General features: G+C 40.6%; 2 protein-coding genes across 4 annotated transcripts in view; one reads left to right on the forward strand and one right to left on the reverse strand.

Moving 5' to 3' along the window:
• The first annotated feature begins 19,673 nt into the window (after positions 1–19,673).
• On the forward strand, positions 19,674–43,731 carry MED4 (mediator complex subunit 4). 3 transcript variants are annotated; one of them, XM_084879487.1, is made up of 8 exons: positions 19,674–19,842; positions 25,803–25,869; positions 31,426–31,596; positions 34,416–34,473; positions 36,753–36,839; positions 38,005–38,136; positions 39,796–39,856; positions 42,807–43,731. In XM_084879487.1, the coding sequence occupies exons 1-8, from the start codon at positions 19,718–19,720 to the stop codon at positions 42,841–42,843; spliced, it is 738 nt and encodes a 245-aa protein (XP_084735613.1). In that variant the 5' UTR covers positions 19,674–19,717; the 3' UTR covers positions 42,844–43,731. The 3 variants fall into 3 exon arrangements, with proteins under 3 accessions (XP_084735613.1, XP_084735612.1, XP_084735614.1); XM_084879486.1 differs by lacking the exon at positions 39,796–39,856 and having other exon boundaries at positions 19,676–19,842; XM_084879488.1 differs by lacking the exons at positions 19,674–19,842; positions 39,796–39,856 and adding an exon at positions 22,961–23,030.
• An 11,252-nt stretch (positions 43,732–54,983) lies between these two features.
• Positions 54,984–72,089, reverse strand: part of NUDT15 (nudix hydrolase 15) — a 21,294-nt gene continuing 4,188 nt past the window's right edge. The window contains exons 2-3 of the mRNA XM_084879501.1: positions 62,683–62,879; positions 54,984–56,434 (exon numbers count right to left, since the gene is read on the reverse strand). Coding sequence (XP_084735627.1) covers positions 56,277–56,434; positions 62,683–62,879 — 355 coding nt within the window. The 3' untranslated portion in view covers positions 54,984–56,276. The remainder of the gene's footprint in view (positions 56,435–62,682; positions 62,880–72,089) is intronic.

The following is a 72,089-nucleotide window of genomic DNA, read 5'->3' on the forward strand; positions in this document are numbered from 1 at the left end:
TTAGATTACAATTGGATTTTTCAGCAAAAACTCTACAAGCAAGGAGAGTAGAATCAAATATTCAAACAATTTTTTTTAATTTTTTATCCTTAGAGATTTTATTTTATTTATTTCTTTATTGATTAAGGTATCACATATTTGTCCTCAACCCCCCATTCCAATCCCCCACCCCTCTCCACTCATGCCCCCTCCCCTTATTTTCCTTGACCACTGGTTAGGCTCATATGTATGCACATAAGTCCTTTGGTTGATCTCTCCCTTTTATCCCCACCCCCACTTTGAGGTCCAACAGTCTGACCCATGGTTCCTTACCTCTGGGTCTGTTCTTGTTCATCAGTCTATATTGTTTACCATTTCCCCTAGATGAGTGAGATCATGTCCTACTGAAAATATACTTAATAAGAATAAAAAATGGGGGGGGGAGGCAATGGTATATGTACACAGATAATAACTTAATAATAATAAAAAAAGAATCAAAAATGAGACAAGCATATGAATCACTCTGTAGTGAGTTTCTTTCTGGGCCAACAGTTCTTTTGAGACCCAATTTCAATGTCAAACAGTTCCTTATGTGTACATGTCAGCCATGGTATTTCAGTTCTGGATGGTGGACAAATGGTGGTAATGCAGGTCCAACCCTCTCTGGTTTGGTCCTGGGCGTCCTTCAGCGACACACAGCTGCTGTCTGCTAGTATGGCAAGGCATCGTCAGCGTCTTCCATCTCTGGACTGCTTCTCTTCTGTCTCCATGGCTGGAGCAGTCCTGTCAATTCCTCACTGTTGCCAGAATCCACATGGTCTGAGAGTTGTTTTCTGAAAATATACAAACATATTCTCAAACAAAAGTTAATAGAGGAATATTTTCTATAAATTTGACTTGGGATCCTTTTTCATTTATTGCCCAAAATGATTTTCCTCTGGCTTGTTTGACACCATGTGTGTTTTTCATGGGTGTCTTGCTGTTAGCATTACAATTAATTTTCTAAAGTACAAATTTTCTAGATGTAATTTACTTTCAGGATATTTTTTCTTACATGATATTCTTGTACTTTCCCCCTTTTTTGATTTAAATATTGGGAGGCTTTTGAAAATTTTATAATGTAGTCTTGATAGATTTTAAATGTTAATTTTTTGCACTATAATATGACTGGTTTAGGTTCATTTTCTGTTGTGAGATTTTATCCTGAGATGAACTACCAATAAAAATTTTAGTTAACACCTTAGGAACAGCTTTTTGTCCAGTGCAATTAGTTTTTCTAGGATATTTGCTTATTTCAATTGGCCTATTTAAATTAGCCTGAAAACTTGTCTACTATTTTACTGTCAATTTTATTACTCTAAAACAGTGTTTCCCAAACTTTTGACATATGTGTACCCCTTCTATAATTTTCGTAATGCTGAGTACCCCTAGTACTCATGAGAACATATAATTAGGTGCAGCTAAGCATGGTACAGTGCATATCCCCACCAAACTCCGGTGCAACGTGTACCCCCACCAAACTCTTCCCATACCCCTGGGGGTATGCGTACCACACTTCGGGAAACACTGCTCTAAAACAATCTTATTTTACTGTGTAAATATTAGGAAAGGATATTAGAAAGTATTTGCCTTCTTGAGTAGGCCCTGAGCATTCTTGATGGTAGGCTGGATTTAGATATCAAAAACCCACTTCCCCACACCATGTTTACAAGACAACTCAAACAAATCTTGTTGTAGTGCAAGGGCAGCTGCTGTCAGCCAAGTCTCTGTCTTTTACCCGGTCCCGATTTGAGCTGGGCGTGGGAGGTTGAGCAGCCATGGGGGCAGGAGACTCCCTCAGCAGGGGTGTGGTTTCAGGCTCCTACAAAGTTGCGGGGGGGGGGGGGAGGGTGAGGATCTGTGCCCCACCTCAGTTGACCCCCAAGTTCTCTCCTGATGGCCCCTCTTTGTGGGCCTGTGCCTGTCTTAGGTTGTTCCTTCCCTGAGGAATCTTACCCATCACTGGCTAACCAGCCATCCTCTGGGGCCAAGCAGGGTGATGTCAGATTCAGTTCTGTCTCCTTGGTGTCCTATGCTCTCGTGGCCTCCACGTTTAGCTCCTGCCTTAGGATCCCCTCGCCTACTGGCGGGGCCCCAGCACTGATCACATATCTTGGGGAACCCGGGTTTCTTCTCCAGGGAAGTCCCAGCTCACCCCACTCGGTAAGAGATAGATCCATGGTACCAGTCATCATAAGGCTTCAACCTCGACATGAACAGAAAACTCAGGCAGCACCTGTGAGCAATTGGATTGTGAGAAGAAGGACCCTCTTGGCCAAAAGAGCAAGAGGGGCCAATATAAAATGCTCAGGTGCCTTCCCAGAAAGCCCTCTACACAGTGGAAGGGATTAAATCCTTTCGTGTCCTTTTTAAATTGCTCCAGACATTCAAAGAGTTAATTTGTAAGTTTGCTTGGGATAATTGTATATTATGCTGTTGTAATTTTAGGATATTAAGAGATGTGTTACCTTTGTCTCCAAGCACCAAAAAGATGATTTTTTATTGATCCCCAAGGGTTTGAGGTACTATTATAAGTAATTGGGCTAACAGAAATCTGGGGAAAATTTTAATGACATTGTAGAATAACATCATGTAAGGATATTCTTTGTTCTAGGCCATGGCTATTCCATTTCATACTGGCTGTCCATTTCTTTTTCTAAGGACCAGGTCTTAGTTACATTTTCTGCACCTCTCCAAGGGGCAAATAGTAATAGTAGTGACACCCTTTCTTTGGTGTCCACACAAGATAGAAACCTCTCTTTAATTTTACACACAAAGAGGCAGTGTTTTGATTTTGTGTCATACAAAAGGGAAGTTGGGTAGAGACCCCTGTGTAATTAATTATACTTTCCTGCCCCTCCCATGGTCCTCCTGGATGACCAAGGTGTTTGGTATTATTGGTGACTACATTAGGTGGGGGATCAGCCCAGGTAAGAGGTCTTACCTGTGAAGTGTCAGGAGCAAATATTCAAACTATTTAAAAGAGAGGGGGGAAACAGTGAAGAATAATATATTCAGCAATGTTATCGTTAAAATATTAAGAAAACATGAGGACTTTTTCAGATATACAGAAGCTACCACCACAAAACTTGAATTACAGAAAATACTGAAAGATGTAATTCTACAAAAAAAAAGTTATACAAGCTATGAATAACTAACTCACAGACAGATAGAAACAGGAAATTTCAACTCCTATTCACAATAGAATATTATATACTTAAATATAACATAAAAGTTAAAGTAAATAACAAAAAATTTTTAAATAGAAAACAATAGGTACTGAAATTTGGAAATAAACTCACAGTATAAAAAGGGATTATTTGTGACTACAAAACATTAAAGGAAAGGAGATAAAGGTTTGAATTTGCTCAAGGAAATGTAGGTAAGATGCAATTAGAAGAAAAAAGACTACTGTATACGTGAAGAGGGATCGGCATATTTCTCCATAGCTCCTACTGGGTGGCCTCAGGCAGAAGCTAAATTTGCACCTCCTTGGAGATTCAAGAGCCAGTGTACCCAGTGGTCAGAGTGGGACTATCCAGAGTACAACTCCTCAGGTACATAAGACACACACTCAGGGGGCAGATTCAGTGAGCACCAAAACCCCACTGAAGCAAGTCTTGTCCCATAAGGGTGTCTCCAGCACAGAAGTTCTCCCATCGTAGACATAACTGATCCTCACAGCCAATTTGCCTGGAGGTCAATTCCTCTCAGGGATACCAACAACAATCAAGGCTTAACTACAATAAGACTGTGCACCAGCTGACAAAGGGGTGCACCAAGAGTGTCCACCTCAGGTAACTGGGAAGGCTGAGCCATTGGGCCCTATAGGACAGCTAGCACACAAAATCACTCTATCAACACAGGAAGCAGCTAAAATGTGAAGACAAAGAAACAGGTTACAAATGAAAGAAATGGAGGAAAGCAAAATACTGGATATAGAGTTCAAAACAACAGTTATAAGGTTTTTCAATAATTTTCTAGAAACCGCCAATAAATTTAGTGAGACACAGAGGATAAGAAAAAGGACCAACTAGAAATTAAGCATACACTGACTAAAATAAAGAATAATATACAGAAATCCAACAGCAGACTAGAGGATCCCAAGAATCAAGTCAAAGATTTGAAATACAAAGAAGCAAAAAACACCCAACCAGAAAAGCAAAAAGAAAAAAGAATCCAAAAATATGAAGATAGTGTAAGGAGTCTCTGGGACCACTTCAAGTGTATCAACATCCGAATTATGGGGGTGCCCGAAGAAGAGAAACAGCAAGATATTGAAAACCTATTTGAAGAAATAATGACAGAAAACTTCCCCCACCTGGTGAAAGAAATAGACTTACAAGCCCAGGAAGCGCACAGTACCCCAAAGAAAAGGAATTCAAAGAGGACAAAACCAAGACACATCATAATTAAAATGCTAAGAGCAAAAAACAAAGAGAATATTAAAAGCAGCAAGAGAAATATAGTTAGTTACCTTTAAGGGAGCACCCATACGATTTCTCAGATGGGAGTGGCAAGAAATATTCAAAGTGATGAACAGCAAGAACCTACAACCAATATTACTCCACCCAGCAAAGTTATCATTCAGAATTGAAGGTCAGATAAGGAGCTTCACAGATAAGAACAAGCTAAAGTAGTTCATCACCACCAAACCAGTATCATATGAAATGCTGAAAGGTATTCTTTAAGAGGAGAAAGAAGAAGAGAAAAATAAAGATAAAAATTATGAACAACAAATACATATCTATCAACAAGTGAATCTAAAAATCAAGTGAATAAAAAATTTGATGAACAGAATATACTGTTGAATATAATAGAATCAGAAGCATAGAAAGGGAATGGACTGATAATCCTCAGGCGGGGAAAGGGGTGTGGGGGGTGCTGGAAGATACTGGACAAACATCGTATACCTATGGATGAGGACAGTGGGGCGGGGGTAAGGGCATGGGGTGGGGTGGGAACCAGGTGGAGGGGAGCTATGAGGGGGGGAAAGAGGAACAACTGTAATAATATAAAGAATAAAGATTTATTTAAAATAAAATAAAATAAAAGAGAAAGAAAATATTGGCCTTAACTGACAATTTAAGGCCTAGCAAGTTTGGTTAAGTTGTTAGAGCATTGGCCCACAGACTGAAGAATTGGGTTCAGTTCTAGTCGAGAGCATGTACCTTGGTTGCAGACTCGATTGTCAGCCTTGGTTAGGACAGGTGTAGGAGGCAACTGATCAATAGGTCTCACACCAATGTTTCTTTCTCTCTTTGTCTCTCCCCCTCCCTTCCACTCTCTAAAAATCAACAGAAAAAAATATCCTTGGGTGAGGATTAACAACAACAAAAAGAAACATTAGGCCACAGAGCCTTTAATCCCAGAACACCACTAGATTATAAATTTTTTTCTCTAGTATACAATGAACATTATCAAAGATAGACCATATGCTGGGAAACAAAACTACATTCAACAAATTTAAGAAGACTGAAATTATACTAATCATATTGTCTGAACAAAATACTTTGAAATTAGAAATCAACTGCAAAAAAAGAGGGAAAAATTACAAATATGTGGAGAATGAATAATAAGCTCCTGAGTGGATCAAAGAAGAAATAAAAGACATAAAAAATACTGTATTTTTCCATGTGTAAGACACTATTTCTTTCTAAAATCATTAGACTGAAAATCGAGAGGCATCTTATACACAAAAGTCAGCCAAGGCACGTAGCTGCCCTTATGTTGTTAAACAGGATTCCTCCAATCATAAGCCTATTGTTACTGACGTCAGCTGATGCTGTAATTGGAGATGTGTGGATGCAACAGGGACTAGAGTGATCTGAGCCCATAAAAATGTCAAAAAATAAAAAGATAAAATTCAAACTGAATGTAATCAGCTATGCAAAAGAGCATGAAAATAGAACTGCAGAGAGACAATTTGGACCTCCTGAGTGTATGATCAAGAAAGTGGAGAAAACAGGAAGAACAACTCCTTAAGATGCCAAAAAAGAAAATCTTAAGAGGAAAACCAGCAAAATGGGCAAACTTGGAGCAGAGGTTTAAGACTTGGATTATGGAGTAGTGCCAGAGTGGCTTATGTGTGTCAACCAAGCTTATTCAATGTCAGGCAAGAATGTTTGCAAGCGAAATGAACATTGTTGATTTTATAGGAAAGGTGAAATGGTGCTTCAATTCCATGAGGAGAGAAGCTCAGAAAATGCCACCAGTTTATGATGATGATCTCACATATATAGACATTCAGAAGACAGCAGTGATACAATAGAAGTTGAAGAAATTGATATGTCTGGAATTAATAGTGATGAAGAAGAGAGCAGTGATGCAACAAAGGCTAAATAAAGTGATATGCTGCAAAATATCATAGTACTAGTATATAAACATTACCTACAGTAATTGCTAAATAAAAATGTGTTCTATTTTATGTTTAAAATATTGATTTCTTAGTTTTGGATTGGAAAAGTGGGGGGTGTCTTATACATGGAAAAATACAGTACATAGACACAAATAAGAATACCATTAAAATATATTAAAATGTTGGGAAAACCACAAAAGTTGTAATAACAGGGAAGTTTACATCATTACAGATCTATTTCAAGAAATACTCAAACTCATTGATGGTGTGGTGAACACACAATACAGTTGATACATTATAGAATTGTACACCTGAATCCAATATAATTTTATTACCTGACAAAATAAATAATAAGTATCTTTAAACCCAAAATTTTACAAATTATAGATGTTCAGCTGCTTAGCTTGTTGATCAGTTATTTAGCATAGCAGAGTGGAATAATTTTCAGACTTTAAATGTTCCTATTTTGCCCGGCCAGTGTGGTTCAGTTGGTTGAGCATTGTCCCACGCACCAGGACATCACAGTTTGATTCCTGGTCAGGACACATGCCCAGGTTGTGTGCTCCATCCCCTTTAGGGGGCGTGTAGGAGGCAGAGGATTGTTGTTTCTCTCTCATCATTGATATTTCTCTCTCCCTCTCTCTTCCTCTCTCAGTTTTCCAGCCTCATCTTCAACACTTAGCCCAGCCAACTCCTACCTTCTTAGGAGTTTCTGCTTTCACCCCTTCCAGGAAGCATTCCCTGACCACAGTTGTCTTGCTCACCTTTTCTCTCTGCCTGTAGAGAAATTGCTTAGTTTGACTCTCCACTCCACTCTGGTGGGTTTGACCTTGAATAGAAGCCTTCAAACTTACTTTGGAAACTGGCTGGGGAAAGTAGCTTCATAAGTAGTGTTTCTTGAGCTGCAAGGTACCTGTGACAGTCCCCACCACTACTCCGTGTGGGGATTCAGAGCTGGTCACCAGAAGACATGTTTCTGTAGTGTGTGGATTATTTTGAGCTAAGCTCTCAGACGAAACTTTTGACTTCACCTCTCTTCACTACCTGGAAGAATTTTAGAGGCCTTGTCTATAATGGGAGATTACCGTAAATAATCTCTTTTAACCTGTCTGAGGGCAATACAAACTTCTCTTTACTGAACATCTGCTCTGTTTATCATTCTGGAATGACTCTTATCCCCCAAGATACCTTATCCCATCCCTAGCTCTGAACCTCTCCTGCCTGTAGGTTCTCTGACTCTCATGTATGTGGGGTCCCCATACATATATGTGTATTAAATTTGGTTATTTTGTTAATGTTTCATGTCTATTTGGTTATTATACCAGTCAAAAGAACCTTTAAGGTAGAAGAAAGTTGACACTCCCCTACAGTTGCAAAATATCCCAATTTTGGCTAAGGATATTATAAATATTTGAAGTTACTTTGAGAGTCCTCAAGGAAAATATGGATAGAAAAGTTTAAAACAATGTTTTGGCATTTAGAAGCAAACCTTTAAATTGTTACAGTTTGTGATCAGAGTCTTTGGTGATTTCAGCACCTCCATCAACAACAAATCCAATAATAGTTATGGTGCCCACTCTGTGTGAGCACTGGGGATATATCAGTGAGCAAAAGATACAAGAAATTCTAGTCTCTTGGAGCTTAAATTTTAGTAGAAGAGGCAATTAGCAAAACACTCATCCACTAAATTATATAGAAAATAAGTGCTATGGGGAAAATGAGCAGGGTAGAGGCAATGGAATGTGGGGGTCAGAATGCAGTAGTAAATAGAGTTTAGGGCCTATGTGAAAAAGGGAGATTTGTGCAAGATGTGAAAGATTAGCCATGTGATAATTGGGGGCCAACAGATAAAGGCAGGAAGAGTAGCCACTGTGAGTCATTAGACAGAAGTATCCTGGCATGCTTGAGAACCAGAATGGCTGGAAAGAGAAAGTAAAGTAAAGTAAAGTAAAGTAAAGTAAAGTAAAGTAAAGTAAAGTAAAGTAAAGTAAAGTAAAGTAAAGTAAAGTAAAGTAAAGTAAAGTAAAAGAAAAGGAAGGGGAGGGGAGGGGAGGGGAGGGGAGGGGAGGGGAGGGGAGGGGAGGGGAGGGGAGGGGAGGGGAGGGGAGGGGAGGAAATGAAGCTAATGGGAGAATGTACTCTGGCCAGGAGCAGTTGAAGTGAATGTGCAGTAGGCAGCAGGACTGTGGGTACAATGCAGATGGGTGGGAGATCATGCTGGTGGCAGTCTATGCAAGTCCTCTTTTCTAAATTATCCTCTTTTTTCAGTGAATTAGAAAGAACGGTCCTAAGCTGAGAGTAGTTAGGAGGAAATGAAGATGATAGGGTTTTGTAGAAAGGAAATGTGAAATTGTATCAAGGACAGTGGAGAATATCTGAATAAGAATATATAGTCTGATTGCCCAATAGCATCAAGGCCCACTGGAGGTCTCGGGTTTGGAGTCATGAATTTCAAGTACAATCAGTTAACTAGCGTGTGTGTTTTTCTCCAGCCATTTTCAACTGCACTGGTACAGGCAAGCTGCATTTATCTCAGTGTGTGGTCTTACCAAGAGTAGAACAAATCAAGACAAGGCAAAAAAAAGTCAAAGGTATATTCAAGGCAATGTTTAGGAATTTCCAGATACTCATTGACTCACAACCCCTCTGTATTAGTTCTATGGGGCTGACATACAAAATACCACCTAAGCAACAGATATTTCTTTTCTCGCACTTCTGGATGCTGGAGGATGTCCAAGATCAACGAGTTGGTTTGGTTTTTTCTGAGGCTTATTTCACATGGTCTTTTTGGTCTGTTCTTATAAGGACATCAGTAGTATTAGATTAGGGCGCATCCTAACTGACTCATTTTTACTTAATCATCACTTTGAAGGTCCTACCTCCAAATACAGTCACATTCTGAGACATTGGGGGGTAGGGTTAAAACATACAAATTTGGGGGCATTCAATTTAGCCAATGAGACACACACACACACACACACACACACACACACACACACACACCTGTGCAATGCATCCTAGATAATTATCTCAACACACCGCTTTATTTGTACTGGTTTGCTTTAACTTTCTGCATCTGAAATACAAGTTATACAGCCTCTGCCCTGGGGCCCTTCATGTAGAAGGTGATGTTTTTCTTTCTTTTCTTTCTTTTTTTTTTTTTTTAAAGGGAGGAAGGGAGAAAGATAGAGAGTTAGAACATTGATCAGCTGCCTCCTGTACACCCCTTACTGGGGATGTGCCTGCAACCAAGATACATGCCCTTTACTGGAATTGAACCTGGGACCCTTGAGTCCACAGGCTGATGCTCTATCCACAGAGCCAAACGGGCCAGGGCAGAAGGTGTTGTTTTTCTAAGAAGTGGGGTTGGTATCCTCCCTACTCTCCAATTCTTGCAAAATATTTCAATCAACAGCAAAAAATGCATTTTATATTTGTCCTAGTACACACATGCTTAAATATATAACTGGAAGACATTTCCACAAAACAATGTGATGCACTTTGATATTTTAGAAATTTTCTGTTCTGTTGTTTGTTTGTTTTTAAGTTCTTCAGAGTTTTGGGGCATCTATTGGGTATCTCAAATAAATAATAATTACACAATTATATGTAAATAATTATATAGTAGTATTGTAAGCACTGATTATTTAACAAAAAAATGGATTCTATCAATAAAAAAGATAGAGGAAGAAAATAGGACACATAAAAGAGATAAAAATCCTTATTCATCATGTTAGGGCAGAAATTAATTTCTAAAAGAGTTGAATAGACATATAAAACACGTGCATATTATTTTAAAAATATGTAAATAGCCTGACTCAGTTGGTTGAGCATTGCCCATATACCAGAAGGGTTGTGGATTCCATTCCCAGTCAGGACACATACCTGAGTTTTGGGTTCAATCAGTCCCTGGTCAGAGCACGTAAGGGAGGCAGCTGATCAATGGTTCTCTAACATATCAATGTTTCCTCCTGCCCCCCACCCTCTCTCATCAGTGAAGGTATCCTTAGATGAATATATATATATATATTGCATAGAAAAAAAAATTAGCCCTAGCCAGTTTGGCTCAGTGGATAGAGTGTCGGCCTGTCAACTGAAAGGTCCCATGTCCAATTCCAGTCAAGGGCACATGCCTGGTTGTAGGCTCGATTACCAGTGAAGGGGCTTGCAGGAGGCAGCCAATCAATGATTCTCTCTCATCATTGATGTTTCTATCTCGCTCTTTCTCTTCCTTCCTCTCTGAAATCAATAAAAATACATCTTTAAAAAATTTAAATGCTGAGAGTGGTTGCTGCTAGGAAGAATGATGTGACATGATATGGGGATTAGGGAGGTGGTGACTGAGTGCTTTTGTTTTTGTTAACTTTATATATATATATATATTAAGAACAAATTGGATTAAAAATGGTGGCAAGGTAGGTGGATGTGCATGGACATGCTTCCAGGAACAAGCTGGAATTACAACTGAAATACAGAAAGGTGCTGGAAGCTAATTCCATCAGGGCATAATAACATGCAAAAAGTTCATCAATAAGTTGATGAATCTTGTGGCTTTAGCAGGGCTGAACATCTGCACATTTTATTACCTGCTGCTGGAATAGCCGAAAGCATTTCCCCAAACCTAAAGATTTGCATATATTATTGCCTGCTGCCTGACAGCAGAAGGCAGTTCCCAACCTAACAATGCCTACTGTATACCAAAACTTACCTTTTGATATGTATATCTGCTTTGCTTTAAGACACTCTGTGTTAATAAAAAGCTCAGGGTCCCGAGATTCAAAGAACTTGGTTATTATAGCTAAGTCTCCTCTGGCTCCCCAAAATGCCTTCCAAATTTATATTTCATGTCTAGTCTCTTTATTAATTTACACACAGCCCCTTCTCCAGATTTCTGAACTCTTCAAGATGCTGAGTAACACCCCGGCATTAATGGCACTTGAAACAGGATGTCTGGAGAAGATTTCGCCTGAGTGAAAAAACAACCATCTGGAGAGGTGAATCACTAGAACGTTGGGAGATTAGCTCATGTAAAGCCTGAGGATCCATAAGTGTGCAAGTACCTTTTTTTTTTTTTTTTTTAATACATTTTATTGATCTTTAACAGAGAGGAAGGGAGAGGGACAGAGAGTTAGAAACATTGATGAGAGAGACATTGATCAGCTGCCTTCTGCACACCCTCTACCGGGGATGTGCCCACAACCAATGTACATGTCCTTGACTAGAATTGAACCTGGGATCTTTCAGTCTGCAAACCAATGCTCTATCCACTAAGCCAAACCGGTTTTGGCAAGTACCTTCTTTTTATTTCAGCCATACTATTATGGAGAAGAATTTGGTTTAAAGGCAAAAATATCATTGTAAATTTTTAACTTTCATGCTTAAGGATAAAGAAATTAAAAATGTCAAAAGGCATTTTCCTTTTTTTAAAAAATATATTTTATTGATTTTTTTTTTTTTTTTTTTTTTTTTTTTTTTAGAGAGAGAGGAAGGAAGCAGGATAGAGAGTTAGAAACATCGATGAGAGAGAAACATCGATCAGCTGCCTCCTGCACACCCCCTACTGAGGATGTCCCCACAACCAAGGTACATGCCCTTGATCAGAATCGAACCTGGAACCCTTCAGTCCGCAGGCCAATGCTCTATCCACTGAGCCAAACCAGTCAGGGCAAAAAGCACTTTTTTAAGTCAGGCTCAAGGAAAAAGAGTGCCTTTGTTTAACTATGTGGCTTCTTGTTCAAATTGCAAAATACCTAATTTGTATTGAGAATCTAAAGTCCATGATAAGAAAAAAAGCCTTGCCAAATCCTCTGCTTCTGGTGTCGAGAGATTCAAAGGCAGCTAGAGAGAGTGGAGCTGGTAATACTCTCAATGAGAAACTTTATAATGCTTTGTTTAAAAATTACTATCAGACACCTTAGGACAGGCAAAATTTGGCAAAAATAACTTTAAAAGCCATAAATTACTATGGAAAGCGGGATAAAAAAAATCAGGATCTGTCATTTTATTTAGTTTAATGTGTTTATTTTTATCTATTAAGCATGCCTTTAATTTAATAAGAAAAGAAATGCAGCCAGGTCAGTTGCTAAATTTTCCCAAAATAAACAGGATGTAGGGAAGGGAGACATGTGGTGATCCTGTAAGATGGATGCCCACTCCTGAGAATGCTGTTTAAAAAGCCTCATCTTTGCCATGATTTTTCCCAGTTCATAATTTAAAAGTTTTACAAAATTTAGAAATGCACCTGGGATTTCTGTGCTCATAAAGAGAAAAGCTAACTTAAAACAAATGTTCACACTGTCCAATTTCATATTTTAGAGAGTTTTTAGCTAAATTTAATCTCTCTACGATGGTACAGAATAAAATCCAAAGCTTTTTTTATTTTTTTCAAAGAAAGATGGCAGAGATTTCCATAATAAAGGGTAATTTTTAAAATAATAATGGACCACATTCCAAAGTTAACATTAAAGCCACACACACACACACACACACACACAAAAAAAAAAAAAAAAAAAAAAATCAGTAAATTATCTCTGTTACAAAATTTGCCAAAGTAAATGCCTTGGATAATAATAATTCGCTCTAGAATCTCAAAATTGTTGAAACATAGCTAAATAATATATTAATTATAAAGGTCTAAGTAGCCCAGGGGTGAAACTGTCTTCACTCCTTATTGGAGAAAGAGGCTGGTCGCACTTCCCCCGGCAGAAAAATATGGTAGTTTTAAATCAAGTGGCTAGGCCAAACTTGTTTTGCCAGCCAAAAATATAGATTTTCCCCACAGCAGCAACCCTCAGATTGTTATCTGTAAGGAAAGAATGTGGCTGTTTTGCATATAAATGGCTACAAGCTTGCCTCCAAAATGTTGGCAACTTAAAACTTTGGAGTTTTCTGAATTAAATAATAAAATATATTAAATGTCTAGATATTATGAAATGATAAAATACTGAAATATTAATCTGAGTTTGCCTCATATGAAAAATCTAGAAGACAAAAATGAATCTATTAATTAAATATGTCTTGTATTTTTTTAATATGAAGTTATTATTAATCTGAGAAATGCTAAGTATAATGAAATATGGTAGCAGCCATACTTGGGTAAAAACTGCTGTTTGAATTTTAACCCTGCTATTTTGGCTTCTGCACTTGCTTAAACATAGGGTAGTTACCTCAGCTTCCAGATGGAGACCTAGCGGCTAAGGCAGTTTTCCTGTGCCTGTGGACCAGGACCAAATTGATTCCCACTGACTCAGTAGCTTCAGGAGTAGAAACTGTAGATAACCTTTAGAGATTAACTGCTCAGCTCTGCTTCTGTACTATCTGCTATCGCAAGATAGGGCCACATTCCAATGTCCAGTGGGATGTGGCTGGGAACGACCTGACCCTGCAGGCTGTTCCCAGCCTTTAGAATTTAGAATTCAGAAAAAGGAAAATTCTTGTTATTTAGACCTTTAAAGGGACTGCCCACACCTGGAACGGTGCAATCGTGGGTGTGGCCGCCTGTGTATGACGCTCTTGCTGCCGTCCTGGCCAGTTCAATAAATCCTTGCCTGCTTTTTTAATCAATCATCAGCCTCCGGTGGTCTTATTTTGAACCCAGGGTTCAACCCCACAACATATATAACTTGCCAACTCAAATTTAAGGCTTCTAAAAGTTTAAAGTTCAAATTAAGTTAGGAGAACTTATTTAGTTGTGGCAACAAAATGCATAAAGTATAGAAATTTATTTTTGAAAAAATAACTCTTGTATTTTCTCTGGATAAATTAGTAGTTCAAAATTTATTGTTTAATGGCCTAATTTAAAAAGAGGATTAATTCTGTGATCACAGTCAAATTTTTAATATAAAAACCAGTTTATTTATTTTTTTATTTTTTTTTTTTAATATATTTTATTGATTTTTACAGAGAGGAAGGGAGAGAGACAGAGAGCTAGAAACGTCGATGAGAGAGAAACATCGACCAGCTGCCTCTTGCACAACCCCCACTGGGGATGTGCCTGCAACCAACGTACATGCCCCTCACCGGAATCGAACCCGGGATCCTTCAGTCCGCAGACCGACGCTCTACCACTGAGCCAAACCGGTTTCGGCTAAAAACCAGTTTAAATTTAATTTTAAATCAATCTTAACGGCACCACTGGCCTCCTGAAAGTTGGCCTCAGGCACCATGGTCACTTCTCTTCCTTAGACCCTCTACAAGGAAGAAATGATATAAAAGTGGCCACCAAGTGGCTCCCAACAACTGGTGCAAACATCAGCAGGACGGATCCAGATCCTGGGCTGGCAAAGGTGTCCCACTGCCCGCCTGCAGAGCTGATCATGTCCCACCCTCTCCCACCACCCTAAGGATGGGAACCAGATGCAGGGCTCACAGCTGGTGAGTCAGGGCTCACAGCTGGTGAGTGCCCATCAGGAGAGCACAAGCCTCTCATGATGGGCACAGCGGGGCCAGGATTAGCGGGAGCAGCAGGCAGGAGTGGCAGGTGGCATTGGACTACCAGTTTCAGCTCCATCCCCACAGGCTACCCTGAGGGGCCCCACCCATGCATGAATTCATGCACTGGGCCTCTAGTGTAGAAATAACAATACTTACCTCTAAGAGTGTTATGAAAATTAAATGAGTTCATTTTTATAAGTGTTTAGAACAGTGCCTAGAAGGTTAAATCTGTAAAATTCACAAGAAGGTAGTACTTATTCTTTTGAATCTATAGATTGAAAAAATAATTTACATTTAAATTTACTAGGGATTCAGTTATTATAACTGTAAAATATTTGTATTTGTTTATTATATTATAAATAACTCATATTTTTTATCATACTTGGACTACACTGTTTTCAAAAGAACATATCTGTAGTATATGCTATTACTTATCAGTCTATAGACCATGTTCAATGTGCATAAGAATTCGCAATAAATTTCAGGAGGTCTGGATTTCACAACACACATATAATGTTGTACATTGATCCCCAATGTATGTAAAGCAGAACTACTTCAGAGAGGAAGGGAAAGAGAGAAAGAGATAGAAACATCAGTGATGAGGGAGAACCATTGATCAGCTGCCTCTTGCATGCCCCCTACTGTGGATCAAGCCCACAACCTTGGCATGTGCCCTGACTAAGAATGGAACTGGAGAAGTCCTGGTTCTCCGTATCCTGCCCCCCTATGCAGGAACAATGATCGCTGTGAGCACCTCTGAGAGAAAGCCGCCCTCAAATTCCTGTCCCGATGCCAGACAGTCCAGTTTTTCCCTGTGTGTGTCTGGGTCCCCCAGAGTCTTGCCCAGACCTGGAGTTCAGAGCAAGCGGGAGCTTGTATCTCCCTCCCAGTTAAAGGAGCAGCACATCCAGGTGCCAGCACTTTCCAAGCCTCCGCACCTCTTCCCAGTCTCACTGCGCTTTCTTCACCCCTTTAGTTGTGTAATTTCCACTCATCCAGCTTTCCCGTGGTTCTGGGTGGTAGTTGTTCTGTGGTTTAGTTGTGGTTTTGATGGGGTTATAAGAGGCAACAAGTATAAATGATTACCTATGACACCAACTTGGTTTCTCCTTTTCCAATCTCTTTAACACAAACATCCCTACACTATGGAGATGCAAATCCTGATGATTGCATTATTTAATTTTTTTATTTATCTTCATTTGTTCTGATCCAAGTTTATCAAGCAACATACTGGTGATAATTTGTCTTTCTGTATAGGTTTCTCTATGAGTAAAATCATGTTCATCATAAGTGAATAAATCAGCATTCCTGGTTGACACAGCAGTTGCTATGAATAAATTTATTAAGCATGAGGCCCAAGGGAATCCTCCACTCTGAGTGAGGAGCAGAACATGCCAGAGGACAGGACGCTGTAACGAGGGGAGCATGGGTACCCCTGCCTCATTCCCAGATGTCTGTAGCTGGCATCTCTCCATCTCATCTTTTATAACGGCAACCTGGCCTGATACAGAACTCCATTCCCGGTACTGCCATAACTTTGTGTTCCCCAGTAGCTAAAGTCTGCTATACATTGTTCTACCCTAGAAAAGTGGGCTAAGCTACACTTTTGGCTTTGACACCCAGTTCTGATTTCAAATATGTGCTATAGCAATTATTTTAGCTAATTTCATTAACTACCACTTACATACTATACTGATTTAGTTCAGCAGTCATCTTGAACAATGAGCAATATATTTTGTAGGAAACATACTATCTAATAAAAAGGAAATATGCAAATCATGCCATAATAAGATGGCTGCGCCCATAGCAGAGGCAGGGATCCTGTAACACAAAACGGCTGTGCCCACAGCGGAGGCCACGTTCCTATAATGAGCCTTAAAGAGCAATCAGCAGGGACCTGAGGCTGAGCCCCGCTCCTGGTGGGCTTAACAGGGGCCCTCAGGCCATGCCCCCCACCCCAGTGCCAGGCTGGAGGACCTCAGGCCATGCCTATCACCCCGGCTCCAGGCCAGGCGACCTGAGCCGCATGCCCCAATGGGTGGGGCTTGATGGGGGTGGGGCTGGCCGGGTCTGGATCTATCCCAATGGGGATGGGGCCGGCCAGGTCTGGATCTTGTGTGATTTCAAGGCGCATGTCGGTAGGTGGGGACTTGACTCTGGTTCCCGTGGCAGGAGGAAGATTTTCATATACATTTTACTAATTTTCTTTCATCTCTGACACTTCTTTTATAGAGAAAGGGCAAATAGCAGTATTAAAATATTTCCTCTAATTAATTCCCTCTTAATGTGCACAAATTTTATGCACTGGGTCACTAGTATGATTATAAAAATGGATTATGAAAGTGTGGAAGCAGCCCAAGCTGCTGAATGGATAAACAAAATGTGGACTACATATACAATAAAATATTATCAGCCTTAAAAGGGAAGGAAAGTCAAAACCGGTTTGGCTCAGTGGATAGAGCGTCAGCCTCCGGGACTGAAAGGTCCCGGGTTCGATTCCAGTCAAGGGCATGTACCTGGGTTGCAGGCACATCCCCAGTAGGAGGTGTGCAGGAGACAGCTGATTGATGATTCTCTCTCATCAATGTTTCTAATTCTCTATCCCTCTCCTTTCCTCTCTGTAAAAAATCAATAAAATATATATTTTTTTTAAAAAAAAGGGAAGGAAATTCTGACATATGTTACAATGTGGACGAACCTTAAGGATATTATGCTAAGTGAAATAAGCCAGACATGAAAGAACAAAGACTGCATGATTCCACTTACGAGGTTAGAGTAGTCAAATTCAGAGACAGAAAGTAGAGTTTTCCAAGAGCTTTGGGAAAGAGGGAAAGGGAAGTTGTTGTTTAGTGGGTACAGAGTTTCAGTTTTACAAGATAAAAAAGAGTTCTGGAGATGAATGGTGGTGATGGTAGCGCAACAATATGAATATACTTAATACTTTGAATTTTACATGAAAACAGGTTAATTTAATAAGCAGTCAGACAGCCATGAGCAGAGCAAGGATGACAGGCCAGGGACAGAAGGTCACCAGGATGTAAAGCCCCGGGGCAAAAGTGGGCTGACCATTTACCTAGCTCCCAGGGAGACCATTCCTAGCACCCCCTGACCTTTCTTATCGCTGGTCCTGGGGCTGGGACCCCCTCTGACCTTTCCTCCTCTGGCATATTGCTAGTCATGTGAGTTAGACCCCACCCTCAGAGAGGGGAAGAACAAGGGGGGTGAAGAGTAACCTTAAGCCTTAAGCCCCCAGGACAGTGAGGCTTTGGTCACATCCAACACACCCAGGCCTCATGCCGCCACGGCTGACATCAGGACCAGCTGCATTGGCAAATGAGCCTGCCCTGGCGCCATTAGTGGAGACCAGCTGGAAAGCTGATGAATAATCTATTGCGATTCTCCCCTCTCGTTGAGATTCATTCGCTCTCTCTCTCTCTCTCTCTCTCTCTCTCTCTCTCTCTCTCTCTCTCTCTCTCTCTCCAGGGGCCATTCTTTTGCTGTAACTTGTTTTTTTGAGCCCATTTCCTCTATGGCTCACTGTTCCTACCTCTGTGACTCTCTAAATTAACGTTCTCTTATCCTTTGAGTCTTGGCTCTGCGTTCTTCTCTGAGCCAGAGCTCGGGGCCTGAGGTTGCTGAGCCCAGGCCCAATCACACGAAACAGCTGGTGCCGTGTCCGCCGCCACGGTAAATGTGGTGTGTATTTTACTGCAATAAAGAAAACTGAAGGGAAGACAGCCGGATTACAGTCCCGTCCTGTGGTGCTTACAGCCTCAAGACAGGCCAGCCAGCAGGCGGGAACAGTGTTAAGGGAATGCAGGTTAATACCAAGAAGACCCAGCCCATTTCAGGAAGAAGTTGACACAAGAGTAAGGTGACCAGACATGCCGCTTTTGGTGGGACAGTCCCAATTTTTAACCATTTGTCTTGTGTCCCTCGGCGTTTTAAAAAAAGTCCCGATTTTTGGAAAGAATGCTCGACAAGCTAGGGAACGGAGGGAGAATGGGAAGGGAATATACGGTTTTCGGCAGCCATGTGGCTATTTAGCCAGGATATAAGTTTTATATTATTTTTGTTAATTTTATAATATTAAACTTTAATAATAACAAATAATTATTGAGAACTGCTTATCAAAATTCGCATTGTTGATCAGTTGTTAGAATTCAACCACCATTGCTTGGACTTAATGAACAATGGCATTTTTGGGGATTGGCAATGACGAAAACAATTTGTAACTGTCTCTCAGACGATACACATCATAATGCTTGCTAGTAAGCTAGTTAAACAAGTGATGTCATTACAAATCAGCTATTCAGATCATTTACGTAATTTATTTATTTATTTCATAAATACATACATTTTCTTGAATTTAGCAGAAGTACTCGTATTATTTATATTTTATAGTTATAGTGGTGGCAAAAAGTCTAGCGCCGGCCTTGAAAATAACACAACTATACATAATTTTTTATTTTTTATATTTGTAAATTGTACTTATGTTGAAATTTTAAAAAATATATTACAATACTTGCGTTCTATGAAAATTTTTGTTGCTCCATATAGACCAAATTTTTAATCAAGAAACTTCCCCCAACCCCCTCACCCCCGTCAATGGTGCCCCGTTTTACCAAAGTTAAAATCTGGTCACCTTACACAAGAGGGAGGCCATTACTACTTCCTTCAAATGCTTCAAATCCGTTGAGCAGAAGCCTTACAGTCCAGCTGGAGGAACAGAAGGTTCCACTGAAGCTGACCGCCTCGCTTCTGTTCTCAGGGTTGAAACCGACGCACCCCCAGCCCCCAGGGGGCGCTCTGGCCCGCCGCCCCCCCCCCCGCCCCCGCGGTGACTCTCGCCGCGGAGCCCGGTCTGCGCCGGCGCAGTGCGCCGCAGCCTCTCGGCCCGAGAGCAGCATGGCGGCGGCCTCCGTGGGCGAGAAGGAGAAGGAGCGGCCGGGAGGCGGGTCGGGAGCGGCGGGCGGCAGCAGCACGCGGGAGCGGCTGCTGTCGGCGCTGGAAGACCTGGAGGTCCTGTGCAGGTGACGCCGGGCCTGCGGCCGGCGGGGCGCTCGGAGGGCTGTGTCCGGGGCCGGGCCGGGAGGGACCCCGCGCGCGGGAGCCCGGAGACGGTGCGCGAGTGGCGCCCGCAGCCCTCCCGTCGCCGAGACGGCGTCCCCAGCCTCCCACCCAGGACATTGTAGTAGCGACAGTCACCCAGGAGCCCCTAGGCTGTCAGAACCGCAGCAGAGCTTAGAGACCGCGGGTGTGGGTCCTCGGACCCGGGACACGGACCCGGGACACTGCCCCGGGGCGGGCCGGAGGCGGCGTGAGGCTGAGGCGGGTGCCGCGGGGCGGGGCCCCCGCCGTGAGCCGGGGGGCCGGGCCGTGGGCGGGGCGCGGAGCCTGACTGCCTGAGGCTGCGGCCCGGACCAGCTTCCCGGGGAAAGGGCTGCAGGCCCGGACCGAGGTCGCCGTCCCGAGCGGGGCAGCCGGAGCCGCAGGGATACGCATTACTGATTTCACAGAGGAGGGAGCTCCAGACGGTAGGGTTGACAGTTCGGGGTGGCAGGGGCGTGGCGTGTGTGGCAGAGGTATCGGATGAAATCGCACCTCCTTTTCTTTATTCCGTCTTCTCATGATTGTTAAGTGGGTGCCCTCTTAATTTCCTCACGTTCGTTTGGGTGTGAGCCTTGTTTTGGTTCTTTCTCCTAAAAAGTTACTCAGATTTGACCTCTTGTTCCCCTCCGCACTCTTTTACATCCCATCAAAAGTCTTAATGCAGCCTCCCGGCAGTTTCAGTTGCCTTGATGCATCTTCCCTATATCTGTGTGTTTTGCCCAAGAGCAGAGCTATGTTTTTAAAAGCCATCTCAGATCACTTTTCTGCTTTAAGATATTCGTTAGGTTTCCACTTTCTAATGGATAAAGTCCACATTTTTTAGCTAAGTGTGCGATAGATAAAGCCATTCTCCATCTCCTCTTAATCCATCCTATTATTCTCATGTCGGTCACATTCCTCCACTTTTCCATTCCAACCTCCTGATCGCACCCCATTCAAGTCATACTTCCTCAGTTCTACTCCACATCCATCTTGATAAATCATTCATTCATCCGGCTCAGATGTCACCATTTCCACAGCCAACATTCATTGACAGCTTTAGAATAAATCCTATATAATATATTACCTGGCCCACTAATAATCAGCATTTTATCTACTGTGGTTTAGTCCTTGCCATAGCGAGCATTACTAGATTACTAGGTCAGCACAATATTAAATGATGTAGTACTGTAAGTTACATGGTGCGTGTGTTTAATTCACGGTTTAGACTTTATTAGACTATTTCTTGGCTACAAATAGGGCACACGGAATCCTCAGGCATCCAGCAGCCGGTGCAGTGAACAGGAAACTCAGGCACAAGGCAGCTGTCAGTGCGTAGCCCCTGTGTAAATGTGCACCAAGTAAAGCAAGTGCTATATTCCCTTCTGTCTTTGTTGACTTTGTAGTTCCTGGCTGAGACCTTGTTAGTTAACCCTGTCAGTGAATACCAGGATGATTTCTTAGTAAAAAGGCCCTAGCAAGACAGAGTTTTCAGTTAATAATTTATATTTCTGCTCTGTGTGTCATGACTGTCTTTGGGACACTAATTGAAGCTTCATTTAGTTTATGTGGAGGGCTTATTCTTTGGAAGTTATGCAAGATCAAGTTAATATCCCATAAATGCTGACTGGCCCACTGCTTTTCTAAATAGGACCAACTGTCATTTGAAAAACGGTGCATTCATTTCAACAAGTGCTTTTAGAATCACTGGTCATCCAAACTGTCTCTTTGAGTACCTTGACATGCCTTAAGTAGGTAGCCATGTAGCTGTGATACACATTTGTGTTTCATTAGATTCAGAACTAATAATTAATTGGAAAATACTTCTGTTGCTTTTGTATGAGCCAATTTTTCCACTTCTTGAATTCTGAATCTTCTGTTTGAAATGGTCCTTTGAACTATTTCTTCTTTGGGAATAATTCTCACCAGAAAGCCAAGTTTAATACTTGATTGGCTCCTAAAATCTTTGCTAAGGAATCTTGATGATGTTGTTGAATATGAAATCAGTCAAATTAAAATGTTCCTTATTATTTCTTTATTTTGACCAACCATATGGTATGGATGGTAGTGATTAATTTTTCTGTAAATAGGTTGATATTGTGAAGAAGTGACTCACCCTTTGGGGAGTTGTGGCTGCTGCCTTTTGTACGGATTGGGTCTTAGTCTTAGAATTTCAGCATATTCCCTAGAACATATTTCATATTCACTCATTTCAGGAACTAAAATCCTTAGCCTGCCCTTCCAGAATAATGGTCTTAGAGAGTTTTTTCTGACATTGGACAACCCAGCAGTCAATGTTGAGTTCTTGCTTCTGGATTGTTGTGCTACTGAGCTGTGTATCATGGGTGTTTTCCTAATGCTATCAGTAGGAGAACATATCCTTCATATCCATGTACTCTAGACTTGAGATAGCATAATTAAATAATTTATAAGTTATGTTAAATTTGAGACTAACTTGAAATTTTCTTGTAGCTAGATTTGATCAATTTTTCTTTCCATGATTACCAAATATAGCATTTTCTGTGTGGTGAAATGTGCTTACTCACGCACGTAGTGAATCATAGTTTAAATTTTCCTCAAGAAAAATTTAAATTTCAAGAAAGTTTTCCTCACTGTTCCTGAAACTTTGTTCTTCAGTGTTCCACTTGTACAATTGAGGTGCTGAGTTTTCTATTCCTCTAAAAGAACTGCATTTCCTCTATTGCTCTTTTTCCTAGAATGCCAAAAAGACTGATTTCTTGCCCTAGCTGGTTTGGCTCGTGGATAGAATGAGGCAGTTCCAGGTGATTGACTTTCAGCAAAGTCCCAGTGTGTGACCTGGGAAGCTTCTGAATGAATTTTTCTCTTGTTTCAACTTTTTGGGGTTTTTAAAAAATATATTTTATTGATTTTTTACAGAGAGGAAGAGAGAGACATAGAGAGCTAGAAACATCGGCCAGCTGCCTCCTGCACACCCCCACCAGGGATGTGCCTGCAACCAATGTACATGCCCTTGACAGGAATCGAACCTGGGACCCCTCGGTCCGCAGATTGACGCTCTGTCCACTGAGCCATCTGGTTTCGTCTTGTTTCAAGTTTTTTATGAAAAACGAAAAGTTCTGGTTGATGTAACCTCTGACTTTTCAAAATAGTGAGTTTGAAATATGGGATATATTTTTTACTATTACCTGATTATGTAGCTTTTTGGTATATTTATTACTTTGTGAAATGAAATAGAATAAGGTAGTCTTTGTAGAAATTTTAAAAAAAGCATAGATGGATTGTAATCTAAAAGTTTTTGTTAACCTGTTTGTAATTCAGAATTCATTGTCCCACAGAAACCATGTGGATAGTAGTCATGAAGTTTCCACACCTGTTAATTCTGTGTACCTCTCATTTATCTCAAGTGTAGTTCAGTTGATCCTTGAGCAATGCCAGTTAGGGGCACCAATTTCCCACACAGTGGAATATCCACATATAACTTTTGACTCCCCCAAATCTAGTAGCCTACCATTTTTCGGAAGCCTTCTGATAACATAAGCAATCAATTAACCTATATTTTGTATATGTATTATATTCTGTATTTTTTATTTTTACTAAATTTTCATTGATTTCAGAGATGAAGGGAGAGGAAGAGAGAGAGAGATAGAGAGATAGAGACAGCAATGATGAAAAAGAATCATTGATCGGCTGCCTCCTGCACTGCTGGGGATCCAGCCTGCACCCCGGCATGTGCCCGACCAGGAATTGAACAGTGACCTTGTAGTTTTAGGTGGAGCCACACTGACTAGGCGCACAGTGTATCTTACAATAAATTAAACTAATAAAGAAAATGTTACTAAGTCATAAGGAAGAGAAAATATATTTTCTTCCTAACCCTTAACTTTGGTTTTATTTTTGTATTTTCCTATTTATTCTTATCACTTGTATTAGAATTCAAGTGCTAATTTTCACTTTTATAACCCATACATCTAGAAAGTGCCTGGCAAGTAATAGGTACTCAAGAAATATTTGAGCCGAGACCGGTTTGGCTCAATGGATAGAGCGTCGGCTTGGGGACTGAAGGGTCCCGGGTTCGATTCCGGTCAAGGGCATGTACCTTGGTTGCGGGCATATCCCCAGTAGGGGGTGTGCAAGAGGCAGCTGATCGATGACTTTCTCTCATCGATGTTTCTAACTCTCTATCTCTCTCCCTTCCTCTCTGTACAAAATCAATAAAATATATATATATTTAAAAAAAAAAAAAAAAAAAAAAGAAATATTTGACAAATGAGTGTATAAAGACCTTCCATTCCTCACCCACTTTTTCATTGATTAGCTAATTAATTCAGTATACAATGCTGTGAGAAGGTTGAGTCTAATTGACACTATCCAGAAAAAAAGTATGAGGTTAGCAGGAAGGAAGGTGAAAATAGGGAGGTAAAAATAGTCTGGCTGCCAGGGAGAAAGTACAAACACTAGGGCTGGCTAGTCATGTGAGATAGCAAATTGTGAAGCTGTCCCTTCCTGCATAATTTCTGAAAAATCTCATCTGTCAACAAGTTTGGAACTAAAATATAAATATTACCTGCTAGTCATCTTTTCCTGCTCTATATACTAGTTTTCTTATAGGATTGGTATATCTAGTAAATGAGCTTTCTAGACAGAATTTTATTATAGTGTATAAGAATCTATAATAATAAAAGCGTAATATGCTCATTAGACCAGACTGGACGTCCTTTCAGACGAAGCCGGGGCTGAAGGGAAGCCTGGGTCCTGGGTGCCAGCAGCCGGGGGAAGGAAGGCCTGCTCTTGTATGAATTTCGTGCATCGGGCCTCTAGTTCTTTTTATATGATACCTGTTTGGTTCATTTAAAAATTCAATTAAAGTAGAAAATTATTTAAAAATGACTCGTCTATTTCTTGTTTTATTTTACCTTAAAACATATAAAAGGTTATATTTTCATTGATCTTTTTATATAAGACAAGAGATAAGGAACTTTTTCTGTAAAGGGCCGAATTGTAAATATTTTTAGAGGCCATAAGTTCTTTGCTGCAACTACCAACTGCCAATGTAGTAGGGAAGCAACCATAGGCAATATGTAAATGAAGAGGCATGGCTTTGTCCCCAAAATGCAGTATTTATCAAAATGTAGATGTACTGGCTTGGATTTGGCCTGCAGACAGACACCTAATGTAGGAGTTTTTCATGCATAAATGACCCGTAATGCATTGGCTGCAGTTTCTAGTTTGGTTTCTTTAAAGTGAAGTAAGAACTTAGACTCTCATCAAGCAGTTGTAGGGCAGACATTTGCTAAGTTTTTTACTTTCCCCTGCTTCTTTACAGCTGTTGTTGAGTCTTTCCAAGCATTTAACTTCAGTTTTTACCAAAACAACTTTTCTGTTCACAATCATATTTTATTGGTATTGATATATTTTTTTAAAATATATATTTTATTGATTTTTTACAGAGAGGAAGGGAGAGAGATAGAGAGCTAGAAACGTCGATGAGAGAGAAACATCGACCAGCTGCCTCTTGCACACCTCCTACCGGGGATGTGCCTGCAACCAACATATATGCCCCTCACTGGAATCGAACCTGGGACCCTTCAGTCCGCAGACCGACACTCTACCACTGAGCCAAACCGGTTTCGGCGGTATTGATATATTGAATATAATTATAGTAATAAGTAAAACTTACATGAACAAGTTTAATAGCAAACACAGTTGGTGAGAGCTGAAGTCGTAGTGGACTGAGGGGCAGTAGCCATGTGTTCTTAGTGCTGTGCATACCACGAACCCAGCAAGTCTGGTAGAGATAAGTTAAGAAAGCCTCTACTGTATTTACTTTGCAAAGAGTTTTTTTGTTTGTTAATTGGTTGGCTCCTTTTTAAAAAATTTTCTCCTTTCTCCTCTCTCCCTCTCTCTTTCTCTCTCTCTCTAGGGAGCTCATAGAAATGCTGGCAATTTCTAGAAACCAAAAGTTGTTACAGGCTGGAGAAGAAAACCAGGTAAGTGGCTTCTTTTTTAATTCAAAACCAAACCAAACCATAATTTCCACAAGTTTCCTATTTATATTTACTTTGTGTGAGAACAGAAAGATTAGATCATTTTAAGTTACTAATTAAAACTTTTAAATCAATATGTGTATCATTTATTTAAGGTAACAATGTGATCAAGAAAACAGTTGTCTAAGAGTTTAGCAGTACTGTTTCCTATAGTTCTAATTGCAATTACCCATTTATTCATTTTTATCTTTTCAATCATCCAATAAAGTCTTGTTAAATGGAGATCAAAATAGTTTCTGGAATCAAGAAGATCAATGCTCTCTTAAACTAGCCTTTTATTGTAGGACAAGAGGCCTAGTGCATGGCCTGCGCCCTCTCTCAATCTGGGATCCCTCGGGGGATGTTCAGCTGACAGCTCAGGCCCGCTTCCTGGGGGATTGGGCCTACGCTGGCAGTCCGGCAGCCCTCTGGCAGCCCGATAGCCCTTAGGGGATGCTGACTAACAGCTTCTAGCACTGCCACAGAGGCAGGAGAGGCTCCCACCACTGCCACTGCTCTGGCCAGCCATGAGCCAGCTTCTGGCTGAGTGCACTCTCCCTGTGAGAGTGCACTGACCACCAGGGGGCAGCTCCTGTGTTGAGCTTCTGCCCCCTGGTGGTCAGTGCGCATCATAGTAATTGGTCCTTCCTGGTTGTTCTGCCATTAGGATCAATTTGCATGTTACCCTTTGATTATATACTAGAGGCCCGGTGCATGAATTTGTGCACCAGGGGCAGTCCCTCAGCCTGGCCTATGGGATTAGGCCAAAATTGGCTCTACGACATTCCCTGAGGAGTCCAGGATTGCGAGAGGGCGCAGGCCAGGAACCCCACCAGTGCACGACTGAGGTCAGGGAGGGACACGGAAGATTGGCCAGCTGGGGAAGGAACATGGGAGGACTCCAGGGCATTTCCGTCCCGTCTTGCTCAAACCCAATCAGCTGGACCCCAGCAGCAAGCTAACCTACCAGTCAAAGCACCTGCCCTCTGGTGGTCATTGCATGTCATACCGACTGGTCGACCAGTCAACTGCCTGCTTCCTGATGGTCAGTGCATGTCATAGGGAGTGGTTGAACAACCTTAGCATATCATTAGCATATTATCCTTTGATTGGTTGAGCGGATAACCAGACACTTAGCATATTAGGTTTTTATTATATAGGTGAGCTAGAGGCCTGGCCCACAGAATTCATGCACAGGTAAGGTCCCTAGGCCTGGCCAGCAATCAAGGCTGATCTGTGGGCCAACCAGCTGGGCAATCGGAGGGTACTCACTGCCACCCACCTTGGCCTGGCACTCCCCTACCCCCAGCACCCGCACCCCGCAATCTCCCCGCCACTGCCATGGGTTGTCTCCCTCTGCGGGGTGACTGGCAAGGTCATTAGGGGGCCCCCCGCTAGCACCCACCTTGGCTGGCCTGGGGCCTGTGGGCTGGGGCAGCTCCTGCATTGAGTGTCTGTCTCCTGTTAGTCAGTGCATGTCATACCCACTGGTCGTTCCACCGGTCGATTTGCATATTAGGTTTGTATTATATAGGATTGGGTTCCCTTATGCAACCTGAATGGAACTAAAAGAGCATACAATTGTTAATAACAGTTACGTATTTTGTGGATGTTGAGATTACAGGCAGTTTTTATTTTCTTTATATTTTTCTGTGCTTCCTAATTTCCTACAGTGAACAGATTTTTTGTTTTCTGGTTCAAGACTTTTTAAGAGTGCACATTTTATAATATGGAGGGGACACAATTAAAAAAAAACTTTTTGAGGGAAAATGGGAAGGATTAACCTTTTTAAAGATGTAAGATAGAACAGGAGACAGTGTCTGATTATCTTAACTTCATTATATGATATCTTTTGAGGGCAGAGAAATCTGATGTACTCTAAATAGAGGTGTCCTAGAACTTGTTTTCTTCAGTGATCAATTTCCTCAAGAGGAGAGGGAGAATGAGATAAGACTACAAGTTGAAAAAAAGCTGCTTGTTTAAGGGATATTAGGATTGGGGGATTTTGTTATTGTTATTGGTTTGTTTTGTTTTTAAGAAAGAGCCTAGAGACAAATGTGTTATTAAAAGAATCCCAATCTCAGATTCTTTATTATTAAACTTGAAGCCCAACGCACGAAATTCATGCAAGGGCCTTGGCCCCCCGCCGCCGCTACGGCAACTCTGCCTCAGCCCCCACCTCCGCGGCTTCGTCCAGAAGGACATCCACTCTAATTAGCGTATTATGCTTTCATTATAATTGATAACGTAGGGTTAATTGGGAATTTATACAAAACTAGAGGTCTGGTGCACAAATTCATACATGGTGGGGTCCTTTGGCCTGGCCAGCAATGGAAGCCAATTGGGGCTGATGGGGGCCGGCCAGGGAGGGACTGCTGGAGGGCTCCAGAGCATGTCCAGCCTTCTCGCCCAGTCCCAATCAGCCAGACCCCAGCAGCAAGCTAACCTACCGGTCAGAGTTTCTGCCCCCGATGGTCAGTGCGCATCATAGTGACTGAATGGTCGACTGATTAGTTGGACACTTAGCATATTATGCTTTTATTATATAGGATGAGCAAAAAGTGAAGAATGAGTTTTTACTTTATTTTCTAGGCACTTAGTAAATGCTAGCTATGAACCAGGCTCCCAATTTATTCAGAAGATTGTAACCAAAACCTGCTCTAGCCTTTGTTACATTTTGTAAGAACGAGCCGTCCTCGCCCTTACCAGGGCATCAGCTTGTGCATCACAAGACTGCTGGCTCAGTTCCAGGTCAGGGCGCACGCCCGGTTTGCAGCCTCGACCCTGGTAGAGCGCATGGAGGAGGCAGCCGATGGATGTTGCACTCTCATGTTGATGTTTCTCTCTTCTCCCTCTTTCTCTAAAATCAATATTTTTTTAAAAATAAAGAACTAGCATTCTGTGAATTATATCTTATACTTAGTACTATGTGAATTCCTGTACAATTGTCATTAAAACTGTAAATATTAGAGGAATATGCCATTTTAAACTTTCTAACCACCATTTGTTTTAATATTCATATTTTCATATATATAGAATTTCAAAGACCTTAATGGTCTTCAGTTTGACCTCCCGTCAAGCTGATTGTCTTTCAGGGTGGATAAATGAATTAAAGGTTAATGGATAAGTGGAACTAGAATCTAGGTTTTCTGATTTCAGTTGAATAATTTTTTCTACTCAACAATAAAATCTAAATAGAATCTAAAGAGAATTCTCTGATGGTTTATAAAATAGGTCAAACTGTGCATATTTCTTGAAAGCTGTCATGGAATTAATGTATACTACCCTGTTTCCCCGAAAATAAGACAGTGTCTTATATTAATTTTTGCTCCCAAAGATGTGCTAGGTCTTATTTTCAGGGGATGTCTTATTTTTCCATGAAGAAGAATACGGTACACATTTATTGTTAAATGAAAATAAAGGAAATTTATTACCTGAATACGGTACGGTAGTATGGTAGTTGTCAACACAAACCAGACAAACTGTGAATCCTACAGCAGTGTTTTTCAACCTTTTTTGGGGAAAGGCACACTTGTTTCATGAAAAAAATCACGAGGCACACCACCATTAGAAAACATTAAAAAATTTAACTCTGTGCCTATATTGACTATATATAAAGTAATTCTCTTGAATAGGAATCAAATAAACACAAAGAAAGTATTTTATAATTACTTTATTATGAAATATTAAGTAAACAAAATAGTGAAAAATTATAAAATTCTTGTCTTGTCTGCACCTACGGCACACCAGGCAACATCTCGCGGCACACTAGTGTGCTGCGGAACAGCGGTTGAAAAACGCTGTCCTACAGTATCAAGAATTTACTCATTTATTCAATGACAATCATGTCATCATCTTCTGGAACATCATCATAACAATCCAATTCCTGAATTTTCTGGTGAATTTCTTGTGACTCCATTTCTTTCAGAATCAGTGGACCAAATCTCTCATGTTTAGCCTAGGGGGGCCTTTTGGGGGGGATGCCTTATATTTCACTCAGAAGGAAACCTGTAAGTAGGTCTTATTTTCGGAGGATGTCTTATTTTCGGGGAAACATGGTACTCACTTTGGTTAATAATTTTTTTTTACATACAGCTTTTATAAAATGGAAACATGTTTCTCCTCTTGTGACTTGAGAAGAATGGGGATTATAGGCTGATTAAATAGAATGCACCCATATCTGTATTTTTTATACTTTAACAATTTTTTAAAATATATTTTATTGATTTTTCACAGAGAGGGAGAGGGATAGAGTTAGAAACATCAATGAGAGAGAAACATCGATTAGCTGCCTCCTGCACACCCCCAACTGGGGATGTGCCTGCAACCAAGGTGCATGCCCTTGACCGGAATCGAACCTGGGACCCTTCAGTCCACAGGGCTGACGCTCTATCCACTGACCCAAACTGGTTTCGGTTACTTTAACAATTTTTAATAATATTTTAAAAATTATTACTGGCCCTTGCTAGTTTGCTCAGTGGATAGAGCATCGGCCTGAGGACTGAAAGATCCCAGATTCAATTCCAGTCAAGGGCACAAGCCCAGGTTGCAGACTCAATTCCCAGTGGGGGGGCATCTAGGGGGCAGCTGATCAATGTTTCTCTCATCATTGATGTTTCTATCTCTCCCTCTCCCTCTTTAAAATCAATACAAATATATTTTTAAAAATTTGTTTCTGAATTTGGATAGCCATTTCCTTTTTGATATGTCCTACTAGCATAGTAAAGTAAGGGTATTTAGATTAGATTGCATCTTCTGTATTCAGCAGCAGGTGGGTGATGATAACTACCCTTCATTGAGCTTTTCTGTGTGTAGTTAAATATATTACATCAAAAATCTTCATAACAATTGTCTGTGATAAAGTATTGTTATTATGCCCTTTTCCTAATGAGAAGCAGGCTCCAAGAGGTCAGATAACTTTCCCTTGTCATACTGCTAATAAATAACAAACTAGAGATTTGAACCCAAACTTTCTATTTTTTGCTTCTTAACCTTTATAGTTAGTGCCAAAACATTTACTATTTTTTGAAATTGTTCTTTTATAAACCATCTTCATCCTGAGCAATACGATACATGAAATCACAGGTTTTATATGACACTTATATTTTTCTAATACTAGCACACGTGTAATTATAAAGTTTTTTAAGTTCTTGCTGCCAACTAAAATAATCTCAAGTATCAAAATTGGGGGACCCTCCACTGCATTATATTTTTAAGGGTAAACTTTTAAATTTTTTCTTCCATGGGAAATGAATAAACTTGTTCGTTCAGCATATTGCTAGTTCTAAAAGTCTAGTTTTGTTTTGTATGAAAAAATAGCACATAATTACAAAAAGAAGGAAATATTAATATTAATCTGTTTTCCAAAATAATTGTAAATAGGCTATTTTTATTTTCAGTAAGGATTAAAAATTTTTGAATGTGTTAACATTTTATAACCCAGACAAGTATTAGATGGATTATTTGTTTCATTGGAATGTAGCTTTTTATTGTCTGCTTTAATCAATTATTATCTGACAGGTGCTGGAGTTATTAATTCACAGAGATGGGGAATTTCAGGAACTAATGAAATTGGCACTTAATCAGGGAAAAATTCACCATGAAATGCAAGTTTTAGAAAAAGAGGTTGAGAAGAGAGACAGTGATATTCAGCAATTACAAAAACAGCTAAAGGAAGCTGAACAAATACTGGTAAGTTGACATCTGGTTCTTTAACAAAGATATTGTTTTTATTTCATTATTCTTGACAAATAAGTCTACTATTATTATTTTTTAATTGTTTTTGAGAGAGAGAGACAGAGAGAGAGAGAGACACAGAGAGAGAGAGAGAGACAGAGACAGACAGACAGACACAGGGAGAAAGAAAGAAAGAAACATTGTTGATGTAAGAGAATAATATCGATCCTGCCCGTCCCCTACCAAGGACCAAGCCTGCAACCTGGGCCCTAAACAGAAATTGAACAGGCAACCTTTTTGTGCACAGGACAATGCCCAACAGCTGAACACTACCAGTCAGGGCTCTATTATCAGTATTTTGAAATGGCAGGCACAGATTTTCCAAGTCTGAAAGTGACAACTTTTCAGTCTAGTCAAATATTTCAAAATCAATAAAAATATGTACCGCCAAAACCAGTTTAGCTCAGTGGATAGAGCGTCGGTCTGCAGACTCTAGGGTCCCAAGTTTGATTTCAGTCAAGGGCATGTACCTTGGTTTCGGGCACATCCCCGGTGGGGGGTGTGCAGGAGGCAGCTGTTCGGTGTTTCTCTCTCATGTTTCTAGCTCTATCTCTCTCCCTTCCTCTCTGTAAAAAATCAGTAAAATATATTTTAAAAATATGTACCAATTTTATAAATTGATTAAAATTTATATTAGTCTTCCATCCTAAACTAGTTGGGATTAAGGATAGGTGTCAAGGGCTCTAGTTTTTCTTTTTTTTGTTCTTGGCTACTGTTTCCAAGAGGCAATTTATTTCCTATTATTTGCCCAGTTATTTCACTACATCCTAATTAATGTAATTGTTGTTTGGTGGTGTTGCAGACACAGTTGTTTGATTCTCAAAAGGACCAGACTAGCTGGCATTCTTGACCCTGATAAATCTCTCCAAAATGTGCTCCAAAATATAGAAGCCTGAGCAGTTTGGGATAAATTAACCACTCCTACTACAGAAATGACCCCAAGTAAAACCTTCCTTTTTTCCTTTACTTGTTTGCTTTCTTTTGGGGTTTTTTCCTCCCAAGTAAATACTTCTAATAAAACCTATTTTTATTAGAAAAGTAATACAGTGGAACCTCAGTTTTGTTCCAGAAGGCTGTTCAAGAAGCGATTTGTTCAAAAATTGAATCACATTTCACATTAGAAATAATATAAATTGAATTAATTTGTTTCAGACCCCCAAATAATTTCCCGTTTTGACCTTTCTTACTCTAGTATATATAGTACATGTCTAATAAACTGTTTAATCTATAAATAAATACTTCTTAAATTTATCAAACTCCCCCATACTAGCCTTAAATGAATCATTTTCAGCACTCATTCCAGGGGTGTCTTTCAGGTCAGTATGCAGCATCTTTGTGTGTCCATATATCACTGCCTCCAAAATGCTGTCACTGGCTAACTGCTTTTCATTTATCCAAATCAACAACAGTTCTTCTCTCTCTTCAATTGCCTATGATCATCGCTTCTTTCACATCCTTAGCAACATCAGCACTCTTGATGGCCCCATAAACTTTGTTTTAAATGTACTAGTCTGTTTGATTTCACCAGCAACAAAAGCATTCTCTCCTTTTTTGTCTGAGAGATGCTTTTGTCACACTGAAATGCCAGGATGAAAGGGTGGTCAGGCCCAAAATCGAGACATTTTTTTCTGTGAATAATTTGGTTGAGAAACAAATTGTTCAACGTGGGAGATGTTTCAGAAAGTAGGTTTGTCTATCAAAGGATATTCAGAAAATACAAAAAACAAGTAGAAAGAAGAGGGAAAATTCCCTTTAGTCGCACTGCTCAAAACTGTCACTATTTATAATTTGGTGTAGATCCTTTCAGTCTCAGGTGTGTACATTTTTTTATGTATTGTAATTAACAAGGTACTGACATTCTATTACTATTAAAATTAAAACATTTTTATATAATTATATCCTCGTTTAGTTTTCTAACTTTCTGTTACAAAGAATACTTCAATGAATATTCTTTCAGAAAAGCTCTTTTACTTTTGCATTTCAGGTTATATTCTTTAGATTAAGTTTCAAATATAATTATTGAGTAAAAGACAGTGAACACTGAATTTTATGATATAGGTAATAGCAGCTGGCATTTATTGATCACTTGTGCACCAGGCCCTGTGCTTTACTCTTCACTTGCAGTATCTCAATCTTCATAGCAATTATATGAAGTCATTTTGCATTTTAAAGATGAAGAAACCAAAATTTTAAGGAGGGTAAAAAGTAGAGATGTAACTTAAACCTAAATCTCTTCAATGCCATATTCTTAATCACTGTATTAGAGTTGAGGTTGCAAACCCTTCAGTGTACCTTTGTGAGAAGTGTGGGGGTGAGGACAAGTTCATATAGCAGTCATTAAGCATGAAGGTAATGGTAATATATAAATGAATAAGAGATCAATGCAATATAGTACATTAAAAAATAAATTTTTAGATATTTTATTCTTGAATTAGGTGAAAGAATAGGATGTTTTTGGATTGGTTCATGGTCTAGATCTCTTCTGAATGATAGAGGACATAAAGAAAAATGTTGGAAAACAATCCAAAATACGTTATTTCTAATAAGTAATTTTGTGAATGGAGACTAATTCATGAATATAATATTTGCTTCATTAAGTATAACTGTGATATAAATGATATGTAGTGCTATTTTAGAATATTACAAATAAATAGTGGGGATTTCCAAATTGGATAGTGTTCCTATGGGATAAGTGATATTGTGAATTAAGCAAAAAACTGCTCTTGGTATTAGGAAGAATAAACCATGTTTGTTTGTTTTTTTATGTTCTTTAGGCAACAGCTGTTTACCAAGCAAAAGAAAAGCTGAAATCAATAGATAAGGCAAGAAAAGGTTAGTACTGCGGGAATACTGAATGATTTTCTGGAAAAAAAATCAACTTTTAGTCTCAAGAAACTGGTGAGAGTATTATTAGTAATCATTTTCTGCTGTCAAAAGGTTCTAATAAATTTTCATTGTAAAGTGTCGGCTATGTTTTAGTGCTGTGCCCAAGTCTTACATCCTCTTTCAGCTATAAAAAGCAATAATATGAGGCAAGTTATGGCTATGTACCCAAATGTGCAGTAGAGACAGTGGCTTTAAAAATTGTTGGGAGAAGAGAACTGTGAGCTGGAAGTGAGTGGGATTTGAATTGAGTCGTGAAAGATAGGACAGAAGATGAAAGAAAACATCCATTGGACAATTGTAGTGGGACTAAGAACATCATGAAGTTAGAACTGGTCATGCAGAAATACAGCAGGCCTTCCTGTTCCCTCCTGCTTCTCTAAAAGGCTCCCATTTTGGACCTTTTATTTTGCATACTGAAAGTCAGAATTGTAATGAAAACTTTGGCTGCTTCCTTTAAATAATCTACATTTAATGATCTCAGACTTGTCTAACTGTTAATATTTAGTGTACTATGTCTTTTCAGAATTTTTTTGTTGTTTTTTTTTTTTGTTAATCCTCATCCGAGGATATATTTCCATTGATTTTTAGGGAGAGTGGAAGAGAGAGGGAAAGACAGAAAGAAACATTGATGTGAGAAACACACATTGATGGGTTGCCTCCTGCATGAGTCCCAACGAGGGCCGGGGAGGAGCCTGCAACCGAGGTATGTGACCTTGACTGGAATGGAATCCGGGACCCTGTGGTCCGCAGGCTGGCGCTCTATCCACTGACCCAGACTGGCTAGGGCAGGGTTGTTGTTGTTTTTAGATCTATAAACACATATATGCCAAGAACAGAACAAATATTGTACATATGTATACATATATTCTAAAAAAAAGTCAGGTTGTTGTACATAATTTTTCACAGCTGCTTTTTTTCTTTTTTTAAGGAATATATTGTAAACATCTTTCTACTTAGGTCTACTTACAAGCTTAGAGTCCATTATGTTAACAGTTGAGTGATACAGTATGAACTGCTGCTCTGATTTGGATATCACTGGGAAATGAAATAATCTGTTCTTTTTTATTTGTGTTCACTGTTGCTTTCAGAATATTAATAGTATCTAATGGCATTTAAAAATTGAGGTTATTAAGCATTGTCATGCTAGTCTCCCAAATTTAATATTTTAATTATGTCAACTGATTTTTCTGAATGTCTCTTTTGTTTAGAAATATATATATATTAAGGTGACCAGATTTCAACATTAGTAAAGCAGGACACCATTGACACCAAAAATTTGGTCTATATGGAGCAACAAAAATTTTCATAGAACGCAAAAATAGTATTGTAATTTTTTTTTTAAATTTCAACATAAGTACAATTTACAAATATAATAAATAAAAAAATTATGTATAGTATTATTTTATTCTTTGGCATATTTCCATTTGAGTGAATTTTTTTTAGTAGATTGCTGTCGTCATTTAAAAGGTCATGAAATTTTTCACAAGAATTCGTTAAATTATATTTCACACATAAAATGGCTTTCAAAGTCTCAACACTTAATTATAACGTAAGTCGTGTCACTTTCAAGGCCAGCGCTAGACTTTTTGCCACTACTATAAAATATAAATAATACGAGTACTGTCTGCTAAATTCAAGAAAATTTATGTATTTATGAAATAAATAAATTACTTACCTAAATTATCTGAATAAATTATCTGATTTGTAATGACATCACTTGTTTAAGTAGCTTACTAGCACGCAGTACGATGCGTATCGTCTGAGAGACATTTACAAATGTTTTTGTCATTGCGAACTTTGATGAGTTCTCAATAATCAGTTCTCAACAATTATTTGTTATTATTAAAGTTTAACATTATAAAATTAACAGAAATAATATAAAACTCATATCCTGGCTAAATAGCCACATGGCCACCAGAAACCATATATTCCCTTCCCATTCTCCCACTGTTCCCTAGCTTGTCGTGCATTCTTTCCAAAAATCGGGACTTTTTTAAAACTCCACAGGACGCAGGACAAACTGTTAAAAATTGGGACTGTCCCGCCTGGTCACCTCAATATATATAAATATATATGATTTTAAGTCACATTATGCATTCAGATATTATTAGGAAAGGTAGGTAACTCAGATTATTCTATTTTCAAATCATTTAAAAATTAAGTATTAAATGTAACTATGATTTATGCATTTATAAACTTGTCTTTCTACTCAACTCTTGACTCAGGTGCTATCTCCTCTGAAGAAATAATTAAGTATGCACATAGGATTAGTGCAAGTAATGCTGTGTGTGCACCACTGACCTGGGTTCCAGGTAAAAATACTTCTCTTTTTACTAGATATATGTGAAAATTCTTACATGACTGTACACAAAAATAGAGAAAAAGATTTAGATATAGAATGTATTTGCTACATATTTTTATATTTTTAAGGTTTTTATAAGTAAGAATTATAGGTCATTGGTTTTATTGGTTTAGTTTTCTACAAAACTGTTTGCCATTAGGACCTGTTTGTTTTAGTTTTTTTTAAATAATAAATAATTTTTAAAAGCACAAGATAATATATGATGATTCTAAAGCTATAGATTCATATGCCACAAAGATTCCAGCCTGGCAAACAGACAATTCCAACTATTAGGTAATAAAGATAGAGCACTGAGTGGCCCAGTAGCAAACACACAGGACTGGGAAGAGCTGGAGTAAAAAAAGAGCAAAGGAGTAACCAGCTGCAACTGTATTAATAGACAGTGGGCAAAGCATAAGATGGAGACATTAGATAGAGCAGCAGCCTTGGGAGGAGTGGGAGATAGTTATCTCAACTCCAGTAATTCTCGTGTCATTTCGGTATTTTGCCATACTAAAAAAACTAAGAGTAACTGTATTGTTTGGGGTCAGTAATTAGTGTTTGTGAGAAATATTACCAAAAATTTGGTCCAAATCTGGCCCAGTTTTGATCAACCCCAAACTGCTATTTAGTATGCTTTTATGATCGGAAATAAAGAATACTCACCCCTGATACTCCACTGGAAAGTCAAGGAATTAGTCTTTAAATGACAAGATGAATGAAATTGGTTAGAAAAGAGTTTTAATTTAGACAGTTCATCCGGTAAGCATTCAATCCTTTCTATCAGGAGAAAAAAAGAAGTGTCATGATCTGTTCTCCCTCAAAGTATGTATCATTATTATTTTCATACTAAATAATGCAGTTAAGTTAGAAGAATCACGATGATTTTAACTTTCTAAACTTGTCATTTTGAATTTTTGCTAAATTGACAAACTTCATTTTGAGAATAGTATATTGAGAGGAAATAAAAATATTATACATGTATTAAATATATTATCCTCCTAGTAACAATTGATAAGATGTCCTTTATTTTTCGAAATTGAATGTTTAGCTTAAGTTTTCAAAATGAACCAATCGAATTAAAAGTCATCTGTTTTGGGTTTGGGTTTTTGTTTTGTTTTTGTGTGTGTTTTTAGGGGACCCACGGAGACCATACCCAACTGATTTAGAGATGAGAAGTGGATTATTGGGTCAGATGAACAATCCTTCCAGTAATGGTGTGAATGGTCATTTACCTGGAGATGCACTTGCAGCAGGCAGATTGCCAGGTAATCCTATCTAACAAAAGAGTAATATGCAAATTGACCATCACCCAACACACAAAATGGCTGCCCTATGTGGACACAAGATGGCCAGCAGGGGAGGGCAGTTGGGGGCGATCAAGCTTGCAGGGGAGGGCAGTTAGGGGTGACCAGGCTGGCAGGGGAGCAGTTAGGCATCAATCAGGCTAACAGGGGAATGGTTAGGGGGTGATCAGGCTGGCAGGTGAGTGGTTAGTAGGTGATCAGGAAGCAAGCAGGCAAGCCGTTGGTAGCCAGCAGTCCTGGATTGTGAGAGGGATGTCAGATTGGAGAGGGTGCAGAATGGGCCTCTAGTATTAATTAAAAGAATGCTTTCAGACAGACCAAAGTTTTGGCTGTTGAACAAGTTGGAGGTACCAGATCCGATTCATTTTAATAGCTGTTTTCTGTCAATTTATTCTACTCTTTAGTTTAAGGATCGTTCTAGATGGAGGTTATAAAATTAGACTACACTGACCTTTCTCTCATTTGTTAATATGCCATTTTTCTCAGCCATTGGGCTCTCTCTTATTTTTATTGTTCTAAACATTGGTTTTTAAAATTGTAAGACAGCTCTATCTTATTTGGCTCAGTGGATAGAACCCTGCGGACGGAAGGGTCCCAGGTTCGATTCCGGTCACAATTACATACTCCTCGCCGGCTCAGGCTCCTGCAGGAGATTAATTGATGGTGTTTCTCTCATTTCACTATTTCTCTCTGTTTCACTTTCTCCAAAGCTCAATGGAAAAAATATCTTTGGGTGAAGATTAAAAAATTATAAAATTGTGAGACATGTTGTATAAACAATAAGAAATACATACTTTGAGTTTAAAGATGATAAAGTGGATACACTCCTTAAAAACACCATTAAAATGAATACCAAAGCTCTTTATAGGCTTTTAATAACTTTATAAAATACCATTTTTGTGAGACTTAGCTCAAGTTTCGCATATAGTATTGTTTGTGCTATTCTTGTATGTTACTTTACATTTTCCATATGCTATCTTTTATTGATTTGTTTTGATTTGGAGGACATTTTAAAAGTTAAAAAAGGAAAATATTACCTTTTCACCAATCACTTAGTATTTTATTGTTTTCCTATTTTATTTACATTGTTAAAAATGTGCTTTAAATTATTTATTTGCTTCTCATTGTAAGGATGCACCTATGTTACTGAAAATGCTTTGTAAGCATTATCTAAAGTATAAACTGGGAATTCACTGTGCATCAGTTTCCATGGATATCTCATTTTTTTCTCTGTGATTTTGTTATGGAAAGGGGACCTGGCTGTTGGAGGATCTGCCTAGGGTCAGCTGATAGTGTGTGGGGGTTTTTACTTTGTGCAGGAAAAATTTTCACAATGAGCCCAGGTGAATTTTAGAGGACATTTAATAAAGCTGGGGAGTGAAACAAGGCCTGGGGAAATGAGCCTAGGCTGGTCTGTTTTGGCTAAGAAGTCAGAGCATGGGGACAGGTTCAGGGGCTGCCCGGGATGAACTGCTGCTGCCCTGGTTGACAGCCTCCTGGGACCCCTTAGAGTGCAGGAGATGCATGCCTGTGGAAGAGGGGCAGGCAGGTTCTGGTGTGCCCCTAGGAAGGAGAGTCAGTGCTGGGTCCTCTGTCTTGAGGCTTTTATTTCTCTTGCAGGCAGGAATCTTCGGGGAGGTCACAAGGGAGGGTTTCAACAGAATGTTCATCAGTTTCCCAGGTGTGCTCCTCAGGGTCATAGTCTTTGCTGATTGGTCAGTGTCAGGGGAGGGGGTCGTTAGTCATGGCAGCTGGACCTGATGTCACTCATCTGGTTTTGCCGCTTTTCTGGGTCTGGAACTGAAATACAACTGAGGCCCAGATGTTATCTCTGAGGAGGTGACCTTCTGTATCTATAAATTGCTGTCAGCTTGTTCAGCTGTCTGTTTCCATGCTCCACTTGCTTAGTGGCCTGTCTCGGTTGTACTATATCATTATGCCAGTCAAGGTGTATTCAGGAGGCAGAAACCACACCAGCAATGTGGACAAGGAGATTTTAAAGAATTAACAACTAGTATAGTAACAAAATACTATTAAGGGATTAACAGCTATGGGGAGCAGCTACTACATCTAGTAGCAAGGCAGAGTACCCAAGGTTCCTCCCCATCCCAAGGCCTACGGCCATATCATGGTGCCCTCAGTCGAGGGGGTATAGCCACGGCCCACTGGATGGCAGAGAAGTTAGGTGTCACAGGGCAGAGCTGGCAAACAGGAAATTACCCACTAGAATTCCAGCAAGACGTGCTGGGAAGCTACCCTTTGGGATAATGATGAAGCTTCCTGGGAAACCATCCTCGGGGACACCACTGACCTGGCTAAGAGGTGAGCACCACTTGTCCTGTGCACCAACCAGGCACCACTAGGGTAAGACAGGAAGCATCAGATCCAAAAGAAGTCAGTTCCGCTGATAGAGTCCCTCCAGTGCCCTCTACTGGCAAAGCTTAACAGTGCGGCTGCTGCAAGGCAGGAATGTTTTTAGGACCCAGGGAAAAGACTGGATTTGACACTTAAAAAGCAGTTTAAACTTGTAATGCATAGTATAGTATACATTAACTATTTATAATGTATATGAAGAATATATAGAGAGTAATATGTCATCTAACATACAGGGTGGGGTAAAAGTAGGTGTAGTTATTTGTATGGAACGTAACACAAGAATCTATGATAATAAAAGGATAATATGCTAATTAGACCAGGTATCTTCCAGATGTCATTCCTGACGAAGCTGGGTTGTGGGAGGGAAAGCCAGCCCAGGTCCCGGGTGCTGGAGGAAAGCCAGTGCCGGCAGCTGGGGGAAGGAAGGTCTACTCTTGCACAAATTTTGGTGCATTGGGCCTCTAGCAAATAATAAAAAATAATATGTGTTGCATACTCACACTGTAAACCTACTTTTGCCTCGTCCTGTATACCATTTCCCCGAAAATAAGACAGTTTCTTATATTAATTTTTTCTCCCAAAGTTGCACTAGGTCTTATTTTCAAAGGATGTCTTATCTTTCCATGCACTAGGTCTTATTTTAGGAAGATGTCTTATTTTCAGGGAAACACGTTATGTACATACAACCATAGATATAGGAAATATGTGATTTATAATTATGTTTTGCAAAAGAAAAATTATCTACTGACTATATATTGGGTCGGCAACTAAGTAATTGCGGATTTTTTAAAGAAAATCAAAGACAATTTTTTCATGGAACTAAATAACTTTATTCTGTAATGTATTGCCCATTTTGATCAATGACCTTTTGCCATCTTTAAGGCAGCATCATAATCCCACGTTCAAAAAACTTCTGGTTTTTATTAGCAAAAAACTGAATCAGGTACGATTTGACATCATCATCATTATTGAAATTTTTACCATTCAAGGAGTTTTGTAAAGATCGAAACAAAAAGTAATCAGATGGTGTAAGGTCAGGACTATATGGTGGATGTGGCAAAACATCCCAACCAAGCTCCATTAATTTTTGCCGCGTGACCAAAGATGTGTGTGGCCTTGCATTGTCATGATGGAATACAACACCTTTTCGATTTGTCAATTCGGGCCGCTTTTCTTCAACTGCATTGTTTAATTTCGTTAGTTGTTCAATGTAGACATCAGAATTGATCGTTCGGTTGGGTGGTAAGAGTTCAAAGTAGACAATTCCTTTGTAATCCCACCAAACTGATAACAAAACCTTCTTTTGATGAATATCAGCTTTTGATGTTGTTTGAGTTGGTTCACCTGGCCTGCTCCACGATCTTTTCCGCTTGATATTGTTGTAAACAACCCATTTTTCATCGCCAGTTATCAATCGTTTTAAAAATGGATCATTTTCATTACGTTTCTTTAGCAAATCGCAGCTGCTAATGCGTTGCATTAACTGTGATTCTTTCAGTTCGTGAGGAACCCATGTATCGAGTTTTTGAACATAGCCAAGTTGTTTTAAGTGATTTTCAATGCATGTATGTGATACATGAAGCTTCTCTGCAATCTCACGTGTTGTACTGTGACAGTCCGAATTGATTATTGCTTTGATTAGGGCGTCATCAACTTCAACTGGACTACCAGAGCGTTTTTCATCTTTGAGTGAAAAATCACCAGAACGAAATTTGGCAAACCAATTTTGACACTGCCGTTCTTTTAAGGCTTCGTCACCATAAACAGCACATAACTTTTTATGAGCTTGTGATGCGTTTTCCCTTTGCGGAAATAAAAAAGCAAAATATGACGAAAATGTTCCTTTTGATTTTCCATTTTTCAACGAACGCCAAACGAAAACTACAAAACAGATCAAAAAACTTTTTTTTACTGATTAACAGCTGAATAGCCAACTATCAAATAACAAAATGTGTTTTACATTTGTACTACGTCTGCAAACCTAAAAATTCAACTGAAGCATATATGTGTGAAACCCGCAATTACTTAGCTGCCGACCCAATAGTTACTTTTGCTAAAGTATGATTTTTTAAAAATAAAACACAGGTTCTAGTTACTAAAACATTAAATTGGATCTTTGTTAATTTGGCCAAATGTGTTTTGATTTCTAGCCTAAAAAAAACTTACATCAAAATAATTGATGGAGGGAAGAGTTATCTAGAAGTAAATAATTAATAGTAGAAATGTTTTTATATGTGCTTCTTTCTTTTCTCCAGATGTTCTTGCTCCACAGTATCCCTGGCAGTCAAATGATATGGCAATGAATATGTTACCACCAAATCACAGTAATGACTTTTTGTTGGAACCTCCAGGACATAATAAAGAAAATGAAGATGATGTAGAGGTTATGTCAACAGACTCCTCAAGCAGTAGTAGTGACTCTGATTAAAAAAGCATACAGAATTGAATACTGTAGAATTCTGTTTCGTAAAAAATAGCAAACCTGTAAAAATAGGTAATATTGGCCATAGTGGAATTGTACAGCCCATTAAAAATCACAGATATACTTTTTAAAGCCAAAAATCATGATTTTAGTTCTAGCCCATTTGTTAAATATTTAGAGAATAATCAAAATTTAATGTTGGGCCCTAGCTGGTTGCTTAGTGGTTAGAGCATTGGCCCATGGACTGAAGGGTCCCAGGCTTGATTCTAGTCAAGGGCACATACCTTGGTTGCAGGCTCGATCCTCAACCCCAGTAAGGACATGTGAGGGAGGTAACTAATCGACATGTCTCTCTCACATAGATGTGTCTCTTCCACTCTCTAAAAACCACTCAATGGAAAAATATCATTGAGTGAGGATTTAAAAAAGAAAAATTACTGTTGGGAAATAAGATTACTCAATTCAGTGCCTTCTTACCCTGTTCTAGTCCAGTTGTGTTGGACTTGTACATAGTAGTTCTGGAAATGAGATTTGAGGTAAATGACCCATGTATATATCACTAGTAGGCCTCTTGGAATTATTTAGAAAATATTTTTTTAAAGGCAGCATATCAGTGAATATGCATCATATCAAAATATCAGAAACCTTACTGAAAGTGAAGGTTGTCAGTTCTGTCACAGGAACAGGAAAAATGTCTCAATTTGTACTATTTGTAATTATTGTAATTTAAAAAAATAAACTAACTTGTTTATACTGTTTATGCATGTGTTTTAATTTAAACTACTTCCTGTGTAGTTTAGAAAATTATTTCTGTAAATCCAGTTACATTTTATACATTCTTAAGTAGAATTCTGATGTGTGAATGAACGTTATATAACAAATACAACTGAACTAGTAATCACAGCTGGTGGGTTTCTCAAATGCCCACACTGACACTCTTTTTGGAAGAAAAAGAATGAAGTGGTATTTTATAATAAAAAATAAATTATTTTTTAATAATTTCTTAAAACTTAATCTTAAAAATAAAAGATTTTAGAATATATTTTATCTGTTCAATTTTTTTTTACCTTTGTATTAATATGAATTAGCTTTAATCAATGCCAAAATATGTAAATTACAGTCATTACATAATGTTCATTACAGTCAATATAATAAAATACTAACTGGTTAATTTTAATAAATGTTACGACAGCCAATGAAAAGAAAAGAGGGTGGAGAGAGTTGAAGTAAATACAGGAAAATTTTGGAGCTTGTTGAATCTGGAAGTTTACTGCACTGTTTTCTACTTCTGATATGTTTGGAAATTTTCATATTAAAAACTTATTTTGTTTTCCACATCAAAAGTTCTCCTCATGCCCTGTTTTCAAATGCCAAGGAATGGAAAAGTTTTAACTCAGTTCTAAGAGAGAGCTACGATGCTGCCAGAGCTCCAATTGAAGGATCCAGGCATGAGAAGAGTGTATGGGAACCCATGATGCCAGCGTTCGCCCGCTAGTTTGCTAGGGCTGCCATAACTAAATGACAGACTAGTGGCTTAAACAAATTTATTTTCACACACTTCCAGAGACCAGAGTCCCAAGGTATGGGAGGTTTAGCAAGTCTCTCACTTGCAGATGGTCACTTCTTTTTTTCTTTTTCTTTTTTTTTTACATTTTTTTATTAAATTATCTGTGTACATATTTTAACATTGCCCCCTCCTCCCATACATACTCTCCCTCCCCAGAGTTTTGTGTCCATTGGTTGTACTTACATGCATGTATACAAGTCCTTCGGTTGATCTCTTATCTCCCCCAGATCTCCCTACTCTCCCTGCTGTAATTTGACAGTCTGTTTGTTGCTTTACTGTCTCTGTATCTATCTTTTTGGTCATCAGTTTATAATGTTCTTTATTATCCATAAATGAGTGAGGCCATGTGGTATTTCTCTTTCATTGACAGGCTTATTTCACTCAGCATGATGTTCTCCAATTCCATCCAGGTTGCTGCAAATGATGAGAATTCCTTTTTTATGGCAGCATAGTATTCCATTGGGTAGATGTACCATAGTTTTTTTATCCAATCATCTGCTGACGGGCACCTAGGCTGTTTCCAAATTCTAGCTATGCTAGCTATTGCTATGAACATAGAGGTGCATATATCCTTTCTGATTGGTGTTTCTAGTTTCTTGGGATATATTCCTAGGAATGGGATTACTGGGTCAAATGGGAGTTCCATTTTCAGTTTTTTGAGAAAACTCCACACAGCCAAAGGCCTTGACAGCAGGAACCAGTCTAGGCCCACATTTCAGTCTTGAGAAAAAAAAACTCATGAGGAATTCTGGTCAATGGCATGGGGGTGCCAGACCTCACAGGGGTTGTGTGGTTTTAGTTGCCCTACCCATCTTCTCGCATGGCTGATAGATGCCACATTACCTGTGTTGAGCCCTCCCACCATATGGCCCAAATAGTAATCTGCTATAGCCTGGTGAACTCTACTAACTCCACCCTTAGACCCCATCCCACCACAAAGATCTGTAGGCCCCAGGCAATTGCCTTGGTGAACTCTTGAGACTTTTTCTGAGTGGCCTCAGACCGAGCACTGGTGCTGACTTTGAGTCTGTTAACCTGGTGAACACTACTCACTTCTACCTGGTGAATGACTCCTTGAGGACCTGCCTCATGCATGCAACTCGTGCACTATCTGAGGCTTTCAGTGGGTAAGCCTAATAGGCAGCCAGCATGCAGCAGTGGGTCTCAGGGTGCCTTGGGTTTTTGCCTACTTGCTCCAGGCCCAGTACTGGTGGTAGCTGACCTTGGTTCCAAGCTTAGCCCCTCCTAACCATGAATTGGTCACAGGCAGCATCTAAAATTTACCTGCATCAGAGTCCTTCTCAAGAAGCTTCAGAACCAAAAGACTTGAGGTCTGGTTTCAGACCACAACAGAGCACCACCCAATTATCTCCACAGTGGCACACCCAAAGGGTGGCCTCAACCGGCAATAGACCCTACTGTGGCAAATTCTGATTTTGGGGGTCAGTCACCTGCATAGCCCCTCCAAAGCAGCTCGTACAGTGGCCAAATCTCACAGTCTGGGGGTCAACCCAAGCCATGGACATGTCAGCATTAACCAAGCCTCAACTATAAGGAGGGCACACACATTGCACACAAGGGAAGTGAGGTATGAAAAACTGGGTAAGGCTCTGCTAAGGCAGATTGAGAGTGTGAGTGACATTCAGTTCAGAAGGAGCTGCAGACACTCTGGACAGAAGGTGGAAAGCAGCATTGCACACTTGAGGAAGCACAAGAAAATATGCCTGAGTGTAGTGCGTGGGAAAGTCAGTCTAGGGGAATTGTGAAAGACTGCATGTAAGGTTAAGAATTTTATCCTAGAGGTGATGGGGAACTCCAAAAGAAGTTTGAATAGACATGACCAAATTTATGTTTTTGAAAAGTCACTCTTAATAATGTCAAAAATCAGCTCGCAGCGCCACCAGGGAGCCGCGTGCGCTTTCCTGAGACCGTGGGGAGGGGAGGCGAGGCTGCCGGGGTCGCCCCTGGGCGAGGCTCCTAGGCCCAGCGAGCTGGGTCAGGCCGTCTTTGCTGGCCCTTGGGTTCCGCTGAATGAACATTGGGAACCGGGGGTGGGTGGGGCAGAAGCTTGGTTGCCTCTGCATGAGCCAGCCCCCCGCGCCTGGGAAGAGCAGTCTGAAGGCATGAAGGGGAGGAAGAAAAGACTCCGCCATGAAGGCTCGGCAGGTGGAAGGGAAGCAAACAGCAGTGTCTGGTCTTTGACGCTCTACCTGACGTGGCTGGCATTGCCCCCCAATGGGGTTTGAAGGTCACCAGGCTCCGAACGGAGAAGACATGTCCCCGAGGGGTTCTGCCTAAGAGAGGAAACTTAGTAAGTTTGCATAGGAGGTTTTGTTTCCTCCTTTATTTCTTTACATCTAGAGGACGTGCTTTGGAGCCTGGTGTCAGGAATTGTATCTCCCGGCCCGCAGTGATTCGCTCCCCAGCCCGGTGGTGCCGTTGCCTCGGGGTCTCAGAGCCCGACCTGGACAAGAAAAGCCCCCGAGGCCATGGTGATGCTCCGGGCGCTCCTGAGGGTCAGGTGTGCAGCGGCAGCCCATGGAGATACCGTTCAATTCTGAAGCTCAAGACCACCCACTTCTGCCAGATAGTAAGACCAAGACCAAGATTGGAGAGCTGGCTTCAGAGGAAGAAATCACAGCAGAAAATGAACCATTGACTTAAGAGTCTGACAACCCCAGAGACGATGTTCTCCAGGATTCTGAATGCAGAGAATTCTGTGAATTGGGGGTACATTAAATGAAAAGGATAAGAACATCTTTAAAAGAAGACAGCATAATGTGATGAATGTGGACAAAGCTTTGCTTGGAGTACAGGCCTCATTAGGCATCAAAGAAACCATTGGGAAAAACCCTATGAATGTGATAAGTGTGGGAAGACCTTTTGTGTGAGCTCAGCTCTGGTTCTGCATCAAAGAATCATACTGGGGAGATACCCTATCCTTGTCATTGGTGTATTAAAAGTTTCAGTCAGAGCTCAGACCTTGTTAAACATCAAAGAGACCACACTGGTGAAAAACCATATAAATGTGATGAATGTGGGAAAGCCTTCAGTCAGAGCTCAGATCTTATTATACATCAGAGAATCCACACAGGAGAAAAACCCTATCAATGCAGTCACTGTCATAAAAGTTTTAGCCAGCGCTCAGACCTGGTTAAACACTTGAGAATCCATACTGGAGAGAAGCCTTCTAACATGTAACCATTGTAACAAACATTTTAGTCAGAGTTCTAATGTTATAAAACATCAAAGAGTCCACACTGGTGAAAAACCTTATAAATGTGATGTGTGTGGGAAAGCCTTCAGTCAGAGCTCTGATCTTATTCTACATTAGAGAATCCATACCGGGGAGAAACCATATCCATGCGATCAATGTAGCAAAAGTTTCAGTCAGAACTCAGACCTTATTAAACATCGAAGGATCCACATAAGAGAGAAACCCTATACATGTAATGAATGTGGGAAGGCTTTTAATCAGAGTTCAGTCCTTATTCTGCACCAGAGAATCCACACTGGAGAGAAACCCTATCCGTGTACTCAGTGTAGCAAAACATTCAGCGGACTTTCAGATCTTATTAATCATCAGCGAATTCACACTGGAGAAAAGCCTTATCCATGTAACCAGTGCACTAAAATGTTTAGTCGAAGATCAGATCTTGTAAAGCACCATAGGATTCATACGGGTGAGAAACCCTATGAATGTGATGAGTGTGGGAAAACCTTTAGTCAAAGCTCCAACCTTATTCTACATCAGAGAATCCACACTGGAGAGAAATCATATGCATGTAATCATTGCAATAAAAGTTTTAGTCAGAGCTCAGACCTCATTAAACATCACAGAGTGCACTCTGGGGAGAAGCCCTATCATTGCAATACTTGTGAGAAAGCCTTCAGTCAGAGTCCTGACCTTATTCTTTTTTTTTTTTTTTTTTTAAATCAATCTTTATTGTTCATATTATTACAAAGGTTCCTCATTTCTTCCCCCCTCCACCAGGTTCCCACCCCACCCTCTGCCCCCTCCCCATCCCCCATTGTCCTCATCCATAGGTGCACAGTTTATGTTCAGTCTCTTCCTCCCTCCCTTTCCCCGATAGTAAATCCCTTTTCAGATAGTAAATCTGTTACTTAGCATTTTCTCATATCAATAATACCTCCACATGCCCAATGATACACTTCACACAAAAGACATTTTCAAATAGGTCAACCAGCCTCATCCAGGCCCCACCCAAGGCACTCACAGATCAACACCCCAGCGCTATACTAACTCAACACATCCAGATCTAAGCCTTCATCACTTGATTCAGCAGACCCTCAAGTTCCCGCAAAAGTTTCCAGCCATGTCTGAGAGGCAGCCGTGGGCAGGTACAGGCGAGGAGCGAGCTGTTTTGGGCCTGGCTGCTCCGGGCCTGGCCTCTGTTGCTCTGGTTCGTTCCACAACCAGCTGCTCCGGGTCTGGTCACTGCCGCTCCCGACCTAGTTGCTCTGGACTTGGCTGTTGCTGCTACAGGCCTGGCCGCACCCGACCCGGCTGCTCTGGGCCCGGTTGCTCCGGTCCCGGCCGCTCTGGGCCTGGCCGCTCCCAGCCTGTCAGCCGCTGCTCCGGGCCTGGCCGCACCCGACCCGGCTGCTCCGAGCCTGGCCGCTCCCAGCCTGGATGCTCCGTGCTTGGCTACTGCTGTTCTGGGCCTGGCTGCTCCCAACCCGGCTGCTCTGGGCCCGGCTTCTCCGGGCCTGGCCACTCCGTGTCTGGGTGTTCCCGGACTGGCCACCCTGGGCTTGGCCGCCTCTGCCTCAGGCCTGGCTGCCACTGCCCCAGGTCTGGCTGCTCCAGTGCTGGCCGTTGATGCTCTTGTTCTGGCTGCTGCTGCTCTGGGGCCTGGCCACTGCTGCTCCGGGCCCAGCTGCCACTGCCTTGTGCCTGGCCACTCTAGGCCTGGTCGCCGCTGTTCCAACATTCTGTCCCTTTTTCCTCTTTTTTTTTTTCATTTTTTTTTTTAAAAACAAAAACGCATTTATGTTGCAATGTTGGCTGGTGCGTTGAGTTCTGACTTAGTCTTTGATTTTTCAAGATCTTCTTTGTATTCTTTCTTAAGTAATTTTACTATCATTTGCTCTCACTTGATTTCTTCACATTGAGAACTTCTTTGGTTTCTTCCTCCTTGTCCTGGGAGCTCAGCAGGTTGGCCTGTGGCACCCCTTTGTTCTCCGCGGGCTCCCGCGCTGCTCCAGCCTGTTGCCGGGGTCGGCGCCGCCCAGGAAGCAGCCCCCGTCCTTGGCTCCGTTGCCCGCGCTCAGCAGTCGAAGGCTCAGGGGCACCCCCCCCCCTGGGGGCCCCGTCGCCCGGCTCCTTGCTGGCGCCCGGCTGGCCGGTGTCCGGCAGGGGCTCCTGCTCCTCGTCGCGTTCCTCCAGTCTGGAGCTTTCTTTCTCCCTCCCACTAGGGGAGTCCAGGATCAGAGTCAACAGACTGTCCTCTGCGCACAGTGTGCGCGACTCCGGGGGCTCGGCCTTTCGCCGCGCTCCCAGGACTCCACCTCACAGCCCTGTCTCCCCCTGCCCGAGCCTGGGTCCCCAGGGACTGGCCCAGACCTGGAGTTCGGGGCGGTCTGGACTGAGGCTCAGAGCTGCCGCCGGAGGCTTTGTTTCTTCCGGCTAGGGTAATTCAGCATCAGAGTCAACATTCAGTTCTCTGCGCGCCATGTGCGCGCGACTCCGGGGGCCCCGCATTTCGCCGTCCCCCGGGATTGTCTCTCCCTGCCGGAGCCTGGGTCCCCAGGGTCTGGCCCATAACTTGGGGCTCAGTGCTGCCGGTTCGGGGGTTCAGCCCAGGCTGGGGGTTCTATTTCCTTCCTGCTAGGGAACGCCAGGCAGCACCCAGCCCTCTCCTCCTCTCCGGCTGCGACCTCTCCGCGCCCGTGCGTGCGAGCGCGCAGCATGTCTCCGTACCTTAGGCTTTTTTTCAGCTCCTCTGATTTTCCTTCTGGTTTTCTCCCTCCTTCCTATTGTAGAGTTTTCAGTTAGTCGACTACCTGTAGCTCTGGGCAATGTCCACTCTACATTTTAGTTGTATTCCCTTGAAATTGTTGTGAGCTGCTGCGGCTAGGTGTATACCCGAGCAGCCATCTTGGATCCTCCTCCTGACCTTATTCTTAATCAGAGAATTCACACTGGAGAAAAAACCATACCCATGCACACAGTGCAACAAAAGTTCACTCAGAACTCAGACCTTATCAAACACCAGAGAACCCACACCAGGGAAAAACCATACAAATGTAATGAGTGTGGGAAGGCCTTCTTCAGTCAGTGCTCAGCTCCCATCCTACATCAGAGGATCCACACTGGGGAGAAACCATATTGGTGTGATCAGTGTGGCAAAAGCTTTAGTCGGCGCTCTGATCTCATTAACCATCACAATGGTGAAAAGCCATATAGAGGTGATACTTCTGGGAAAGCCTTCAGCACACGCGCTGATGTTGAACATCAGAGTATCCACACTTGGGAGGAACCACACTGGTGTATTCAGTGCAGCAGAAGTTTTACCCAACTCTCTGAACTCATTGATCAGATGAAAGTCCATTCTGGCCAAGACAATCTAGATGTGATGAATGTGAGAAAACCTTTAGTGTATATACCAACTTTATTCAGTACCAGAGACACTATACTGGAAAAAAGCTTATGAAGGCTATTGATGATTATGAAAAAGGTTTTAATGCTCAACTTTTGTAAGAAGAAAAAACCACTCATAATGGAGAGAAAAGCATTGATTCAATTGTTATAATGAAGGTTTAACTCAAGAGGAATTCTGAGGAGTCTTGTGTGTGGTGAGGAAATGTTCAATGTGAATAAAAATTTTACTAAATGTCAGCAACAATGGAAATTTGTATCTGCTATGATGTAAGAAATTCTCATCAAGTACAACTCACAAAAGGAGTGTTTTAAAGGTATAAAGAACCTTACCAGATATTGTAAAATCAGTGTTGTGGGTATGCAATCAGAACTTAGAAATATATTAGTATTGTAACCTCAAATCTTTAGTGAGCCCAAATTACCTATCACATATTAGATAAGTTATTTTAGAAAATGTAGGGAAAACTCAAAATTCCTTATTTAATTGGCACTCACTCTGATATCACACTTATCTGCTGACAGCTGGAGAGTTCTACCTTATGCTAATGCTAGTGACCGTTCAATCCAGTGTATAAACATACACTGAGTGGCCAGATTATTATGATCTCTGAATGCATAATCATCTGGCCACTCAGTGTATGTCCTATATAATAAAAGGCTAATATGCAAAGTGTCCTCTTGACCAGGAGTTCAACCAGCAGGCAGGCCATCCAACCGCCCATGTCCCCTCCCCCTGGCCAGGCTGGTCGGACCCCATTCATGCATGAATTCATGCACCGGGCCTCTAATATATATATGTATGTATGTATATACATACACACACACACACACACACACACACACACACACACACACACACTGAATGGCCAGATTATTATGCATTCAGATATCATAATAATCTGGCCACTCAGTATATGATGCCATTCTAATACTAAATTTATTAACTACACAACTCCAGTGCCCCATTTTCTACAAAAAAAAAAAAAGTTTTGTGGCCTACTTTTGGTTTTCCTGGTGAGTTTTTAAGTTCCTGTGATGTACACAGCAAATATGGATTTCTTTTGCTCTCAATAATGAAGCCTACAATCTTTAGTGGTTTGAAATAATTTCTTCAATACTACCATTTAATCACAGCTTAAATATGTGAAACAATAAAAAAAATTCATATGTCAAAAAAAAATGTCAAAAATCAGTCAGAGGGTTAAGGTGGTAAATTTTGTTATGTATATTTTACATCAATTAGTCAATGAATGGGTAAAGATGCAGGAACAGTCTGCAAAAAAAATAATGAAGATCTGGACCAGGGAAGAGGCAGCTGGGAGAATGTAATGAGCACAGATTGGACAGACATCAAAGAAAGAGAAGGGAGAAGATAGTCTGCTACATGTGGGGGAAGGAATATAAATTTGAGCAACTCAGCAGATGGTAAAGTCATTCCCTCAGAGGAAATTAAGTTAGAAATATAGCAAGTTAGAAGGACATGGGGAATCTCAGGTAGAGATGACTATGTGTGATTGGGTCTGGAGCTTAGAAAAAGTCTGAGCTATAGGTAATGTTGTTTGGAGAGTCATCAAAGAATAGGTAAAAAGTAAGTCTGCAAAGAAAAAAAGAATAGAGGACAGGAATATCAGGTCAAACTGAAGCTGGTGACAAGCGTGGCTTGCTTTCTACTTCCTTCCTTTGCCCATAAATTGTTCTGAAAAAATGAGATGAGGAGTGATACATCATTGCATATTAAGCTATTGAGCAATATGCAAAAAGCTAAATGCTGAAACATTTCAAACATAAAAATACAGGGAAAATCTAGAATGGAAATTTGTTGGATTAAGTAAGTATAATGGGTTTAACTTACAATATAAATACTACTAACCACCTATCACAGTACTTGGCACACAGTAGATGCAAAATAAATGTTTATGGAGGACCTTCAGTATGAAGTTCCACATTTAGTTTCTTAGAGTCCATAAAATGGGAAGCTTGGTAAACATCTTTAAGCAATGGGTATTGTTATCATTAATTTGAATTTTTCATAAACACTACTCACATGCAGTAATGACTTCTATGTATAGCATAAATAAATAATTTAAAATAAAATACAAAGGCAGTGTCAATGTGTGATTTTATGTTGGAAGAAAACAATATTTTTTTTCATCCATATGTTTTATGGATGACTCACTGAGCTTTTCTTCTCCACAGTCCTGGACTAACATGGCCTTTGGTGCCTCAAAGAGAAAATATTTCTTTTGAAAGTATTTGGCTGATATGGATAGCTGGCAGTGAGGATAACAGAGTTTCTCTTTCAAGTAGAGCTAAGGGAGGCTGCATTCACGTCATGCTCCACTAGGATGCCTTTTGCTAGGATGTAGCCAGAGTGAGCACTTGCCCATCTTAGGATAGAGGACATCTCAGGGCTTGATTTGGCAAACAGATGAAGAGGTCTTTCAGACTCCCCAGTATCCTGGCAGGGTGAAGTATACTTCAGAAACTCCAGCTGACATTTAATTTTATGTGACAATATTGCTAGTAGTTAGCATTGTTTTTTTCTAATAAAGGAAATTCTAAAACCACCTAAGAGTTAATTATTTACTTAAGAGTTCTAAATCCTGCTCTATTCATTCACTTACTTACAGATATATTTACCAAGTGATTACTGGACACCAACTGAGAATATTAGATGTTGAGGTAAATGCAATTCCCTTCTATTATAAAACTTATCTTTTTTTTTCTATAAATAAGAGTTTGGTTAGTTTTTTCTTTCCATTGTAATAAACCTTCATGTCTAGTTGGGATAAACAAAACAAAAAACCCTCCCAAACTCCGTATTCTATCTACTAAAAATTTAAAGTAGAAGACCTGGTAAAACTCAATAGGTTTATGACAAGTTTTTGAAGCTATAAAATATCTGCTTAGAAAAGTACAGCATAGTAGGGGGAATGAGGGCATGTGCTGGGGGGCAGGAGCAGGCGGGGATAGGTCAATGGGGGAAAAGGAGACACATGTAATACTTTCAGCAATAAAGAATTTTTTTAAAAAGTACAGCATAGATATCTCAATAAATTTCTAACCAACGGCATTTTACATATTTTATTGATTTTGTACAGAGAGGAAGGGAGAGAGATAGAGAGCCAGAAACATCGATGAGAAAAAGTCATCGATCAGCCGCCTCCTGCATACCCCCTACTGGGGATATGCCCGCAACCAAGGCACATGCCCTTGACCGGAATCGAACCCGGGTCCCTTCGGTCCCCAAGCCGATGCTCTATCCACTGAGCCAAACCGGTCTCGGCCACCAACGGCATTTTAAATAAAACTATGGTAGAGTTTCACCTATAGGACTTGTCTGGGTTCTTATCTAGCCTCACATGTCTTCCATGCAGGACGAAGCAGGGACAGGGATTAAGTCAACTGAAGAAGGGAGTAAAAATAATGAGCAAGCCAAAGAAGGCTATGGAGTAATCAAACAGGAGCAGAAAGCTGTGTGGCATTCATCAGTTTATCTGAAATTCAAGAAATATATACTTACTATAGTTGAACTCCTCAAACATTCTAATATCAAGAAATGTATTTGAAAATTAATAGAAAATTAAATTTATAAGTGGTGAATTATACAATGTACACATATAATTTTTAAAAAGCAAGCAATTAAAAACTTAAAAAATTATATCCAGTTTTTGGAGAAAAGATTCTTTTGTAGCATGTGTTATAGTAATACTTGAGTCTTTTTAAAGGGAAAAATTAAAATGTAACCAGCTCTCAAAGAAGCATAGGATTTTATAGAAGTGGGCTCATAAAGAAAAAGAAGTAAACTTGTGATCTAATCCAGCAGTTCTTAAACTTTTTTATTTGAATTCCTTTATATTCTTAAAAATTACTGAGTACCCCAAAGAGTTTGTTTTTGTAGGATTTTATCAGTGACATCCTATATAATAAAGATGTAATATGCAAATGATCAACATGAAGCGTAATGACGAACCTCGTAACGACCGGATCACAGATCCAGTGGGCAACAAGCTACAAGCGGCAGCAGAGAGCTACAGGAGGGGGCAGAGCAGCTAGCTAGGCGGGGGTGGTGGAACAGAGGGAGCTACAGGAGGGTGGCAGAGCTACTGGCACACGGATTCCTGTGCTGGGCTACTAGTTTATCATATTAGGAATTAAAACTGGAAATATTTTTAAAATGTTATTATTTCATTTACAAATAAAGCCCATCAAATGTTAAATAATTTTTATGAAAAATATCATTTTCTAAAACAAACATGAAAAAGGCACTGTCTTACATTTTTGCAAATATGTGGTTTAACAGAAGAGAACTGAATTCTCATATTTGCTTTTGCATTCAGTCTATTAGCACAAATCACATAGTATTGAAAAACTCCTCAGTACACTTAGAAAAGGAGTAAAAAAAAAACAGCTTGGATGTTGAGTATCCTTCCAAGGGCTCAAGGACTTCCCCAAATCACATTTGAGAACCACTGCTCTAGTCTAATCTCCCTATTTTACATTAAGGATACTGGATCTCAAGGAGATTAAGAGAGAAATCCAAAATTAGATGGCTTGCTAATGATAGAAAACAAATCCTAGGAGGTATTTCTCACTTCTCTTGGTTTACATTCCCAATCAGAAACCAAGGAAATATACCCTAATAACCTGTTCTGTTCACTCTAGTTAAAAGGACTATTACAATATATTACCAAAAACCTTTTGTCTTAGATAAAACAGAAGAGAAAAATCACCAAACATGATATATTCTATTTCAGGCATATAGTGTTAGCATCTGAATAGGATCTCTTTTTGAACTGAAACACTAAGGCAAATTCTACTACACTCCATGCAAGTTGATAATGACAAACTACACAGAAAATATCACAGTGAAATATGGAAAGCAGATTAATCACAATATCACCATTTAATACATTTTCTGAGTCTGGAATATAAATCATAATATAATCCCAGTAAATTTTTCATACATATTGCCTGAAAGGGTGGTAACATATTAAGAGACTGAAAACAAACTGGTAATGATATGGGACTTTTTAGATAAAATGGAGTTGTTCTGAAATACAGGTATTTTTCATTCTCTGGACCTTATTTTGTCTTTTTTTTTGTTTTAATCAGTTAATCTTGTTCATCCAGAGATGATTTCCTTTGTATCCTACCAGATGGTCCAAATCTTCTTTAAATGGATCATAACCTTGTTCCTTTAAACAACGTAGTGCCCAGAAAAGCTGGTCCAGTGGAGGAAATTCTTCCCAAGGAACCCACTCCCAACCTAAAAAACAAAGATACCAAATCAACTTACTTAATTTGAAAGGAAACAAAGGTTATTTATTTTGGCAAGTTAACCTATACTTTAAAAATTAAATTTAAAAATAATCTCCTACCTATAAAAGAAGGTACAATAGTGATGCTATGCAAATAATTTGCATTTGGAATGATGATCTTAAAAAAGAAAATGTAATCATTCCAAATATGCCATTATTTGAACATGAAGCCAAGTTTACAAGATCCACATTGTGGTAAAATGCAGATTTAGTTTGATTCAATTTTCATTTAAATATCTGGCTAAACAAAATGCACAGAACTTGATATACTAGAGGATACACTACATTAAAATATACCAGTTCCCTCACCTAAAATATTAAGGTAGATTACAGAATTTCTAATTTCTCCTCCATCTCTTAAAAAAAGTAATGGAAACTATACAGAGAATAAAAAATATTCTGTGCCATGGTATGTCTTAAGATTGAAAGACAAATATAGAGAGACTCATTTTTTTAAGCTATTTTAGCAAAAAAAGATATTAACAGTGTCTTTTAGTTGTAAAATACATGAAATCCTAGAAAAAATATTCTAGGGAAATGGCATTTCTTTTATTTAAGTAACATAAAGCACAGATGCTCATGATAGGTGAATTTATAAATACTAGAGGCCTGATGTACAAATTCGTGCACAGGTGGGGGTCCAGCCAGCCCGCCCCAATCGGGGCCGATTGCCTGGGCCGGGCACGGGGAGGGGCCGCAGGCGGCTGGCCGGCCACCCCCACCCCCATTAGGGAGTGGGGATGGCTGGGGAGAGGGGCGGAGGGCGGTTGGCTGGCCCACCCCATCTCCTGGTGGAACTCCTGCTTGAATTCCTGGTTGAGGGGACAATTTGCATATTAGCTTTCTATTATATAGGATCCTGATAGTAAGATGATACTCTATGTTCTAAGTAAGTTTCTTTATGAATACATGAATATATGTATGTATAAATACTGTTTCTTCCATCAACTATTTCTCAGGCTATAAATAGAATATGTAGTTTTACTCTGGGAAGGCAGGGAACAGATAATCCATGAAATTGGAGTAAATTCAGGAAAGGCTAATTAGCAACTGTGAGCACACACTAACAGAGAGAGGAGAGGGGCAGGGAGAGAGAGAGAGAGAGATTGTCCAACAAAGTGTTACAAGATGGTAAGTTAACTGAGTCTCAAGAGAGCTGTCTGTTAAGTGTATCCCAGCACCTGATGAACATGGAACAGAGACTGTATCTCTACCTTATAAATAAAATACTCACCAACCATTGCACCTTGGTTAGGTTGCAAATGGGGAAAAGGTGAAAACAATTTCTGCTATATTGTTATTAAGAGATGGAAAGAGGAACAAGTGTTTCTGACCATCTCTGATTTGATGCTAGTAACTTGGGCTTATAAAATCACACCGCTTGATTTGAGCTTACTAGCAAGTCAGAGACTCAAAACGAAGGTGGACAAGTTCAGAAGATTATGTAAATGAATAAAAAGAATCACAAATATATATTTAAACTACTTAAAATTACTATATTTTAGGGGGGAAGAATATATACAGTAATATAGTAGCAAAATAGAACAGTAATTTTTTAGAAGTTATTTAAAAAGTAGGCCTCGCCAGGTGGCTCCAGTTGAAGCATGGTCCTGTACGCCAAAATGCTGCGAATTCCATTCCTAGTCAGTGCATACCTAGGCTGCGCATTTGATTCTGGGTGTTATGTATGTTTCTCACATCAATGGCCCCCTCCCCTTTTATCCCCTCCCCTCTCCTTTCTCTTCCTCCTCTCTTTCTAAAAATAAATATATCCTGGGGTGAGGATAAAAAATGTGTAAAACAAAAAAGTAGGCCAATCTAGATACTCTATTAGAGAACCTCACAGGAAGAGGTTTGCTTGCATATTCATTCCTTTGTTCCTTTCTTCAACATATTCTAGCACTGATTACAAGCCAGGCATAGTGTCAGGCCTGGAAGAGTCAAAAATGAATGAGCCAAAATGTCTGTTCTTTATAGATTCAAAGTTCATTAATGGAAGAAAAGTGTGATTTGAAATTGAATTATTGAGCTAAATTTGAGATAACTTCTGAGCATTAGCAAAAGATATCTAGACGGCAACTAGAAATATAAGTCTGCAGCTCAGAAGAGCAAGATGAGAAGTTATTATTTGAATCAGGGTTTGCCAACTCAAAGGCAAGACAGGCAGGAGAACAACTGAAAAATAGAAAGAGGGCCAGCAGGGTGAATGACACTTGTGACTAAAGGCTGTCGTAGTCAGTGACTTTGGTGCTTTATCCTCAGTACCTTCTCTAATAAATGGTTTCTGTATCTGCTTCTTGTGAAGGATACTAAGCATAACATACACACACACACACACACACACACACACACACACACATCTATTTTCATCATATTTTTCTCTTCTAATCTCAGGACAGTTTGCCCATAGAAAAGATAAACATAAGGAAATTTTGAGGGCCCTAACATTCTATCTAACAAAAGAGTAATATGCAAACTGACCATCCCTCCAACACACAAGATGGCCAGCAGGGGAGGGCAGTTGGGAGGGACCAGGCCAGCAGGGGAGGGCAGTTGGGAGGGACCAGGCCTGCAAGAGAGGGTAGTTGGGGGTGATCAAGCTTGCAGGGGAGGGCAGTTTGAAGGGACCAGGCCTGCAGGGGAAGGCAGTTAGGAGCAATCAGGCTGGCAGGGGAGTTGTTAGGGGGTTATCAGCCTGACAGGCAGAAGTGGTTAGGGGCAATCAGGAAGACAGGCAGGCGAGAAGTTGGGATTGTGAGCAGCAGTCCTGGATTGTGAGAGGGATGTCCAACTGCCAGTTTAGGATCGGGCCTAAATGGGCAGTTGGACATCCCTCAGATCCTAAACGGGCAGCTGGACATCCCTCAAGGGGTCGCAGATTGGAGATGGTGCAGGCTGGGCTGAGTGACACACCCCCTGTGCACGAATTTCATGCACCAGGCCTCTAGTATATAATAAAAGCCTAATATGCTAAGTGTCTGGTCAGCCATTCAACCAAACAAAGCATTAATACGCCAATGATATGCTAAGGCCGCTCAACAGCTCACTATAACGTGTACTGACGACCAAGGGGCAGACGTTCCAACTGGTAGGTTAGCTTGCTGCTGGGGTCCATCCGATCAGGACTGAGCAAGATGGGCCGGACATGCCCTGGAACCCTCCCACGGTCCCTCCACAGCTGGTCAACCTCTCATGGCCCTTCCCAGCCCCAATCGTGCCGCAGTGGGGTCCTCAGCCTAGCCTACGCCCTCTTGCAATCCAGGCCAAGAGACCCTCTCCCATGTGCACTAATTTCATGCACTGGGTCTCTAGTCTTAAAATAATAATAATCAGTGCTTATTACCTGAATAAATTATACTTCAAAACTAATTTTTAAAATTTTGGTTATATGTAATATATTTTTAAAATTTTTTATGTTTTTATTTATCTCAGAGAGAGAAAGGGAGAGATAGAAACATCAATGATGAGATAGAATCATTGATTGGCTGCCTCCTGCACCCCCCACTTCCTAGGACCAGAGATCAAGCCCACAACCCAGGCATGTGCCTTGACCAGGAACTGAACCATAACCTCCTGGTTCATATGTCAACACTCAACCACTGAACCATGCTGGCCAGGTTATGTAATATATTTTTCTTCAAAAACAGTAAATTGAGTCCTACCAAAAGAACTAAAATGGAAATATGAATATTTAAATTTAATACTAAAGAGTCAATTAACTGCTTCTCCCTACAGCTTCAGAGTGTCAGACTACTGGTTTTTGTTTCCACTATTATTGTTCTGGGCTCTCCACTCTCCAGTTCCTTATTTTACGTGGGATAATTAGGGATGTGAAAGATAAGAGGGACTTGTAGAGGATACTCCCAATGAACCCATTAAGCCATTTCTTGCCTACTTCTCCTGCCTTCCACTTCTTTTTTTTTTTTTTTCTATTTTTTATTGACTTCTGAGAGGAAGAGGGGTAGTTAGAAACATCAATGATGAGAGAGAATCATTGATCAGCTGCCTCTTGCATGCCTCCTACTAGGAATCAAGCCTGCAACCCGAGCATGTGCCCTGACCAGGAATCGAACCATGACCTCATGGTTCATAGTTTGACGCTCAACCACTGAGCCATGCCAGCCAGGCAGCCTTCCACTTCTTTAGGCATGAAAAATGTATCCTAGGCCAACTGAAGACCTCTGGATACTTTTGAGGCATTTCTTAGTGTGATAAGAGATATAAGAAATATATACATTTGGTCTTCATTCCTTTTTCCTGGCACAAAGTTCCTAAACCCTTTTTAATGTCCTGAGTGACAGAGATGAATCATCTTGGTTATCCATAAAATATCCCTTTCAACCACAGTTTATGCTAATAAGATGACTGGTAGCTGGGGGCCCCCAGAGAGCTTCAGGATGGGGCTGGTCACCAGAAAGACCAAGGACTGATTAGAGGGTTGGAACTTTCAGCCCTACCATCTAGCCCCACCTTAGGGAAGAGGGAAAGGGAGATTGAGATAATCACCAATAGGCAATATTTTAATCAATCATAAGTTCTTATGTAATGGAACCTTCATAAAAACCTTACACAACTCAGTTTGGAGAGCTTCTGAGTTTGTGAACACACCAAGGTGATGGGAGGGTAGCATGCCACCTGGAGAGGGCATGAAAGCTCCTTACCCCTCCCAGACACCTCACCCTACGCATCTCTTCCACTTGTCTGTTCCTGAGTAATATCCTTTATAAGAAACTAGCAATGTAAGTAAAACATTTTTCTGCATTCTGTGGGCCATTTTGGCAAATTATTGAACCTGAGAAGGGAGCTATGGGAACCCTTGCTGTGGTCAGAATTACGGGAGGCCAGGACTTCTGCATGGTGTTTGAAGTGGGGCAGTCTGTGCGACAGAGCTCTTTTTGGATGGCAACTCTGGATAGATGGTGTCAGAATTGAATTGAAATATAGGCCATCCAATTATTTTTGGAGAGTTGGAGAATTGGGTGGTATGTGGGGGGGAAAACGAATTTGGTATCCGACGTACTGTAAGTAAAAACAACTCAGCTCAGACTTTGATAGTTCATTTTAGGTGATTCCAAGTAGTTACCTTTTAAAAATTTTGTATGACTCAATAGACTTTTTGGTAGAACTTTGCTTCTGTTCATCCAATCAAATCTATAAAACGGGTTAGACATGATTTATTCATTCTATAAATATCACTTCCTCCAGGCTTTTGTATACATGTCCCCTTCACAAAGGCCATTCCTAACACAGCACACATGCACCACTATCCTTACACAGTTTTTCTTTCTCTTCCTTATCATTACAATCATAAAATATCTGCTACCTTGCCACCTTTCCCCCTACTAAGTTGTAAATCCCAGGAGGGCAGGGACTTCTATATACCACTGTTTCTTTAGTGCCTGTCTAGAACAATGTCCAGCACACAGTTCTCAGTGAATATTTATTGAATGAAAAGAGTCTTCTGTAAGAGAAAAGAAATGAAATACTTCCACTATATGAGACCACTTGAATAAAGTTTCATATTCAAAACAATATAATCAGTAAGTTTGATATTTTTCTCTTTAGTTCCTTTTCTCGTGGAGTTTTATTAGATTTGAAGAAATGAAACATGTAAACCCTTTAGAAGAATGCTTAACGTGGAGTAAATAATAAACATCAGTTATTGCCATTAAAATTTCCAGAGCACTCAATTAAACACAAAAGGAACAGATAACTGTTTTGTCAGGTTAATCATCCTCTATAAAAGAATTTATTATCTCTCTTGCACAGATGAGAAAACTGAGAAAGACACATTAAATGTTATACTTAAAATTATAGTTTGTAAAAAAATTAAATACTAAAAATAAAACTAACACTTACTGAATACTAACTGTGCTCACTAGGTTCTGAAATGTATTAACTCATTTTCCCCTTACAACAACTGATAGTAGTTACTATTATCACAGAAGAAAAAAGAGGCATCGAGGATAATAACTTCTCCAAGGTCACAAATTTCTAAGAGGAAGAATCAAAATGCAAATCAACTCAGGTGCCAGTTCTCTTTCCTGTTATGTCCTTGTGATTTCAGGATTTACGTATATCTATATTTCAATGTGAAGAAAATCTGTGCAGCAACATAATGTAATATTCCTTCAGAAGATATACTAGTACTTGTGTAAAAAATTAAAAAATGCATTACTATAGGTAATTCTCTTACCTTCATTTTTTTCAGGCTCTACATTCTTAGGTTCTGAATCATGAGTCACATCCACCTCTCCCTTCATCAGTACAGTGACATAATGGTAATTCTCCTCCTCAACGAAAGAGTTCACAACCGAGGCAAAGCGAACGTTTTCCAGGTGAAGAGCCGCTTCTTCCCAGGTTTCCCTTTGAGCACATTCTTCCCAGCTTTCGCTGGAAAACAGAGACATACTATTGTATTCAATTCTATTCATTTAATTTATTTTCTGCCAGAAATACTTGGCTAACTATTCCTAGCATAAAGCAAAAATAACTGTAATTGGTTCATTCTTTAAACAACAAATCAAACCCTACCTTTGACATTCTGTATATCCTGTGTCTAGTTATCAGGAGAGAAAAAGGACTTCATATTGAATAACAAAAAGTGAATATTTAGGATGGTGACCAGAAGGATGGTACTGAGGGAAAGAGTGTGAGGGAGGGAGCAAAAGAAGAGTGTGGATGTGGTGTGTGTGTGTGTGTGTGTGTGTGTGTGTGTGTGTGTGAGAGAGAGAGAGAGAGAGAGAGAGAGAGAGAGAGAGAGGGACAGCTACATCTCACAAGACCTTTGAGGGCTAGCAGACCAGACTCTCCTAGCCAGGTAGCTTCTGCTACTGCTATAATCACTCACAGAGCACTGGCTCTGCCGCAGAGGCCACACCATCTTGAAAGGAAAAGCTGCTATGACTGGGAGCCCCACCTCACCTCCTCTGTGGGGGCCCTCTGACACCACCCAGGATCCTATAGCCACTCTGGCCAGCTACCTGCTGCCTCAGCTGCCAACCCACAGACACTGGGACTCCAGCCTCCCTGCTAAGGGCTACTGTGAATTCTGGAGCACATTTCCCCCCTGCCAGTCAGACCCTTTAGCCCTGGGCACCGAGACCACACCAGAAGCCACTGCCCACAGGTGCCTAGGAGCAGCTGCTGTCCCGCGACCCCCAAAAGGAGCAGCCACCACCCACAGCCACCCGAGGAGCAGCCAACCTGCGAGCAGCTGCCACCAGCGACAGCCCAAGGACCAGCTTCCCCACAAACGCACAAGGAGCAGCTGTCCCAGGACCCCCTCCCCCAGGGAGCAGCCGCTATCCGTAACCACATAAGGAACAGCAGCCTCATGACCACCTTAGGACCAGCCACCGCCTGCAACCACCCAAGGATCAGCCACCACCCACAACCACCTGAGGAGGAGCCACCCGGCTACCAGGCAAGGAGCAGCTACCCAAGAGAAGCTGCTGCCCAAGACCACGCAAGAAGCACTAGCCCCGCAACCACGGGAGGAGCAGTTGCTCCATGACTGCACAAGCAGCAGCCGCTGCCTGCAACCGCCTGAGGAGCAACTGCAACCCATGACCGGGCAACCCACCGCCAAGCATACAGCTGCAGCCACAGGCCTCACGTGACTCGACACCTAGATCCATCAGAGGGAGCAAAAAATGGGGAGACAGAAAAACAACCAACAAAGGAAAGGAAAGGAGGAATCACCAGAAAAGCAACTAAATGAAACAGAAGCATGCAATGTGTCAGAAAAAAAGAATTCAGACTAAGAGTCATACAGTTCATCTGAGAAAATCAACAACCTATATAAGTATCAGAAGAAAATAAAGAGTGATATTGCTACAATTAAAAACACTATGGAAGTTTTCAACAGTAGACTAGAAGAAGCAGAAGACTAAATTACCAAATTAGAAGACAGGCAAGCAAAACACACGCAATCTGAACTGCAATTAGAGAGAACAAATAAAATAAAAGACAGGAGGAGAGCCTGAGGGAGCTTTGGGACAAATGAAGCAAAGCAACATATGTATATAGGTTGCCAGAAGGACAAGAAGAGCAAGAGTTAGAAAACCTATTTGAAGAAATAATGTCAGAAAACTTCCCTGATTTGAAGAAAAAAGTCACACAAGCACAGAGAGTCTCAACCAAGACAAACCCAAAAAGACTCACACCAAGACATACCGTAATTACAATGGCAAACATTAATGACAAAGAGAAAATATAAAAGGCTGTAGGAGAGAGACAGACAGTTACCTACAATGGATTTCCCATCAGATTATCAAATGATTTTTCAACAGAAACACACCAGGCTAAAAGGAATGGAAGGAAGTATATAAATTGATGCAAAGCAAGGGACTGAATCTAAGAATACTCTATACAGCAAGGCTATCATTAAAAATTGAAGGGGAAATCAGGAGTTTTACAGACAAGAAAAAAAAGGCTAAGTTTATTAGTACCAATGCAGCAAAGCAAGAAATGCTAAAGGGACTGTTGTAAAAAGAGGAAAACAAAAGGGAAGAAGGAACAAAGCACAAAATATAAAAATGGCTATAGACAAGCAGCAATCAATAATAACACTGAATGTAAATGGCCTAAATGTTCCAATCAACAGACACCAAGTGGCTCAATGAATAAGAAAACACGACCCATATACATGCTGTCTACAAGAGACCCACCTCAGAACAAGAGACTCACACAGACTGAAAGTGAAGGGATGGAAAAATGTCTCTCGTGCAAATGGAAATGAAAAACAACAAAGCTGGGGTAGCAACACTCATATCTGACAAAACAGACTTCAAAGTGAAGGCCATAACAAGAAATATGGAAGGCCACCTAATAATACTAAAGAGATCGATACAACAAGAGGATACAACTCTGGTAAACATATATGCACCCAATGCAGGAGCACCCAAATACATAAAAACGTGTGGAAGATATCAAGGGAGAGATTGACAGCAATACGATCATAGAAGGGGACTTTAATACCCAACTGACATCACTGGATAAATCTTCTAGACAACAAATCAACAAAGAAACAGCAATCCTAAATGACTCACTAGATCAGATGGACTTAATTGACACCTTCAAAACAATTCACCCCAGCGAAGAGAAACCAAAATGGCGGCCTAGGTAAGCACCTAAACTGCTGCCTCGCACAACAATCTCAAAACAACTAAAAGACAGAACGGACATAATCCAAAACCACAGGAAAGCTGGCTGAGTGGGAAAATCTACAACTAGAAAGGAGGAGAGAGGCTCACAGATCAGGGGAGCCGCAAAGCGCTGAGGTAGGGAGACGCTCGCACAGAGAAGAAGGGCAGCCGAGTGCCTGGCTGGAGGGAGGGGAAAGGAGCCCCCGAATGCATTGAACCCCAGCCCGGCCGAAACCCAGACTCATATGGGTGGAGTCTGGACTGTAGAGAAAGGCATCCGGAGACTCAGAAACTGGGAGACTCTGGGAGCCGGGAGCCACAGTAGGTGCTTGTGTGTGTGCAAGTGTGCACACAGAGAGAGGTCTGACTGCGGAGGTTGCCATGGCCTCTCCATAGCGGAAGGAGTCGGAAGCTCCAGACTGCACTAATCCAAGTTCCGACTGCACTGGGATTAAAAATATTATCCAAAGACCCAATCCAGTTCCAGGCGAGCCCCTGGGGCACCCACGCTCTTACAAGGCGAATCTGGACTGTCAGGCGGAAAACTCAAGGGATCCCTGGAAGGCAGAGGCAGGTCTTTAGAGGCTTTAAGTATTTGTGTGATGTAATCTTGGGCAAGAAATTAGGAAAAGCAGACCATGGTGCACACCATGGTCCTTTCCAAAGGCACTCAGCCCCAGCAGAGGGAGCCACAACCTGTGGACTCAGGGGACTCAATAGGGGTCTCAGGGCCAGTCACAAACAGCATCTGACATTGTCCTGCACTAGAGATTGGAAGTTGTAGCAGATCTATCTAATAGGTAGCCAAAATGGGGAGACAAAAAGCAAACCTCAAATGAAAGAACAAGAGAATTCTACAGAAGAGCTAAATGAAATGGAGATAACAAATTTATCAGACATAGCATTCATAATAATGGTGACAGAGATCCTCACCAATATGAATAAAGACATAAAAACTATGAACAGCGACATACCACTAATAAAGAACACATTGGAAGGAATACACAGCAGATTAGGGGAAGCCAATGACCAGATCAACGAATTAGAAGACAAGGTAGGAAAAAAAAAATCACTCAATCAGAAAACCAAAAAGAAAAGAAAAGAAAAATTTTTTTAAAACAGGGGACAGTTTATGGGAGCTATGGAACAACATGAAACATAATATTCACATCAGTGGAATACCAAAAGGAGATGAAAGTTAGCAAGGGATAGAAAACGTGTTTGAATAAATAATGGCAGAAAACTTCCCTATTCTGGTGGGGGGAGTGGGGGGGGAGTCACACAAGTTCAGGAGGCAGAGTCCCAAGCAAGAAGAACCCTAAAAGGCCCATGCTCTGATACATCATAATTAAAATGCCAAAAATTAAAGACAAGGAGAAAATCTTAAAGGGAGGAAGAATCTACACAGGAGTTCCCATAAGGCTGTCACCTGATTTCTCATCAGAAACTCTACAGGCCAGAAGGAAATGGCATAATGTATTCAAGGTAATGAAATGCAAGGATCTGAAATTAAGCTTACTATATCCAACAAGACAATCATTCAAAATTGATGGTGAAATAAAGAGCTTCCCAGATCCACCCCCTACCCCCCAAAAAAGGCTAAAGGAGTATATAATCACCAAACCATCATTGCAAGAAATGCTAAAGAGACTGGTGTAATGAAAAGAAATAGAGAAAGAAACATAGGTACAGAAGTGAAATGGCAATAAATAAGTACCTATCAACAATAACCTTAAATGTAAAAGGGTTAAATGCTCCAATCAAAAGATATAGGATAGCTGAATGGATTCAAATACATGACCTAATTATGTGCTGTCTACAAGAGACCCAACTCAGAACAAAAGACTCACAAAGGATGAGATGAAGGGATTGAAAGAATTTATAAACCTGATAAGCACATATGCACCCAATAAAGGAATACCTAAATATATATATTTTTAAACTTCTAGAGAAGTTTAAGGGAAGGACTGACAGAAATACAGTCATAGTAGGGGACTTTAACACCCCACTGACTTCACTGGATAAATCTTCCAGACAAAAAATTAACAAGAAAGTGACTATAAATAATACACTGGATCAGATGGATTTAATTGACATTTATAGACCACTTCACCCCAAAGGTATGGAATATACATTCTTCTCGAGTGCACATGGGTCATTCTCAAAGACAGACCACATGTTAGGGCATAAAGCAAGTCTCTACAAGTTCAAGAAAATTTAAATCATATCAAGCATCTTCTCAGATCACAATGGAATAAAATTAGAAATCAACTAAAGCAATTACACCCAAAAACATTCCAACACATGGAGACTAAATAGCATGTTATTGATCAATGAATGGGTTACCCAAGAGATCAAGAAAGAAATCAAAAACTTCCTGGAAACAAATTAAAATGAGCACACAACAACCCAAAATCTATAGGACACAGTGAAAGCAGTCCTAGAGGGAAGTTCATAGCACTACAGGCTTACCTCAAGAAATAAGATAAATCCTATATAATAAAAGGGTAATATGCAAAATGACCCCAACGGCAGAACAACCAGGAACAACTGGCCACTATGAACAACTGGCTCCCAACGCAGGAGCTGCTCCCTGGTGGTCAGTGTGCTTCCACAGGGGAGCACCTCTCAGCCAGAAGCCAGCTCATGGCTGGCCAGCCCAGCGGCAGTGGCGGGAGCCTCTCCCACCTCTGTGGCAGCACTAAGGATATTGGACATCCCCCGAGGGCTCCTGGCCTGCCAGAGGGATGTCTGACTGCCAGCTTAGGCCTGATCCCCTGGAGACTGGGCCTAAGCCGTCAGTCAGACATCCCCCAAAGGGTCCCAGACTGTGAGAGGGTGCAGGCAGGGCTGAGGGACCCCCCAGAGTGCATGAATTTCCATGCACCAGGCCTCGTTAATAATAAACTAATACTTAAAGAATTACAAAGAGGAAACAAAAAAGCACAGATAGAAAGAAATCCTACAAGAAATCCATCCCTCACACAGATGGCGGAACCCACAGCCAATGAGAGAATATGCTAATTGACTGTCACACCCTCAAAGATGGCAATGCCCACAGCCACAAGATGGCAGCACCCAGTTCCCTCAGCCCTGCAGGGTGGCAGGTGCAGCACAGTCAGGTCCACCGCTCTGCATGCCTGCCTCCAGAACCCCCAGTCCCCTCAGCCCCCCAGCCGCACTGGGCCGCCGAGGCTCAGGTAACCAGGGCCGGCTGAGGCTTGCACTGCTGCAGGGCAGTGGCATCAGCAGAGGTGTGGTGGGCATGGCCTTCCCCTGATCGCTGGGTCGCCTCCCGCCCCTGAGGGCCCCCAGACTGTGAGAGGGGGCAGGCCGGGCTGAGGAACTCCACTCCCTGCAGTGCATGAATTTTTCAGGCACCAGGCCTCTAGTAATAAATATTAGACCAGAAATAAATGACATAGAAGCTAAAAAGACCATCTTAAAAAAAAAAAAAAAAAAATCAATGAAACCAAGAGCTGGTTCTTTGAAAAGATAAACAAGAATTATGAACCATTAGCCAGATTCATCAAGAAACAGAGAGTCTGAGCGAGTCTCTGCAACTACCTCCTCATGGTGTGTCCCTGGAGCCTCGCTCTTCCTGGGGCGGAGGTTGCAATGGCAGCAACAGGAGGGAGCAGAAGCGAGCGGGCGGCGGGCTTCATGGCTTCATGGAGCGCAGCAGGCGCCGGAGCAGAGGTGGCGCTTCCTTCCCAGTACCTGGGCTCCAGCGACCCATGCTCACACCTTGCCCCATGTCGGAGCAGACGCCCGGCTCCGGGACTGACTGGCCTCGCTGCCCACCCCATGCCGTTACCTTGCCTCCTGATACCACTGCGCCTAACTCGCCTGGGCCCCTCTCCCTGGAGGGGTGGGGGCGGCCAGGCCCCGCTGCAGTGTCTGGAGCAGAAGCGGCCACCAGAGCCCGCCTCTATGATGAAGTTCAACCCCAACAAGATGAGGACCTACGACCAGGAGGGCTTCAAGTAGTGGGTGGCGTGCCTGTGCTTCGGGAGCGAACAGGAGGATGAGGTGCTGTTGGTGAGCAGCAGTCAGCACCCAGATCAATGGATTGTCCAGAGGAGGAATGGAGCCCAAGGAGGAGCCTGGTGGTGCTGCTTTTGACCATTTGATGTCAGTCTGTGGTTTCTGTCAAACCACCTTACTTGTGAGTATGTTTTACCACCCCAATTTGTTTTCTCATTTACAGCATTAATGTATTCAACAAATCCTTCTGTTGTGGGAATTTACAAAAATAATTGATATTAAAGGAAAACTTTTTCATAGTAAAAGAAGAAGAAGAAGAAGAAGAAGAAGAAGAAGAAGCAGAAGCAGCAGCAGCAAAGAGAGAGGACCCAAATAAATAAGATTAGAGACAAAAGTGGAGAAGTAACAACTGATACCGCAGAAATACAAAGATTGTAAGAAAATGCTGTAAACAACTATATACAACAAGCTGGACAATGTGAATGAAATGGACAAATTAAAAAAAAAAAAAATACAACCTCCCAAAATTGAATCAGAAAACCTGAATAGGCCAACTTATACAACTTAATAAAAGGAAGATAAATGATCCAATAAAAATATGGGCAACAGACCTAAATATAATCTTTTCTAAAGAAGACAGAAGGCCAAGAGACACATGAAAACATGCTCAAAGTCACTAATTATCTGAGAGATGCAAATCAAAACAATAATGCAGTACCATCTCACACCTGTCAGAATGGCTATCATCAACAAATCAACAAATGACAAGTGTTGTCAAGGATGCAAAGAAAAAGGAACTCTGAGGGAGGGAGGGAGGGAGGGAGGGGGGCAAAAAAAAATAAATAAATATGTAAATAAATAAATAAATTTTTTTTAAAAATTAAAATTAAAACAAAATAAAAATAAAATAAAATTTAAAAAAAAGAAAAGAAAAAGGAACCCTCATATACTGCTGGTGGGAATGCAGACTGATGCAGCCACTGTGGAGAACGGTATCGAGTTTCCTCAAAAAACTGAAAATGGAACTTCCATTTGATCCAGTGATCCCACTTCTAGGAATATATCCCAAGAAACTAGAAACACCAATCAGAAAGGATATATGCACCCCTATGTTCATAGCAGCACAATTCACCATAGCTAAGATCTGGAAATAGCATCAAAGCCCATCAGCAGATGAGTGGATAGAAAACCATGTGTACATCTACACAATGGAATACTACGCTGCTATAAAAAAGAAGGAACTCTTATGATTTGCAGCAGCATGGATGGAACTGGAGAGCATTATGTTAAGTAAGTGAAATAAGCCAGGCAATGAAAGAAAAATAACACATGATTTCACTCACTCACTTATGGAAAAGAAAGAACATTATAACCTGATGAACAAAAAGATACAGAGGCAGTAAAAAGCTGAACAGACTGTCAAATTACAGCCAGAAGGATGCAGAGTATTGGGGGGAAGAGATCAACCAAAGGACTTGTACGCATGCATATAAGCACAACCAATGGACACAGGTTATGGGGGTGGGGTGGGGTAGGGTGGGGAGGGGTGGGGAAGGCATGTGACAGGGGGTAGGGGAGGCTGGGGAAGGTCAATGGGGGGGAAAAAGAGGATATATGTACTACCATATGTAATACTTTAAACAATATAAAAATAAAAACTGAATAGGCCAATAACAACTGATAAATAGAAGCAGGGGGAAAAAAAAAAAAAAATCCCAGCAAACAAAATCACTGGTCCATAATACTTCACAGGGGAGTTTTACCAAACCTTCAAAAAGCAACTAACACCTATCCTCCTCACGTTATTCCAAAATATCCAAGAAGAGGAACACCCCCAAGCTCTTTTTATGAGGCCAACATTATCCTAATTCCAAAACCAGATAAAGACACTACAAAGTAAACTATAAGCCAATATCCCCAATGAACATAGATGCTAAAATCCTCAACCAATTATGAGCAAATCAGGTATAGGAATATATTAGAAAGAGCATACATAAAAACCAATTGGGATTTATTCCAGGGATGCAAGGTTGGTATAATATTCCGCAAGTCAATAAATGCAATACAGCACATAAACAGATTGAAATACAAAAATCACATGATCATATCAATAGACGCAGAAAAAGCATTCGACAAAATCCAACACCCATTTTTGATAAAAACTCTCAGCAAAGTGGGAATAGAGAAATCATATCTCAAAATAATTAAAGCCATATATGACAAACCTACAGCCAACATCATACTCAATGGGCAAACACTAAAACCATTTCCCCTAAGAACAGGAACAAGACAAGGATGTTCGCTTTCCCCACTCTTATTCAACATAGCACTGGAAGTCCTAGCCACAAAGATCAAATAAGAAATAAAAGGCATCCAAATTGGTAAAGAGAAAGTAAAACTCTCATTATTTGCAGATGACATGATATTATACATAGAAAACCCTAAAGACTCCACAAAAAAATACTAG

The sequence above is a fragment of the Pipistrellus hanaki genome, assembly GCF_964339955.1.
Source record: "Pipistrellus hanaki genome assembly, chromosome: 3".
NCBI classification, from domain to species: domain Eukaryota; kingdom Metazoa; phylum Chordata; class Mammalia; order Chiroptera; family Vespertilionidae; genus Pipistrellus; species Pipistrellus hanaki.

Excerpts from the sequence above, each read along its gene's own strand:
- MED4 (XM_084879486.1), top strand. The coding sequence starts at position 19,718 with ATGGCGGCGGCCTCCGTGGGCGAGAAGGAGAAGGAGCGGCCGGGAGGC. Across the intron at positions 19,843-25,802 it reads GACCTGGAGGTCCTGTGCAG|GGAGCTCATAGAAATGCTGG; the intron begins GTGACGCCGGGC and ends CTCTCTCTCTAG. Across the intron at positions 34,474-36,752 it reads AATAGATAAGGCAAGAAAAG|GTGCTATCTCCTCTGAAGAA; the intron begins GTTAGTACTGCG and ends CTCTTGACTCAG.